Genomic DNA, 72,089 nt, shown 5'->3' with positions numbered 1-72,089 from the left:
CTGCAGTCCATCTGACAGCTGAAAATTACAGTTAGCAACTTCATATAACAATACTCACAACTTGGATTGATTTTATGGAAACCTTTTGATTCGATCCAGTGGGTTTCAAGAGGTGTTAATATCCTCAAAGCCAAGGCTGTTGATTTAAAATCAGAATAAAACCCACTCCCTACTGTAATGTTGAGCCTTTTATTCATAACTTCAGGGATACATAGAGGGAGTGAGGGAGCGTGAAGCTGAGTAGGACCAGAATGCAGCTGCCAAAGGATGGCTGCTAGCTTGTCATCGTGCCTTTACAAGCTTCAAAACTGTATTCATCATCTGAATTTGGCAATAAGCATTTCATTTTCTGAAAGCAGGGACTTTGTTGATTTATGATAAAACAAAACCCTAAAATGACCATAAATCAAGATGTTGACACAAATCCATGTTAATCTAGAAATGAGCCACTGTGACATCCAACTGATTTTGATAAACCACTCCACATATGTCCAAAAAAGGTCTTTTGTTAAAATATGCACAATAGCTGCTGCAGCATCATTATAGATTGTTTCCACACACAAACTGTGAGGAGAACAGCTCAGCCACTGGACTTACCATTCATAAATCATGTTCCCCCTCCCTTACATAGATGCACATCCTCTCAGGAAGCCGACTTTGCACCATCCTGTCACTTCAACACAATCTGACTTCTGCAGCTCCGCAGCAGCTGCGGGAAACCTGGAATTCCAGAATTCCAAATTCCCTTTCCTTCCAGGAAATATCTCCACTTCTGTGTTTTTCTACTTACCCTTCCCTCTTTGTCTTATAGGTCAGAGGAGTCTTTTTGAAACCATCCAGTTCAGCGCTGCTCTAATATCAAAGTCACAGGTGGAGACCTGTCCTGCAGAGGGGCTGTTAGCCTCACTGTCACACAGCTCACTGACTCACAAACAACTCGTGACCTGTGCAGCTTTTTTTTTAACTTTCCAGACACTCCTGTCTTTATCAATGCAACCGTACACATGCATTTTTCTAATTATTTACTAATGCAAGTTGACAAGTTGGCTTCCCTCACAAACAGAGCTGACCTCCTGAGACACCGGAGCCTCCTAATCTGTGTTTTGGACCACCAAGGTCCTGTTGCCAATTTGACCTTTGACCTAACTGTTGACTGTTAGTTTAGCCACCTCTCCCTCTCTCTCCCTCTCTGTCCCTGGGGTTTATGCATCTGTCTGCATTATGTCCTTCTCACTCTGACTCACTTGCTCCAAGAATCGTTTATCCTTTGTTTCCGTCTTCATCTTCAGTGTTACAGCTTCTCTGTATTATGTCTTTCCTTTGTGTTTCTTCTTTCGACCTTCAATTTGCAGCCTTCTTTTTTCCATCTCTGTTCATCGTTTCTCCATCTGTTTTTGAAGAGGCCAACTATTGTAATAAGTGTATTAATAGACAGTTGAGTGCCGCTCCTCCACAGCTCCTGCAGTTGCTAGACTACCTGGGTTAGGGCTGGGTATCAGTTCTCAGTACCTTCAAGGCATCAACCAAAATAACCAAAGTAGTGCCGAAACATCTCCAGTCAGACAATACCGGATGCTTTTAGTGCCAGGGGTCTGATGTGTTTCTACTCCCTGTCAAATCAGCAAACTTTCTGTTGCTGCCATCTCTGGAGCTGCTCTCCTCACAGCAAGCTGTCAGTTCAATGACTGTCTTGTTAGCATGAGCTAACACAGCAGCAGCAGCGGCTAACATCCAACACTGAGCCCTCAAACAGTCCCAACAAACTCACACAGATGCTGAAATAGCTCAACATTTTCATTAAACCTGTTAATAACCGTTAGCCGTGGTAAAGGTAACTGTGTTAGCCATGTGATCCTAAAGGCCAAAACACAATGGTGGCGAATGCAGCGCCTCCGAAAATACACCCCTATTATTTTCAATTATTTTCAACCCCACACTGGCGGCGGCAAGATATGCATCGGCACACCACTGTCCTATTTCCAGCCTTGCCGCACCCGGAATTTAATGCATTTTTCCCCCACTTGCTCTCTGCTTGTACATACCTGCTCCCGTAGCTGCTCTTTTTCTTTGCTCCTATGGCAGCTCGACTCCTCTCCTCACTATTGATGCATGAAGAGAACTCTGTTGCTGATGCTGTCTCATGTGTGACAAAGGATGGATGAGGAGAGACTCAATGTCGAGGTAGATAAACATCCCAAGGTTAACGACCCACAATCTCGTCATTATAAAGACAATGGCTAAGATATTGCCTGGCAAGTCATAGCTCTGGAGATGGGCTCTTCAGGTGAGAAATCAGGTTTAATTAGGGGATGTCCACAAATTATTTTAAGCTAATGCACAGGTGGAGGAAATACAGACCTGTCAGTAAAAGTGGTAATAACTTTAAATGGTCGTCTGTTGACGAGCTGCAGCGCAACATGTCCAGTGTGTGCTAGGGGCAGCACTTGATGCATGTGACGTGCCATGCTGTGGTGGCAGTGTTTTCAGCTTCACAATTAGCACTGTAATGGTGTGTGTGTGGCCAAGCAGACTCTTACACTCTTCTCTTAAAACTGTTCTCGGTGTGAAGTTCACACTCCCGCATTAGCAGCTACACAACATACAGTCTGTGGTGGGGTGAAGTCGAGCATGGTGTATTTGAGATGCTACCAAACTTTCATTCCATTCACATGATGGGTATCGAATGAGGTACTCCATCTATATCACTTTAAGGGTACTGGTATCTTAGTTAATTAAAATTATTCCCAGCCCCAGCCTGTGCCAGAACAGCTCTCTGCCATTTCTTTCTGAGGTCCGAGGTGGAGCTGAAATATCAAGAGAGGGGCCACTGAAATGACAAAATAATGATTCAGTATTCCTGCCTCTACATGGCCTCTTGCCAAGTGGAATTCCTAATTACACAAGCAGGTATTCCCAAGATCTAAATGTGATTAGAAACAGCTTTAGCATGTGTGTATGAGCGCAACGTATGTGTCCATGTGAGAAGATGGAGAGGCTGCAGAGTCCCAGTCACTAGAGTAGCATAATGGAGGTCTAACAGAGTGCACACACACAGTAAATCTTGTGTCACGAAGGAGGCTGAGAGCACATTGGCAAGATAATATGAAAAATACTGGACATACATCTGGTTAGCCTCTGTAATAAGGTGAGGGTGTGTTTCATTGTTGTGCTGTGTGTCAGGGCAACAGTGACATGGATTCAGATATATGGGCAACAAATAATCATTACTGAGCCCTTTATTCTTGGCTTGAGCCCCAGTTCATCACTGGTTAATATGACAGAAATGGCTGACCCCTATGTTCTTAAAAGGGTGTGAGGGCAATACTGACACAGAGTAACTCCTTGTGAGAACCTTGCTCTGGCAGCCTGTATTTTACAATGGGGCTCTGTCTCGGATGACACCAGAGGCTGGTTGCACAAATATAGACTCTGAGCATGGATTGGATTTAAGAAACAGACTTTATGTAGAACCGCCTAAACAAAGCCATTGTTTATATATTTCTTTAAAAAAAAAAAGAAAACAAAGAAAAAAAGCACAATTTTATGGGGACAGAGGGAGAGATGCCACCTCTTGTATGTGGTGAAGAGAATCGGACTCAGTTGGTAAGTTTATTTTCATGGTTTTGATTAACATGATGACGACTGTAAATTCAAATATTGCACAAGATCTTTTTTGTATACTTTTGACACAAACAGCTTTTTCTTGATTAGAATCAATAAAAGACAAATAACACTTTCATGCTCAGTACTGCTTTTATATCAGGGGCGGAGCCAGACATTAAACATTCAGGGCTCAGCCCAAACCTAGGGGGGTCCGAGGCTGTGCTCTCTGTTAAGGATGTTTTTTTTTTACCCCATTTACAGCAGCTATATGCACATTGTGTCAAGCCATTTGAGATAACAGAATGCCTAAAAATCTGGACATCATTCGGAAAAAACATGATTGTTGCAGAGGGAAAAAAATCATTTTATAGAGCAGGAGTCCTCAAACACATTTGTGCAAGGGTCAGAATCTTTCTAAGCACACACTGTGAACCAGATTTTCAAATTTAAAAAAAAAAGTATTTCGACTAAATAAGCCTATCATTGTTTAATACTTTAATAATTATAATAATCTGATTTTATTCATAAATTAAAAGCAAATAAAACGAAATGTTAAATAAGAGCGTGTGGAAAAAGTGAGTTTGTCCCCATTCTTGCATGAAAATATGGCAGAAGCTGCATTTCATTTATAAGAGACAGGAATTGTTTTAGGGATCACCCCGCAACCTGCAAAAATATGAGTTAATCAACCATCCAAACCCGACCCAGCAGTAATCCACCAGCTTTATGTATTATAGTAGTACGACTGTCAAGACTGAACTACTGAGACAAGGACTGAGACACAAACTAATTGTGTAGAAGAGAGGGAAAGAGTGAAAGAGAGAGAGAGAAAAGGAGGGAAAAGGAGGTGGAAGGTGGACTATTGTCTGCAATGTTTCTGTAAGTTCATTCATTCATTCATTCATTCATTCATTCATTCATTTTCCGTAACCGCTTATGCTGTTGAGGGTAATAGGGGGGTTGGAGCCTATCCCAGCTGACATTGGGCGAGAGGCGGGGTACATCCTGGACAGGTCACCAGACTATCACAGGGCTGACACATAGACAGACAACCATTCACACTCACATTCACACCTAGGGGCAATTTAGAGTCACCAGTTAACCTGCATGTCTTTGGACTGTGTGAGGAAGCTGGAGTACCTGGAGAAAACCCACACTGACACGGGGAGAACATGCAAACTCCACACAGAAGGGCTCCCCTGAGCTGATGGGAAGCTTCGCAGGCCGTATATGGCCCAAGGTCTACCAGTTATTTTGTATTTAACTGCTCTCCAACTGCTTTCATTAATCTAAACCATGAGACACCACATGTTGAGGATGACTAATTTTTACTCCTGCCACCCGAAATGAGTTAAGAATGGTCTGGTGTTTTGTGTTAGTGTATTTTTAAGTTACATAACAATGGAATCTGGCGTGAACAGCATTACTAATCTTGAAACCTATTTTTGATGTACTATGCTGGAGTAGAGTTCATGGAATAAATGATTAGCTGACATAACTACTACATTTGAGTCTACTTCATAATAGTCTGCGCTGCTCTAATTGCAAATCAAGGATCCCCAACAGTGCCAAATAAAAGTGGTCCTCAATATGATGAACAGAGTATCAGGCCGACAGATAAAACATTTACTTAATTATATTAGATTTCTTTGGGGAATAGCATAGATACAGAGAAAACATTTGGGGCTAGAGCCTCTGATTTATATCCTGATTAATTTTGAACATTTAATGTATTTATTAGTTTAATCACTGGCATTGTGTGAGCAGACAGCAGTCACAAAAGACAACACATTTAAAATTTAATTGTCAACCCAAACTGACCACTGCTATTGTAGTTTTGTTAGTGTCACTTGAGGTTCAGTGCATCTCACAGTGAAATCAAGCAGTTTGGCAAGTCTCAGTGGCACATTGTCTGTGATAGCCAAAAATAAAAACTGACACATATTGACACAGCTGGTTGTTTATGAGGACAACAGAGAGGTAAACTAAGCAGATAAACAGAGATACTCCAGGTCTGAGATACAGACTGACTTTGTGGCCTGCTGGTCAAACAAAAGCCAGATGCTATCCTGGCTTCCCGTATTAGTTCCCTATTATTTATTAACCTCACTCATGGTCCATGCCAAAGACTTCCAGAAATTCTACTTTCCATGAGTTTGTTGCTTCCAGTTCATCATAAAACAGATCCATCGTTTTAGGGCTCTGAACCTCCGGACCTGTCTGATGGTGATGGAAGCCCATTCAAACAAATTCCACCTATCAGTGATGGGTCCAAATGGTCCTAGAAAACAGTCAAGCGCCATTTAGCTGCTGTAAGGCCTCAACATGTGCTGCTTAGAGTGACTTCAGCTGTGCTCGCAACTCCAAGGACATCGTTGTCCTGTTGCTGCTGATGTAACAGCAGCCGCTGGCCAGGCTGTTACATAAGCTCTGGAGCCACATGAAAAAGCCAAATTGGAAATGAAAATCACAGAGAATCTCTCTGGTCACTTCTACAGAACCACACAACTCCTCCTAACACAGGCTACTGGCCAAGCACATCATAACAACTCTGCACTGCTATGATTCCTCTCTCTCTCACTCAATATGACTGCCATATGGAGAAACCGCAAATCAACAGCTGAGGAGATGTGTGCTTGTGCAAATTGTTAACATATTAATATGTGTGATATCTGCTGAATAGATGTGTGTGTGTGAGCACCCAGCTGCCACATGCAAAGTGTTGCGTAGGTTTAGAGCCTCTCAAAATGGGCTTAAAAAAAGCTTTTATTGTTTACGTCTTTGCAAATGAAATAAATACAGAAATCATTAACATAGCATGACACAAACAATAGCGAGACCATAAAAGCTGCATTGTTGAAATTCTCCCTCAACAGCGCTCAGCGACGAAACAAACAAATTACTCCCAAATTCGAAGTCTGTGCCCCTGTGGGCCGAGCTGATGACACATAACAAGACGTTATATGATTGTGATCATAAAAATGAAAGCCATCTCTCCTGGAGAACGGCCAAGAATTCCAAACATGTTTGATCCAGTGAGTCACGACACCCAGCGTCATGCACTCATTCAACCCTCTTTCTCCTCAAACTGGGAGATCAACAGGAACTCTAGAATATACACTATAGGAATTATTGGCCGGTGGCACAGTGGTGCAGTGGTTAGCACTGTCGCCTCACAGCATGAGGGTTTCTGGCTTAACCCCAGGGTAGGGGAGCCCGTCTGTGCGGAGTTTGCATGTTCTCTTTTCTCAGGGTACTCCAGCTTCCTCCCGCAGCCCAAAGACATGCAGGTTAACTGGTGACTCTAAATTGCCTGTAGGTGTAAAGGTGAGTGTGAATGGTTGTCTGTCTCTATGTGTCAGCCCTGTGATAGTCTGGCGACTCCGCCTCTCGCCCATTGTCAGCTGGGATAGGCCCCCGCCCCCCTGCAACCCCAAACAGGATAAGCGGTTATGGAAAATGAATGAATGAATGAGTTATTGGGACACATGAATCCAGGAGTCATTGTTAATGCGATGAGCAACACCTGGGAAAGTATCTGTATCACAGACAAGTGGATGTAGTCACTGTGACGTCACCCACTGGTTCGTGGACTACTGTTTTGTTTGGCTGCCATCTTGGTTTTTTGGAGTCGCAAATGACCATATTTGGACATGAGGGTGGGGCTGTGGAGGAGCGAGGAGTGGATCTGACTGAGAATCTGAGGACACCCCTGTGATAGCAACTGTCAAGGTGGCCACATCCTAAAGCATACTGTGCTTTATCATCTATCTTCAGTGTTGGGCTAGCTACTCGGAATATGTAGTGAGCTAAGCTAGCAGCTACTCTACATCAAAATAAAGTTTCACTTAATCGAAGCTACCCCCAGAGAAATGTAGCAAGCTAAGCTACGAACTACTTTTATTTTTGACTTGGCCTCTTTCAGTAGGCTGTCTGGCTCTGTCAGCTATTCAAAAACAGGATTCCAAAATATATTTTTCAGTCAATAAAACCATAATTAAGAAAAGACAGTAATATAAACAATAAAAATGACAGACCTAAAAGAAAACTTTCCTTTTTCTGGGACATTTGAACATGAACACGTCCTGCAAATAACAAGTGACATCAGTATGTCACTCTGTCTCCTCTCTTTCTTCTTCATACTGTTCTCTGTCTCTCTGGCTCTTTTCTTGGCCCTTGTTGTGTCTATTTCTCCAGTGTCCACTGCATATCCACTAAATATAAACAGTCTGTGGGCAAGACATGTGAGAGACACATCAAGAAGTTCAATGTAGCCAATCAGAGGCAGAGCAGGGCAGGTCTTGCCAAGAAAAGCCAATGGCGAAGCAGTGAGCAGAATAAACTGAAGGATTAGTATATGATGTCATACTGAAGTGCTTCCGTTGTCTATATGCCTTGCTTGTGTCACATTACTTCTCCTAAGTTTTAATATCCTTAGTTTTCTCAAGACCTCAGCAGAAAACAAGTCTGCTGCACTTCAACTTTTCAATTAATCAACTTTGCTACTGAAAAGCTACTTAACTCAGAAAGTAGTGACATTACCACCAGGCTACTTTGAAATGTAAGTTTGTACTGACGCTACTGGCCAGCACTGTCAATTTTACCCTAAATGGGTCCATAATGTACTAAATAACCATCATGTCAAGTCAATACAACATTAAGTGGACTTTTTTCAAAAGAAGTTTGTCGCCAGTGTCACATAAACTACTGGAAAATGTCATAGGTTGCATATTTTCTGTTTCATCACCAAGGCATGCATGAAGGCAAAACTACAATACTGCAACTTTCCTTCCCGTAGTAAAACCATGACCTCTCTTCACAGCCGGGGATGGTTTAATTAATACAACCCTGCTTTCATAAACTAGATTTACAAGATAGTTTGAATGTATGTATAACATTCCTCTGACAACCAAACTATTGAATGCACCCAGTTAAAGTCAGGCATGGTAAACAACATAATCACTGATGAAATCTCATGCAGTGCTGTTGGATAAGTTTCCCCTCAAACTGCCAAATGGATGGGAGTCTACTTCCAGTTGTGAGTGCGCACACACACACACACACACACACACACATGCTTACTGAACTGAGTGGTATTTTATAACCCAAAGTATGGATTGCAAAGTTCTCTGATCATAACGAAGCCCATTCAGCATTAAAATAGAAGAATATAGAAGGGCAGAATATATTTCAGAGCCAGGCACTGTAACCACAAACAGATGGGTCCTTTACCACTGAACTTAATTGATGGAGGAATGGAAATAATTTCAGCCTCACCAATCAGAGGTAATAGGGGCTAGTCCTCCCCTGACACCCCTGGTCTAATTAAATAGTACTGGCAGTATACATTAAAAATCCTTTTGGTTGGTTAATTCTGCTGTGAGTTTTTCGACTTTGACATGCCATTGTACCGCATGACCTGACCCAGTAATTGTACGGAGCAGGCTGTAATTGTACATTAAATTATTTTGTGCATTTTCCACCAGGGAAAAGTAATCAAGATAAGTAGCTACTTTCTGCATATCAGCAAGATCTCTGTCTCACCTTATAATTTGCATGACTATGATGTTGGTGAAACCTTCAAATGAAGGTTCTCAATCCAACTTTCATTCACTTCTTAAAAGGGATGGTAAGAGCACTATGATATTATAGACTCATACAAAAATAACCCCTCTCAATCATCACGTAAGACTGACTGCTGCGGTGTCTGTGTCTGCAGAGACCCTGCCCTCTGCCTGTATTTTCTTATTTTGCTGTGCTCGGGATGTTTCTGGGCTTCAACTTTTTGGGGCAGTGATGCATAGCCCCCAGCCGATGACATTGGACCAGGAGCCAGGTCATATGCATCCAAGGCCGAATCCAAACATCCAACCTCTGGAATTTCATACGAAGCCCTCGCGGACTTTAGTTGTGCATACTTTGACATGTTCACCATCACCACATCAAGATTGCCAGGGTGTGAGACTGCAAAGCCACTGATGATCAGTTTCACTTGAGCAACAACTGTAATCAACTACACAGTAATCGCTGCGGAACTTCCCTGTGTAACATTTTATACAGTAACTGTTTTACACATTTATGATGTTTGTCTTGTATTTTGGTTGGCAATTGTTAAAACCATGTCATGTCCGTATTGCAATGTACTAAATCAGTGAAGGCTGGTGAAGCCTGCACTCCAAGGGGACTCTCTTAAGTCTGCAGAAAGTCCACTTGAGTCCTTGTGGTCTGGATGAATTGTGGATTAGGACAGCCCTCGGCACTCGTAGACTTCCCGGGAATGTGCCCGCAAAGACCATGATTCTACAAGTGCAATGAAAATCGGACATTTGGATTCAGCCCAGGAGGAGCCGTTGAACTGGGGAGGAGGAGCAGCCAACTTTGAGCCTCGTGTTTGCAAACCACAACTGATAAATCTTACTTATTCTGCCAATAAAGGCAGAAGCAATAGTTAAAACGTACAAATGTACTTGAATAAAAAGTAAAAAGTAGGTCAGCTAAAATGTACTCTAAGTAAATACTACCCTGCATAACATTTTTAAAACACAATCATCAGTATAAATTGATGCCATATGTTACCACTGTTAAATGCTCCAAAATAAACTGCATGAAATGTTGACTTATTCACTAGTGCAGTGGTTCTCAAGTCGTCGAAATCTGGCACTTAGGCAGTGACTTGTGGCGTCAGAAACCAACGAAAAGAAAGGGTCCTTTGACGTTGACATGATATGCAGTTGGTTGCCGTTATAGTTTGACAGCCCAGCAGCGCCAGGGGGAATGCAGTGGGACAAGAGCAAAAGTTAAGGCAGCAAAAGTCCGAGCGGGGTGGGTGGAAGAGGTGGTGGATGGATCCAATAAACACAAACTATCACCCGAGAGAGAGTGGTGTTCACGTCCGGTACGATTCTAAAGCCAAACCCTGTTCTTTTTTCCTAAACCTAACCATGTGTGTTTGTTGCCTAAACCCAACCATGTGTGTTTGTTGTTGAAGGAAAAAAAACGTAAATTCGCTGTGTTGTACCAACGTAAATTTCCTGTGAAAACAGAAGTGCATCTTAAAAAGAAGACAATGCATGTAACAGGCAGAACTAACAGTCCATGACCATCACGTCAGTATGTAATGAGAATGTGTTGCCTGGGGGGGCATAAAGCCACTGCAGGTAGTGCATGGATGACCAGACGTAAAATCTGGAGTGAAACAACATTTAATGAATATCATTTATGTAGGGAAAGGTTGCTGATGTTATCATGCTGACCTTTATTTCACTAAAATTCAACATAGATCCTCTCTTATTGGTTGCTTCCCCAGTTACTGTAAATGACTGACGAAAAAATTGTGGGTTGAGGGTGCATGAACTTTTTTGGTTTCTGCAGGCGATCGTGACAGAAGAAGTTTGAGAACCACAGCACTGGTGGAACAACATCATGTCCAAACCAACAAAAAATTCCATTTCCACAGATGGCACTTTGCAGCCTGTGTGTGTCATGAAGAGTGGAGCAGGTGTACACAAACACAGGCTGCAGGCAACAGGAACTCAACTTCTCATTCAAGGTTGATACAGGCATGGCAAACCTGATCTTAACAGAACAAAACCAAAGATCAAACCAAGACTGAACTGAAAATCAGGACCTAAATATGAACTTGTCTGATGAGGGGATGAAGTGCAGGTGAAGAGATGAGCAGAGAAGCTCAGGTGCAGGGAATGAGGTGATTAGGCAGGAGAACAGGCAGTGAGCTGACTGGCAGGGAAAAGTCTGGGAGCAGTGGAGGGGTAACGAGGCTGATTCAGAACAGGTGTGAAGACGGGCAAAATCCAGAAAACACAGTTCTCATAATAATAAACAATATACATCAAACTGTCTAAGAATATACATGAATATACACAACACTGCAACCTCTTTTATTTGTAGCAAACAAAACCAAAAAACCCAGATGACAAAATATTTTAAACACTGACTGTGTTTACATGCACAAAATATTCCATTTTTTTCCCCTTATTCCAAAATATTACTTCCTAAACTGTTTACATGGCTAGTTAAAATAAATATACCTCTCACAATCCCATTTACATACCGCTCTGCACATGTTAGTATGCATATATACAGATAGAGCCTCTTGTGTCATTTTGTGCCATATTGCTTCTTTGCCTCAAAACAGGATATTTTAGAATGTTGCAGTGGTTGTTCAGCCTCGCAAACGCAGCCTCCCTGTTTCCTTCAACCACCTTCTTGAAAAGGTCAGGGTTGAGATATCTGTGCATTTCTCAAAAACTGTTGAAATCCAGTCCTCGCCACCAGAAATGTGAACTCTTCCTTTGTGCATGCATCTCTACCTCAGCCCTCAGGTGAGTTGGTTTGTAAACAACATAAAGAGCTGATGTTGCAAACTGTGGTTAGACTCCAACTGAGACGCTGATTCCAAATGCGCTGTATACATGTCCAAAAAATGCTCCTAAAACCCCTATAATTCCCTCATATCCCGCATCTTAATTGGAAAAGGCTACATTTGGATTAAAGCCTAATTTGGAATATGCAGATGGGAAAAGTCTTCTGAATCGAAGTCCTCCTCTCTGGTCGTTCATTCTCTAAGCATATTATCCCAATCCATGCAGCCTCTGTTGCTCTGCTCTCCTCAATAAAAAAAACCTATTGATCTGAATGAGGCTCAGACAAAAGGCCTCACACACCTCACAAAAGTTATGCAGAAGTCACCACTGGAGGATCTATCGTGTGCATTTTAGCATATGTTACACCCAGAATGCACCTGTTCATGGTTGAGTTTGATTTGGGTCATGTAGCTTGCTCACCAAGTGGTGCATTAAATCAGTGATTCATTGAGGTACATGCAACATTATTTATTATTTGTTACACTGTTGTGTGTTTTTTGTACCGTTTAGCAGCTGCAAGCCTCAATCCAAAGTGTCTCCTCTCGCTAACTCTGCCCTCCTGCAGCTGCAGACAAACGAACAGCGTCTTCTTTGCAGCAGCTGCTGATGTGGTCCCTCTCTTTTGTCCTATTCCTGCAGTTTATCGGGAGTTTTTCATGGGACTTTTGTTTTTATTCAGTAACAGATGCAACTTGAAATGTAGCAAAATATAACACTTGAGATAGAAACAACATAAGTGAAAGTAAAATACCCTATTTTCTTAATAAAATACTCTAAGAAAGTACAAGTACACAAAAATGACTGTAGTAATGAGAGTAAATGTAAATCGATACTCCCACACTTGCTTTTTAATGTGCATGTTTATGAAAATGTGAACCTGAGGTAAGATGAGGGAATGAGGACAACATGTGTTAATGGTGATATGCTCCTGATCCTCACAGATGGAAAGCCAGAAGGGCTGGTCAGAGTCATTTCCCCAGGAAACAGCCTGCGTGGACCAAGTTGGCATGCTTTGCCCTCTCACATTCCCGCACTGCAAGGGATTAAATCTTTGCACATTTAACAGGGATGCTTTCTTTGCCTTGGAATGTCTTATTTCCTTTGCTGAGCATTTTTGGCTGTGATTGTTAATTAGATGAAACCGATTCAGGATATCTGAGAGAAGTCCTGTTCAGACACATGCAGCATTTACTTCTTTACGTGCAAATGCGATACAGTGAAGAAAAGTTGGAGATTCAAAGAAACACAAAACATTTGAAATGAATCAGATGCATTCCGTTCAGGCAATCTTTTTGCCCATGAAGGGGGACTGGAGCGAATAAGAGGAGGGAAGGAAGCTGTCTTCAGCTCCTGACCAGCATCCAACAAACTGAGTGCTCACCAGAGGCTGGGTTGCAGAGGTCTGGAGTCCACTTGGTTCTGTTAATAATACTGGAGTCAGCTCCACAACAGTAAACACTGAGAGAGCTGCAATCAATCAGCACTTCAGGCAGTAAACAGACCGAATTGCCACTGGAGGCCTTATGGGAGTGATTGAGAGTGTACAGTCAACCTGATTGCCTCATCGTTTGCGTGGGCCACAATGAAATACTGTGCCATGAAGTGGCACGGTGGTGAACTACAGAGAACAGTAAATTACACAGCATTGTTTGACAGTGGCAAATAAAATATGGTACAGTTTATGTAAAAGTATTTCCAAGAGAGGATCCAGAAGCCTTTGTAGGGATTTGACGTGGTCTTTTGAAAAAGTTGGAGGAAATAATATTCCATTCACTTGCAGTCAGGCAGTGAGCTTTTCTCTGTAAGATGGAGGAGTTATTGGGGTGTATGCTGGAGAACAAGCACACACCACTGCAGCTTCAGCTGAGGGCAGTACTGCTTTTGTTTAGGGTCTAATCGAACACAACTGTTTACTGCACTAGCGGGGCGCCTGTGGGGATAGGATTGAGGTCTGGGGGAGGATAGCATCAACATCCTTGCGTGCTGTGGCCTCCTGCTGAATCTGCTTGCTAGCAGGTGAAAAGAGGTGGGTTGCGTCATCATGTGTACTGGGGGAGACACACCCCTCCCCAGGCCAACAGTGGGAGTTAGCAATTATGAGGAGGATAAATGGAAAAATGCACTGGTAAGACATAACAGAGGCATTTATTTAAGTATTAACTGATTCAAAACATCTGCCAAATGCTGATATTCAACTATTCGGTGGCAAAGCTTCTGAAATACAGCAGAAATGAACATGTGTACAACCTGTACAAAAAATGGTTTTGGTCTCTGGCTACTTTCTGCTACAGGACAACTGCACAAGGGGTGATTTGTATATAACTTAACTGTTTACATTTTATTAAGGTTTAAAGTTACACATTATTAAGGGCAGGCCGCTTTGAATGACAGGCTGTCTACTGATCATGCCCTCGGCTTCTCAGTCAGATGCACTCTCTGCTCCACCAAAGTGCCAGCCTCTCACCCAAATATGGTCACTTCTGGCTCCAGAAAACAAAGATGGCAAATGCTGAACTCGAGGCTTCAAAACCGGGGTCTACAAACCAATGGATGACATTACAGTAACTGCGTCCAGACTGCACTGGTCTGCATTATTCTGAAACCTGCCAGTTCACACCAATGCGACTAAACGAGATGGTGCATCTTCTCCATAACAACGATTCTCTGTACCTGCATTTTAACTTAGCTTAACTTAGCTTTTCAGGCATTTTTTGTAGCAGGATGTAATTTTAGCGTCTTAAAATATTAAGGATAGAGATAGTGAGATACTTGTTACAGTTGCATTTCTACTAGTGATGAAACAGTGAAAACATTAAAAAAATGAGAGAGTCGAGAATTTGGAGCCATCCATGGGGCTTCAACCCAGGTGGGTTATACAGACACAGCTGTTTCTCAAACAAGTGATTAAGGTGAACCTCTTCTATGGAGTTAGATTTGTATCTTTATTACATGCAGGAAAATAAATGATATGAGAGAAAAAAAAATATTTGAGAGAAAAAGTTTTCACACTGATAGCAAAAAATAATAATATTTGAGACTAAAAAAAGTTTTGAGATTAAGTATTTTGTCATAGAATATAAAAACAAATAATTTTTCCACCATGGTCGATTCACCGGTATAGATGCGCTGCGTTATTTGGGAGCGGAGACTCCAATGTTTGAGTAAGATGATGACACAGATGATGAATGATTCAGTTGAATTCGACTCCCAAGACGATCCTCACCCAGCCGTCAATTCAATTGAGACTAACCAATAGGAACGTGGCCCCGCCCATGACATTATTTTCACAGCGAAAGCAAAATCCTGACACTAGAGCAAAAACTTAGGCTTTGGGAGAGAGAAGAAAAATGTTTTGAGAGAAACATTTTTATTTTTTTTGAGAGAGAAAAGGTTTTCACACTGATAGCAAAAAATAATATTTGAGAGTAAAAAAAGTTTTTTTGAGAGTTTTTTTCTCAGACATCATTTTTTTTAAAATCTCAAATTACATTTTTTATATTCTACAACAAAATACTTTCTCTCAAAACTTTTGTTAGTCATTATTTCTTTGCTATAAGTGTGAAAACTTTCTTGCTCAAATATTTTTTTTTCTCTCATATCATTTATTTTCTCGCATGTAATAAAGACACAAATCTAACTCCATACTCTTCTTTCTTTGCTATTTTGACGAGCTGGCAGTTTTTAACTGACTTGACTAGCTGACTTTGCTACAAGTTGATTGGCTGTTGAAACAGACAATACGCCTTGTGTTCTAAAACCAGCCACTAGCGACTTGACAAGCTGAGTCTCAGGTGAAATCATAAACCAACTTGAGTCAGGCTGAGACAGGCAAGTTCACACCAATGCAGCTTTTCCCTGTAACGTTTTTAAATGGTTTCATCTCCTCGCAAATCTTTGTTCTAAACTGGGCTTTAACCTAATGACTCATGACTTCACTTGGACTTTAGCCTTCAGACCTGGAATGATACGCTATCCTCCCGAGCCCAGAGATTAAAATCTGTGTTGTAAAGGTGTGCAGATTTTCCTGATAACAGACATACTCAGACATAGAGAGTAGGAAGTCAGGGTTAACCCTGAAAAATTGGTCATTGCTAGCTTTTCTGTGTTAACTACACATCAATCTTATTTTAACAGAACCTTGTGTCCATTTGAGGGTTATGTTTTTGCGTATTTGACTGATCAGAGCAGTAACTGCCAAAACCAAACTGTCCTTAAAGTCTTTTACTGACAGAGTAAATTGACTACATACACACAACTGTAGTAACTGATACTCGGTAGCCGCACTACACTGTTGGGACATTTTATATAAGCATTGAACAACTGAAATAAAAAAAAGAAAAGGGCCTCAGTTGGGGGTCCCATGGATAAATTTCATCCCATGAGAATCTGTGGAATTATGTGTTTTCCTTTGGGGAATCTTGACATGTAAACACTTGTAAAAAATTACAGTATAACAATGACATCCATGGAGGCCTAACAATGGGCATCATTGATTGTGCTGCATTATCTAAAGGAGGGATTGACCTCAAGAAATGACAAATAAAGGACTTACAGATGGAGGAGCTCATGTAAACACAATGTGTGCTCAATAGAAGGCAGGGGAGACATTTTTTAAGGTTTTGCTACAAGGGGGGAAAGGACTAAGATGAACTAAAACAATACTTCACCCCCCATTGATCATTTGTGTATCAGTTATGTTCAGTTCGGGAAGAAAACGTTTTTCTCGCAGGCCTCCACGGTGAAGGAGAAGGTGGAGAATCCAAAAAAGGCAAACAGTCTTGGTACATTAAAGTCATGAGGGACCAGTTTTAACATCGGCCACTTTATAAGGTACACCTGTTCAACTGCTTGTTAACGCAAACAGCCAGTCAGCCAATCGTGTGGCAGCAACCTAATGCATCAAGACACATAGATATGATCAAGACGACCTGCTGAAGCTTGAACAGAGCATCAGAATGGGGAAGAAAGGTGATTTAAGTGACTTTGAACGTGGCATGGTTGTTGGTGCCAGACGGGCTGGTCTGAGTATTTCAGTAACTGCTGATCTACTGGGATTTTCACACACAACCATCTCTAGGGTTTACAGAGGATGGTCCCAAAAAGAGAAAATATCCAGTGAGAAAATGCCTTGTTGATGCCAGAGGTCAGAGGAGAATGGCCAGACTGATTCAAGATGATAGAAAGGCAACAGTAACTCAAATAACCACTCGTTACAACCAAGGTCTGCAGAAGACCATCTCTGAATGAACAACACATCGAACCTTGAAGCAGATGGGCTACAGCAGCAGAAGACCAGGCCTTCACATTTTATTGTTGAAACTTGTTTATCTATGATTAATAAAGTTTGCAATTTGATAAGCCAACAAAAGTTGACCACTTTTAGCAACAGTAACAAGCTCAGACACTGTTAATTAGAAAGTACATGTTTGAAGACACTGGGACTTTATTGTTGTCTCGTTTGAGGACATCGGGACTTTGGTATCATCTCATTTGAGGACATTGGGACTTGTCTCGTTTGAGGGCATTTGAACTTTATTATTGTCTTGTTTGAGGACATTGGGACTTTATTGTTGTCTCATTTGAGGACATTGGGACTTTATTATCGTCACATTTGAGGACGTTGGGATGTAGTCTCATTTGAGGACATTGGGACTTTATTGCTGTCTTGTTTGAGTACATCGGGATGTCTTCTCATTTGGGGACATTTGGACTTTATTGTCGTCTCGTTTGAGGTCATTGGGATGTAGTCTCTTTTGAGGACATTTGGACTTTTTTGTCATTTCTTTTTAGGACATTGGGACTTTATGATCATCTCGTTAGAGGACATTGGGACTTAATTGTTGTCTCGTTTGAGGACATTGGGAGTTTATTGTCATCACATTTAAGATCATTGGGAATTTATTATAATCTCGTTTGAGGACATCTGGACTTTGGTATCATCTCGTTTGAGATCATTGGGATGTTGTCTCGTTTTAGGACACTGGGACTTTATTGTAGTCTCGTTTGAGGACATTGGGACTTTATTGTCATCTTATTCAATGATATTGGAATTTTATGGTCATCACGTTTGAGGACATTAGGACTTTTTCCATCGTTGACAATGTTTAGTTTTTTATACTGATTAGCTCCTTCTGATCCTGATTAGCTAGGAGAAATAAAAATGCATGCAAAACAAAAGTTTGGGTCTCAGGAGGATATACGATGGATCATTTGGGTGGTGAGGGTTCCTGTAAGGAAACCAACACTAAAATGTAGGAGTGGCTAATGTACAATAAATTGTGGAAAGTCTTTTTGTATTTAGTTTGTGATTCATTCTTTTGTTCCAGAAACTTCATACCTCTATCATTATCTAGAGTGCATATGGCGATCAAACAGCCGGTGAACTGAGACGAGAGAGATGCCTTTCATTAAAACATCAAAGAGCGTATATCATTCCCAAACCTGAGCGCTTCACTGAGCCACTTGGTGCATTGCATGCCTTATTAGATGAGTTCAAGCTAATCCAACTGTAACCAATTGTGCGTTATTGTTCACGCTAATTACTCCGTCAGAGGAGGTCGGCTTCTACTGAGCTTGCCTCAGGTTCACATCAGGATGTCAGAGGTCACACTCGACCAGGGTCGAAACTTCTCGTTCAAAAACCCACCTTCACCCCCACCCTGCCTCACCCCATCACCCGCCGTTCACTCAGCAGCTTGACCCATATTCCCTTATAGCCTTGCAGCCTGGGAAAGATTAATCCGCAATAACGGGAAAATGGGGTTGTCATTGGAGATTTGGGGTAATACGCATACATCCGCTCCCCGCTGTGGCCCTATGACCTGCGCATGTGCCCCTGTCACTTGAGAGCACAGGTATGCAGGGAATGCCATCGGGGCAGAGTCAGACATAGATTGCAGAGCGCTGCGAGCAAGAGGAATCGCAGGTTAGGAGGTGAGGACCGCACTTCACGCCCAGATGAATGTTTGTTCAACCTGGGATCATTTATGAAAGGAGCCCGAGCTGGAGGAGATGGCTCAGCCTCCATCATCTCTATCTCTGGCTGGATAAGCTTTTCTCCCTCAGGCTACAGGTTTCAAAGAAAGTTCTATGTAATGATGTGGAAGAATTTAGTCCAGTATTGTACCCCCCCCCCCCCCCCCCCCCCCTTTGGTGCAGAGGTAGCCTGCAGCTATCTCTCTCTATCGTCTGTCTTTAACCCTGATTTGTCCTGCCTGGACCATAAGAAGGAGTGAGAGGGCTCCTCATTTCACACATAATAATCTCATTTCACAGCCTCTGGCACAGGGTCAGAACAGAGGAGAAGCATGGAGAGTTCTGAAAGCTGGAGGTCTGATCACATGGTGGTGTTTGTGTGCTTGTGTGTGTGTGTGTGTGTGTGTGTGCGTGTTTTGGCGGCCTCTCTGCTTCTAAGGCATGCGATATTTGTTTCATGTAATAGCATTTAGGGAAGCATTCAGGTGCAGTTTACAATTCTGCACCTCACAAAATCCAATATCAAGGTCTCGTGTCAATGCAGGAAATAGTGTGCCCATTTTATAGTAAGTCTTTTTTAAACCTTAACCATTTCATACTTTGGAGATCGAGGTAACGGTGTGCTTAAGAACTGTCTTTATCATATGAAACTCTAAGTGCTCTTGCAGACAAGGGTCAGTGCATGGGAGGAGAAACTAAACTTCAGGTACTCGTGTGTGAAGCAGGAACAAATGCACCTGGATTAAGTTAAAAAGCCTTTATTTAAGGGATTTGAGCAAAGGGATTTCATTAACTGTTGCACAATATATTGCTTTATATCCTCTAACGTGCCCATGCAACTGTTTTTATGTAGGTTTTTATAGTTTTCTAACATTTTTTTTCCCTGTTAAAGGGATTTTTTTGGGGAGTTTTTCCTTATCTGCTGTGAGAGTCTAAAGGACAGAGGGGTGTAGTATCCTGTAAAGACCTCTGAGGCAAATTGTGATTTGTGATATTGATATTATAAATAAGATTGGAAATTGAAATTGAACTTAAGGATGCACCAAAAAAATAAAATTTTTGCTTGGTTCCTGTCCACCTTTTTGCACCCTGATGATGACCTTAGGATCAAAACCAGTCAGTGTTTTAATGTACGCTACCATTTCATAGTTGCCATGCGCTAACATTGTAGAAAGTGAAACTTTGAAATTAAAAAAGGGTCAGTATTGGACATAAAAATAAAAAAGAAATTTCACTGAACGTAATCCAGGATTTTTTCAGCACTGTCTGGTATGAACTTTCTTGTCTGGTATGTGTGTGCGTGTGTGTGTGTGTGTGTTCACCTTAGGACATAAAAACTTGAGGGTGTCATGGAATTGGCCAGTTTGGACAAGTGAGAGGCTCTTGGGGTCAACTGTTGCACTTGAAGATCAGACAGGAGATCGTAGTAGCAACTGTGTACCGGCATTCCTGAAACACACACGCAGTCTCTCTCTCTCTCTCTCTCTCTCTCTCTCTCTCTCTCTCACTCTCTCTCTCTCTCTCTCTCACACACACACACACACACATAGTATCTACACATCTGCAAGCTGCAAACATCTGGAGTGCAAAGCTCACTGCAGTGCTACAGGAATAATGGGAAATGCATGCATACTTTCATTCGAACTGAACAGGTAGCAATGGAGCTTATGCACTTAGCTACACCGTGGTTGACATGCAACTCTACGCTGGCATCGAAATAACCAACAGTAAGAAGTGTGATTGGAGATATCTGATAGTGAAGATAACATTAAGCATGTTGAGACTTCATATACACACATCAATCAAAACCATCTCCATTGCAGATCCTCTGATGGTTGTGATTCACACTCTTTGTAACACGGTAAATGTTTGCCTGTTAATGATAACAAGGCAATTTCACAATCAGAGGTGAGGCAAGCTAAACTATGTTATTGGCACTCTTTATGACAAAATAAGATTGCACAAGTTGTTTAAATAAAAACATGTTGTGCAGTATGTCTGTGTTGTGCCCACATCTACTTGAAATCATCTTAAAATTTTGATATTTACAGGTTTTCTCACTTTTTGTTCTTCAAAATCTTTTTTTTCTAGTAATTCTTTGAATAATTTGAGGTGGTTACAAGGATGTCGACGTAGTATTTTAATTTACACATCGGCACTTTTGCTCTTATCTATATTTATGAAAAGGTGAGGTTTTATAGACTTTTAGGGCAGAGTTTACAATGTCGAACAATTTTGAATGATGCATGAAAACAGCAAGGCCGGTGAGTTCATTCATAAAATCAGCATACTTTGTAAATAATCTTGTAAGTAGACTTAAAGCAACACAATGGAGTTTTTGAGCCCTCAAAATATACTGTATATCCAAGATCCTTGTGATGGTACATCAGCTCACAATAGGTTGGATGACACCTCCGTCATTGCTTGTGAGCGTCTGTTTCGCTTGCACTGGCACTATGCAGTTTCGGGGTTCGGGTAGGAACCCGGACACAAAAAGTCTCCAAAATTTGGCTGCTTTACGGCATACGTCATATCCTCCTCCTCGTCATATCCCCCTCCTCTCTTTACAGTAACTTAGCTGAACCGAGGTGAACGAAGTTAGACGTGGTTATCATGGCTGAAGCGACAAAGAAAAGGAAGAAGATGAAGGTGTTGTCCGAGGACACAAAGAAAACAAAATGGCAGAGCAATAAAACAAGAGCTCAAACAAGGATTAATATTGGCCCTAAAAGCTAAAAGAGGAGGAGGGATGCCCGACCGATGGTGACCTGGCTCTGTTACCCTCTACTTAGGAGACCCACTGTCTGCAGGTCGGCTGCCTCAGGTACATGTTCAGATAAAGTGTTAGCCTACATACAGACAGCTTTCATTTTAGTTTGTCTTTAACAGTTTGCTGTTTGCACCGCAAGTGCGATGTGCTTGTGTCGACCGCGATCATAAATCATAATAGCGGTGAATCAGAGACTGCGGACAGAGCAGATTGAAATGTAACAAGCGTAGTTGTCGTCAACTAGAGTAATCTTGAAGTTATATTCCCTTCATCTGCACCGCGGCCTCTCTGCTGTTGTCTGACTTCACTGTGTTGAGTTTGTGTGTGGGTGGGTGTGTGTGTGTGTGTGTGTGTGTGAGGAGGAGGTCAGCCCTGACATGCAGGGAGCAACTCATTTCTGAGTTTCAGAAATGAATAAATAAATAAAGCAATCGGCCTAATCATGTATGTACAAAATGCTGTAAGGCTACTTTACCTGTTCTGAAGACATGATGATCGCGCATTACACAGACAGCTTCAGGAAGTTCACCAGTATCGTTGGCTTGTCAACAAATGCATGCGCAGAAAGATTTTTGCGACAGTTGTAACAGACAATACCGTTTTTGGTCTGTAGGGGGACCCCGTGAGGTAAAAAGCACAATCCTCCATTGTGTTGCTTTAACTGTGTAAGAAGTCTGATTTTTCTATTCCTTTGGTTCCCGTTTTCTTTTTTTCACAGGTGGCGCACAGGTCACTGTCAATCATTGAGATAAACACCCACAGCTGATTAACTGTCCCACACCTGTGCACACGAAGCTGGCGGAGCATTTTCTGTATAAGATCAGTGTTGTTAATAATCGTGTCAAATACTCTTGACGAAGGTCCAGAGGGACCAAAATGTTATAACTAATAAATTGTGAAGCTGAGCAAGAGTAGTGTGTGAGATCTTCTTTTCAAGAAAAAAATAAGTTTTTCAGGATCTTAATAGTGTAATTTATCCCAGCATATATGTACAGTATGGGCTGTATATGCCAGTGGTTCTCAACCAGAGGTCCGAGGACCCCAAGAAGCCTTTGAGGGAGTTCCAGGGGGTCTCCAGAGAAATAGGAAATACTTTTTCACCATTTAATTCACTATAGAAGTGAGCCCAATGTGTGCAAGAGTCTTAAGAGTGACTATTCTGATCATAGGTTTCACTTCCTCCTCGGTTATCTCCTCAACTCAAGTTGACTTCTGGTCTCAATCATATCTAAAAACCAAGATATTTTCGTCTGGAAGTCCCTGAAGCTAAATTTTTTCAAATCAGGGTCCGTGACCTAATGTGCTTGACACAAAAAAGGTTGAGAACCACTGGTATATGCAATTGCTGTGATTGTTGTCCCCATACTTGATGAAGATCGTGTTGACAAAGAGTAATAAAAGTCAAAGCATGACAGGGCCTGACAATGTCTGACACATCTGGCTAGTTTTGTGGTGGTTTTGATATCAGTGGGTGAAATGAGATGCTGAGCTATTAATCAATTCCTGAGCTGGAGGCACCAACGCCGGGACCACACACTTCGGGGCCACCACCATGCATGGCAAGCTATTAAAACCTTATAAATATTCGCTGAACAGCGTTACACAACTTGCACACTCTCTGTTCCTGTGAGTTATGTATCTGTGCTTACTTATTCCTACCTTCATATCTGTCGCGGACCTGAATGTTTTAATGACACAAGAAAGGCTCTACATGCCATGATAATGCATAGAACACATACCAAACATACAACAGCTGCTGCAATGCCTCTACTCTACATACCACGTGCACTTCACTCGAAAAATCCGAAGCATGCATGTGTGCACTTAGATTACTTTCAGGGGAGCCTCCAAGTCTCACACTTGGCTGGTGCAGACGCAATGTTGCCATAATACGGTTTGGAATGTAATCATGCTGGTGGATCAGTGTCAATAAATCAATAATGAAGCGTACCGTTTAGGCATGGGAGCTGGAGCATGTTGGTTTTAAAGGAGAGCTGCAGTATAGGCCCTGGGAGGTTTAAACAGACTCTTGTCTGGCAGTGTAATCCTTCATATGACACAGCACTATCCAAACAAATCTCACATTTTAATAAAGACAGGAATTCTGCAAGAGGACCAAGCCCAGATTGGGTGTGATGCTAGAGGGAATGCATTTTGCAAATATATTGCCATAATTGTCTCCCGGTTCATGTTGTGCCCCTACTGTCTGTCCGTGCTGTCACACTGTGAGCAGCTTCATCAAAGGTGCACTCACTTCCTGCAGAGGACAAGAGAAGCCCAGCCAGTGTGTGCATGTCTTAATACTTAGCTTTCATTAGACGTGATTTAATTTCATAGACAACTGTGCAGCTAGTAAGTTTGAAGTTCAGGCATCAAACAATTACTTATTAAAAGTACAATCAGTGAGGATTGTGCCAAAATAGGGAAAATACAGTCCACTCCATTACATCACAGGCTTGATACAACCTTCAGCAACACGACAGAGTTGTACCACTAAACAAGTTAAACAAGGCTTTCCATGTAAACAATTGTGACCAAACTCCTTGCTGTGTTTTTGAGATGGGTGAGACATAAGTGACAAAGATGTCTGGTGTGTTGTGAAATTTTCATATTTTGATCGAACAGAAGTTCTTGCAAGCAGGCGTCATGTTGTTTTTGTGGAGCAAGGAGGTTTTCACATCCAGTCCTTTACGAAGCTCATTTAAAACGCTTGGTTTGACTCGGGGGGTACAGCTTTGGAGTCAGAGACTGGTTTGCTTCCTAACTAATAGACCCCCTAGAGATCCCTGAAACATTGACACCTCTTTAATCCATCTGGAAGCATCCAAAATCTGCAGTATGAGGTGTTGCAATCGTCAGCAGATCATAGCTGAGTTTTTAAGGGGGGGGGGGGGGGGGGGGGGGTGTTCTTAAATTAAAAAAATAAATAAATACTGATAGAAACTCTTGCTTTATATAGAAACCAGTGCGGTTGGAGTTAGGAAAACACCAAAGACGCAGGAGCTATTTGTCTGTTCACAGCTTAGCTGTAACACCACAACATGGCCTTTTGCATCACCAACAATTTGTCAAAACACATCAACAAACCTTACAGTGTGAATGTGGTAACTCCATGACCCCAATGACTTTGTCCTTGACCCCAACCCAGATCCCATGACCCAAAGCCCCCCCATCTACCAAGTCCATTAATCATACAAAATACCTTCATGCCTATTACGTGGGCTCTTGAGCTTTTCACTAGAGGCATGCAGTGCTAATGAACTTCCTTTTCAGTTAATTCCAATTCACTGTTTCTCCTCCTCAGCAGGTTTTAAATACAAAGCCTGGCAGGTATCAAGGGTAAGGGTTTTGATCATTTGTGCAAATGAATAAGTAATCCATACGCTCACATTAAGAATATCTTCTTCTTCTGCTCCTAGATCTGTTCATCTCGGACACATGTGTGTGAGATGATCTGACAGAGTGTTTTGCTTGTAGGGTTGACCGTCTCCCTGGTGGCTTTAAGAGGGGTTCCTTTGCCTGCCCTGGAGATGATTTAGTTTAATGAAAAAAAATAAAAATAAAAAAATCATCAGCCTCCCAGAGCAGTATGGATTTGGCCCCTCATCCGGGAATCTGAAAGACTAACAAATCTCTGCTCTTTACAGGACAGGATATGAAGGATATCTGCCACAGCAATCACAGAACATGTGCCAGTCAAACACGTGTGTGTGTGTGAAAGAGACAGAGAGTGCATGCATGCACATGTAAGTACATTTGTGTGGTTTGGATTAAGAAACCCTGATGTGCCGATCTACAGACTGCCGTGTGTTGTCTCAGGCTATTGGTTATTAAGGTAAGAATTTGTGCATTGGTGACCCCTGATATCTAACTTAAGGCGGACTGTATCCACTTAGCACCGCAAGCACTACTGGTGAAACTGAGGCATGGTGACGACTGAAGCAATTCCCAACTGGGCCAGCCAGGAATCCTGTTAGATTAGCCCTCAATCCTCCCAAAGCATGTAGGCGTCAGCAGTGCATCCCAAAGGAAAAGGGGGTCTCATTGCTTTGTATGGTATGTGTACGTTTGATATATGGTCTCACAGTGCTCACGTCCCAGGCACAAAACCCTTGACTCATAAACCGTTGAGGTCTTCTCAACATTAAAACCCAAACAAACACATTTACAATACGCTCCCATGTCCTTGCTGGAGACTGAGGTCTCTGCGCAGCGTGTGAAATAATTGTGTGAAAAGCTGGACTCCAAATTGGTTGGGCGTGATAGCCACCGATTTGCCAATCATTCCATTGCTTTTATGGGACTGATGAGGTTGCCAAAAGGAAAGGAGTGAGAGCGTCACTGCCTGTCAAATAAAAGGAAACAGAAAAAGAAGCAAATTCTTGGACACAAAGATAAAGATGAGCGGAAACATGGAAAATGAAGAGAAAAAGAAAAAGCTTTTTTATTATTCTTACCATGCACATTCCTTGAGTGTAACAGATGCTGAGAGCTGTGTGAAACTGTATTTGTGTTTCATTCATTCACAAACACAAGAGAAAAAAACATGCTTTACAGAAGCAGAGACATCAGCTGATAAATCTCCAGAGCAAACTGTCTGTGTCACATGTTGTCCCTCATCTTTAGATAAGAGCCTGTACATCATACCTGTTACTGTCTGTGGATGTGAGAGGCAAACATTTAAACATATGGATAATTCCCCTGTCTGTCTTTGAACATAAGAAGGTACCTTGTCTCTCCTCAAAACATTAAGCTGAATACCATACAGTGACTTTGCTAAGACTTTGTATTACACCCAGTAACTTGGGGTTTTGTTAACAGGGCTATATGATGATTTTTTATTTTTGTCTCTACCAATTTAAGAAGGCAAAAATATTGAAGTGAGCCTCTGTAACTTTTGCTAAACAGCAGCCCCATGTGACAGTTATCAACACTCTCTCATACCCAAACAACAAAATGTGTAGATTTTTCACCGACTTCCAAAAAGACTCCTTAACGTCATGAAACAATCCCAGTCCCACCTTTTAGAAATCTGATGGTCCATCCACGGGTCTTCATAAGGTTTTATTTGATAATTATGATATATAAACACCCGCTGTATTTGCTGTTGTTTAAGTGGTTAGCTCTAGCACCTATCATTGGAAAGCTTACAGTTCAATTGATGTGGCCCATTTCAAGATACAACCACCACAATACATTCAATAAACACTTGTCAGACAAAAAACAAACAAATAAACAGTTATTACTCACCTATGAAGCACTATTTTAATCCATCATTTCAAACGTTCATATTTCTCGACATCGCTATTATTCATTATTTCTTCTGTTCTGTATGTAAACATGCCAACTGCTCACTGTCAAAATGGTGCTGAACACCTGAACTTTTGATACTTCACCTGAGCAAACAGGAGCCTGCGTTCACTTCCTAGGTTTTCTAGCCAATCAATAGCCAGCAATTTGCCTGATGGGTTATGGGTCTTGTAGTTAATGACACTCCGCACCTCCAGAGTAATTGTGAACTCCTTCCTGACACCATAGACTGATATAAATGATAAACAAATGGTCCTTATCAATTTAGGCTTTCTAGAAGTGTTTTTATACATATTAAGCTCCTAAATAGACATTTCTGTCTTTGTTGATTTGTTTTTCAGTCATATTCACATTCAGTGCATTGTTTTACCCTTTGAAAAGCGCTAATACAATTTTTAGTTTTACAGGAAGCTTAGAACTAACTGGTTAGGTTTATGCAACAGAACCGTGTGGGTAGGTTTAGATATAACATCATGGTTTAGCATCAAATAAATACATTTGTCACAAACTTAACGTCACATATGTCACTGCTGTAGCATGCTACATATACTAGCATACTAAGTTATATTATTATTAAAAGAAGTTAACCTTGATTTCAGGATGGAAACACTGGTCTCTTAAGTGAAAGTCCTGTGTTTGTTTGACCCATCCACCACACCTCCCATCCATTCTATTGAGGCTTTGTCAATATTTGTACATTACGCTGACTTTATGCTACATCACCCCACTTCCTCCTGCTGTAATACTTACTACAGCCACTCAAGGTCACGCCCAGTTGGGTAAGGGTTACTTTAAAAGTAATCAAAGTACGTTACTGCATTACTATTTAAAAAAGTAACCAGTTACTTTAGTACGTTGCTCCCTGAGTAAAGTAACTCAATTACTTTAAAAGTACTTCCAATGTTACTCCCTGAGAAAAGTAACTCAAGCACTTTTAAAGTACTTTTGAGTATTCTACATTTCCTATTGGGCAATGGACCACAGGGCGCTAAGCCTACATTTTTTTGTCTCCAAAATTAAAGTTATGGACCACTTGCCCTTCACTGAGATCCAATTCTCCCATCACAGCCGTCACTTTGACCAGTAGAAACACACAACGATCTGCTGCCGTAGACAACTGTATGACAACAACACCCCAGCGTTTTTAATATTTCCTCTAGGGATGTTACCACACAGAGTAAAAGGGGGAAATGATGGTGTGAAACAGCAGAGGCACTTTGTCAACCTGCTGAGTTAACGTTACTGTCATTAGCATCAAGCTAGCAAACAATGGTACATCCTCACGGTCGGACATAAAGTAAATAACATTAACAAATAGCGGCGGGGCTTTTACTCACCACAACTGCAGAGGCTCCCAGCTTCATTTGAAACAAACTACATTATAGATGGTCCGTGATTTATTAATCCCTCTGTGTGTTTATATATTTACTTTTTATCCGCTCCATTGTCTTTGTAAAGTTAATGTATTGCACTGTCATTTCAAACTCAACACTTGTTTCAAATTAAAAGCCCCTTATAACCTCGGCTAGAGAATCCCTCCATTTTCTGAATATTTTTATATTTTATTCTGAAACATTTGTCAGAACTTCCTGTGGAAGATACAGTAGCTTGATAGTTTACATATGGCGCTTCAAATGTAGCTCCTGCCATCTGCTGACGCTTTTAGGTGACTACAACAACATGTCGGCTGGCACATGAACAGACACACAGTGACTCAAATAATAGTGAAAGTAATAAAAATAGGACAAGAATAATCCGATGACATCACACACGCCGTGAAAGACGACGGGGATAATTGGTGAGTACCAGCGTGTAGCGTGTACCAGGCATAATGCAAGTCCTGAGTCTGAAATATGTCTGTCAGCAAGTCCTACTCCACCTATTTAGACTCCACCATAGACAACGGCAGCATTTCTCCGACCACGTAGCGAGCCACAAGCTCCGTGGCTTCTTTCAGACTGATAGGTTTAACGTTATCTCCGTTATTAGAACCAAACAACAGCCATTGCTGTTTCGGAGCTGCGTTCTAAAAGTAACGGAAGTAACTGATGTCTTGTTTGAAAATGTACTTAAGTATTTGATTACTCAAACAGCAAACTAACACGCTAAGTTACTCGTTACTGCAAAAACTAATCAAAGTACTCTAACACGTTACTTTGTAATGCGTTATACCCAACTCTGGTCCCGCCGTATCATAAACATAAGTATAGGTTGTAATAAGCTACTTGCACAGTTGACCTATGTGGTCTTTTTTTGGTGAACCTTGTGGAACAGTAGCACAAATAAAAACAAGTCATAAAAGAAGTGAACCAACTTATTATTGTTTGTTACACAGCAATATCTACTAAAAGTTTGCTAACGTGGGCCACCAGAAGCTGCTGGTCATTCCAGACCAAGTAAGGCTGTAGCTGCAAAACCCCCGAGTGTGCTGAATTGAGCAAGAGTGTATTATATTACTTATGAATTCTTTTCATTTTATGTTGGAATAATGTCATATTTTTTATTTTGAAATTTACATTTGTTATTTTGACTGTAATAAAAACATGACCATAACAGTCATTTAAGGATGCTGGTGTAAGACTAGTATCAGTGAAGCCCAGGTTGGATGTCTGTGTGCACCCCACAGATTGGGAAGTGACAGCCACCACCAATCTTCTGTGTGAAAACACCCTTTCCTTTCCCCTGTCTGACCATTAAATGCAACCAGATCGCCACACGTGTTTCCGTCTCAGCGCGGGTCTTTGTTTGTCTACCCATGAATCTGGGCGGCCCTCGTGTTGGGGGTGCAGGAAGAGATGCAGACTGGAAGCTGTGAGAGTAGAATATCATTAGCAATAAAGTAGATCTTCACTCTGCATCCCTGTATGTAAAACTCAACACATGGCCAGAGCCGTCTTTACTGTACAGCCAGCTGCATGTGACTGAGCGAGCTCTCAGATCAAGTGTTTACTTTGGACTGGATGTCTTCCCCTAAGAAACTACAAGAACAAGACACCCCAACTCTGAACAGAGAGGTGGATACCTCTGTCAGGTTCTGACACCCCACCTGGCAAAACAGAGGAAATGGTTTTAGTGTGTTTTGTGAGCACATACATACAAAAATCACACAACACACACATTTGTTAAGGAAATATAATATCTACCGTGCTGACATGAATGGCAGTTCTACAGTGAGGCACAACTGAATTACTAATATAACACTAATGGGTTTTTTCTGTGCAAATACAGTATATTAGCAAAAGGACTGACTAATATACTGTCCAAAAATATTTTGATATTGAGAGCAAAATCATGTCCTGATGTTTCTGTATTCTATCCAGCCTAAAATGTTTACACTGTGAGCTCCAAAATCACTGGCATGTCCACAGCACCAGTCCTCCAGCTCCTCTCAGGACACTCCAGTAGTTAGTGTGCAGGCGTTCTGTGGGCAGTCAGGGCCTGACTTTCATTAGCCAGCTGTGGTTCAGTGGTAATGCGGATATGGAGAGGGAGCAGAGAGCAGAAACATGGAGAGAGTCCAGACCAGGACCCGAGCCAGCGTCTGTTTACTGGCCAGACACCGTGGGTCAGAGAGGTAAACATCACCGGCAGCGCCAGTTAAAGCCGCATAATAGAAAGAGGGTGACATGGGGAGAGGAGAGAAAGAGTGATTTGTGGAAACCTGTGAGTGATGCTCCTTCTGTGTTTGCTGCAGAGAGAGAGAGGGAGCTGCTCGCCAAAGTGTTTATGGTGGAATAATGTTCTGTTGCAGCTTTTAGTGACATCATGGCAGATGAGCAGCTTCTGCAAGTTGTTAGTGATTTCGGTTGAGTGACTTAAGTCTCTTAATTATCCTTAAGCTGACATACCACAGTTATACCACACCTAACATGTTGCTGGAGTGTTGCTGCAGCCAGAAGACTTTTTTTTCAAATCTAAATGATTTAATACTTTCACTTGTCTCTCAGTTTTGCTTGCAATAATGTGCTCCATGACCCCAGACTTCTTCGAACCTCTCCCATGTTAGCTTGAAGGCCCAACCTACTCATCAGAGACCCATTGAATTCACAACTTCAGCTTATCTGTGTTTAGCCATTAGGCCACATATCTCAGATCCAGGGCCATTATCTCTTCTTCACAGTTCCATTAACATCTTGGAATAAACTCAAACCACCTCAGTCATATGTGCACACAAGCTTTAGCCAAATTTCTATACTTACTGGCCAAATGTCCCATTCCTGGTAATATCTAATGTCTTCCCATGCATGTGTTTGCCAAGTCTTTGGCGTCGGTTCAAACCTTGCGCTGTGTGCATCACATGGCTGTGTTTATTGCCTGTGGTTTAACATCGACAGAAAAATGGCCTCCTGTGAGCCAAACACGTGGCCACCTGGCTCCAGTAAGCCTGGCCACAACGCGGATGCAGATGCATACGTGCTCACACACACTGACAGAAGCCTGTCCAATTAGACGGACTTAATTGCAGTGGTGACAGCAGCAGGACAGGACAGGAGACAGCTAGGGCTCAGATTAGGGACGATCAGCTGAGATGAGTCTGGGATTCTGGCCAGCAGCACTGAGGGAGAGTTAGAGCTGGAAAGCAGGAGGGAAAGACTTAAAAGAAAATGGTAATTATGAGTTATTTACTTAATACCCCTAATAAACATACCCTGATGAGAAGTGATGTTTCTTTGGGGTCTGCTAATGATTATGAGCTGAGATTTCAGAGAGGAAAGAAAAGAGAAGGGGCAGCAAGAGTAGAAAGTAGTGATAACAGATCAGATCCAACTCTCCCCGCTCTGCTACTCTGGGTGATTGTCCCATAACTCAACTTGAAAAACAAACATAAAACACGGGGCGTGGGGATTTTTCTGCAGCTTTTTAAAAGCTCCCTGTGTCACAAAACAAATCCCGCGACTTTCAGAATGATGCATGAGGGAGAACTACACACCTGCTCTGTCCTCTGAGAGAGGATGGGGGGAGTTGTGAAGAAGTGACGTGAAAAACAGGAAAAAGAAAGAACAAGGTGACAATGAAAAGCTCAATCAAAACTGGAATATCTTCAAATGGATGTTCAGGTTATTTAATATTTCAATATAGTGGCTATCTGTCACACTCCATCAAATAATCTTACCTCAAGGTCCACTTACTAGCTTTTTCCAGAGCTTTTAACCACATCTCACAGTCTTTATTGGTACATGGAGTTTGAGTAATGTTGGTCACTTTGGACAAAACTCAGTGAGGTTGGATAACATTTTTGTGTTACAAGCCAGACACACCAAACCAACATCAAAGAACTAGTGGTCATGAAGGCCGACTGTTCACTCACATCACCAGTGTCTCAGCCAAAAATCTGCACCTGAACTCACCATGAAGACTAAACCCAATGGCCAACTAGCATGTATGTTCTGGGCCTGCATGAGGGAAAATAACTCTTCATAGCAGCAGGTGGCAATAAACTGTATTTGTCATTTAAAAGTGGAAGCTGAAAGACAAACAGGACGGATTAAAGACACTAGTTAGCCAGTCAGCACATTAATAACAATGTTGAACAAATAAATGATATTTACTGTGTGCAAGCAAGCAATAACAAACTGCTGAAAAAATGTTTCTGATAGAGAGCTCAATCATTGATTTTAGTCATTTGTTTACTTTCCTCACTTCTGTTTCTCCTCTCGTGCACTGAGTTGTAATGCCAGTCAGAAGAAGTTCATTCACTGACGAGCTCCACCATCTTTGACACAGATTCATCATGCAAAATCGGCCAGAAAAAGGCGACAAGGGCTGCCAAGGGCTGTCCAGTGCCGACTAGTGCCAACAGTGTGGGACACAAAGCAAAAAACTAGGATGACAGATGCTCGCTGACGGCCTGAAGCTGACCACTGGCCAACCATCGGCCTGGTGTGTCAGGGTCCTTAGATGGAGATGGAGCTCAGTATCAAACTACAAACTCCATTTTGTGATCAAGACAGAGCAATGGGTTGAAAGCTCTAAAAAAAAAGCCAGAAAGTGGACCTTGAATGAATGAACTTTCACGCTCAGTTCTACACTGCTTCAAACAGAAAAACAGATTTCAGCATGATTTAAAGAGAAATGTGTCGATGTCTTTTACTCACTAAGCTCTTAAAAAGAATAAATTTCTTGACCGCTTTTTATTATCTGTTTCCTTCTTGGACAAATGAGCAGCTTTGCTCATCCAAAAAGGAAGTTCTTTTTCATTTTTCCACAAGAAAAAAACAATAATAACCAGCACAAGCCAAAACAGTGAGCAGCGGTTCTACCACAGCGGGTCGCAAGACACATTCAAAAGAAGAGGAAAGCTGAAAAGGAATATTTATGCAAGATCTTTGCTCTCTGCTTTTTACCCTCTAAAGAACTGAATCATTTGTATGAGCTGCATTAGTTATATTCACTTTGAGGTAAAGATGATTAAGAATCTGACATTGTATATTATACCTGATTGTTTGGAGGCTGGAGAGGAGGCAGGTAGAGGGAGAATTTCACAGAAAGCAGTTTTTATATTTTAACATTAAGGGCAAAATATCAAAGCTGTGTGTGTGTGCTTGTGCTTGAGAAAAGTCTGAATAATACATCAGAAATCTCTGAATTATTCAGAGGGTGGAGGGTGTTGGTGTGGGCAGTAGAGGGTGAAGAGAAACAAGAAAATTGATAGAAGGCAGAAAAAGGACAGAAGAAAACAGGAATGACTTTAATACCCAGTAGAAAACAGTGAGTGATGAATGTTTTCATCCTCCTCAGAGCGCCATCTGAAAGGCCCGGTCTGCTCAGGGTTTCCCTCCTGCCCTTCCTCTCCACCCTGTAACCATTCAGCGGGTTCTCCCCTGGGTGTGGGGCTACCAGGAGGGGTCTGCTTTCACCTCAAAACCCTCACACACACAGAAAGAAAGAAAAATAAGGGTAGGAAGAGAAAGCGGGCAATAGTGAGAGGTTGTGTGTGTGTGTGTATTTGGGGTGCAGCGGTATTCAAATCCTTTCTGCTGTGACAAGGTCTGCCAGAGTTCATGCTCTGAGTGCCACAGCCAAAGACAACACACACAAACACACACACACACACTAAAAATGGAAGTCAGAGATCAGTCATCTGATGGGCAGGTGGGGGAGAGTGAAAGATATCTGATGGACTGAGGACGGGGGAATAAAGACCAGGAAAAGCTCTTTACTGTGGTTTGTTTAAACCGTGTTTGATTCAAAATGACTCGTCCAATGTTTAGTTAAGCTCTCAAGGATGATATACGGCACAGGCGCAGACACTTTTATGAGCTCTGTGACATCAGCGAGACATGACAGCGGAGGTTATCGCTGCCTGTGTTGTGCTGCTGCATCTGCGCTAATCACAGCATGTGCTTGTTTCACCTCCACAACTTTGGTTAGTTAGCTGGGGACATTTATGGGCCAGCTGTTGTGTCCTCGTGCTGTACACACACACACACAGACACTGCTGACAGACACACATGCCTGCTGACCAGACCTCAAAAGGTCTACCGCCTTGTTTTTAGCTCCTGCCTTTAATCACTTCAGCAGATCACTATAACAGAACATATTGTTCACACACTCGCTCTCTCTTCCCTGGTGTGTATGAAATTTCCAGGAGGGATTTTTAACCTTGTCCATCCCTGCTTTTAGTACCGTCCCCCACCCACCCCCCATCCACCCTCCTTCATCCATATGTCTGGGCACCAGAGCTCAAAATGTACACGCGCCCCACACCGCACACTCATATACACGTCCTGGGAAAATGTACACGTGCCTGCCTCACATTTGGGTCATGCGAGTCAGACATGTGAAGCCCCGCTGGTACTGCGGCGGAGAGGGGGAACACAGAGGAGTCGCAGCCTGGTCATCAACACTTATGAGGCAGACAGTGAAAGACAAGTGCATGACAAACAGGTGAGAGGAAGCAGCAGCTGATGAGTGTGGACGGAGAACAGAATCCACATGGCAGACTCTTCATGCCTTCATGTTTAGTGTATGAGAGCAAGTCAAACAAGTCAAATTGAAGACATTCATTGTCAGTGACGAGCTTGTCCTGTGGGGGGAGCATGTGGGCTCTGTGTGGCGGGGCCAAAGCTGGCCGACAGGTTTGAGCCCAGAGCCCTCCTGCTTTGGGGTGATGCACTAACCACTGCATCACCCTGCCATCCCCTTTTTAGCCACTTTAAACAAAACTTTAACGCCAAACTTTCGATGGAAACACACACCACAAGTGACAGAATACTCTTTCCAACATGTCGGTGAAGATTCTCAGTCATCCAGGTCGTGGTAATCTTAAGTGCTATATCGTAGGCAACTGTACTTGCTTGAGTTTCTTGAAGACGTTTCGGCTCTCACCCAAGAGGCTTCTTTAGTTCTAATGGACTGGTGTGGAGTCGCAGGCTTTAAACCCTGTGTGGGTGTGAACCCCTACAGAGTCGTTGAGGTCACATGTGAGTCTTGGACCCAGCCGGCCATCTTGTGTGCCGTAAGGGTTAGATGGATCCAGGTGTGAATGGGAGGGAAGGAGGGATCCCAAGACTGCATTGTAGGTAGGTGATATGTGGTGTCGGTGGCCTCCTCCTGTTTAACGAAGGATGATTGAGCAGAGTAATGTAGTGTGTGCAGTGCAGCCAGAAATGCAGATTTGTACACTGGTGAAACCAAACAACCATTCCACATGCGCAGGAGACTCAGCTATCCATTTACATCTAAAGGAGAAGGGACAATCTTTCGAGGAAAGCAATGGCCAGTGAAGAAAAATGGTTTGAAAGAGGCATGAAAGAAGCCATCTACGTCAAACTGGAACGACCATCGTCCCTGTGTTACCTGAACATTATTGTTTCCTTTTCACACCTGTAAAGTGAGGGTTTGACTTGTTTACTCCACCACAACCGAACCACACCGCCAAATGCCTGCAATTATACTTGGCCGATGCAGTCTCTACGAATCAGCAAAAAGAGGTCAGAGAGTAAAAACTCTTTCCACTTCTGTAGCAAAATCTTTCCCCATATGTAATCTAAGGACACGGGCAATTACCAGAGAGCCCACTTTTTGACAAGCTATCCATTATGATTATGCATTTTGCCATAAGAGAGAAACAGACCTCCCTTTGATGGGTGAAAGACAGACAGCAGGCGGAGAAATGATAACAAGGAATCTGTACGGAGAGAAGGAGACGACCTGAACTGAAAACTTGTATGAAAAAGTAGTAGTAGTAGCAATGCAACATTCATCTCCCTGTCTGCTTATCCTAGTACAGGGTTGCTGGTGTGCTGGAGCCTATCCCAGCTGTCATTGGGCGAGAGGCGGGGTACACCCTGGACAGGTCACCAGACTATCACAGGGCTGACACATAGAGACAGACAACCATTCACGCTCACATTCACACCTACGGCCAATTTGGAGTCACAAATTAACCTGCATGTCTTTGGACTGTGGGAGGAAGCCGGAGAAAACCCACACTGACACAGCGAGAACACGCTGGCCTGTGGATTCAAACCTGGAACCTTCCTGCTTTGAGACGACAGTGCTAACCACTGTACCACCGTCACTGAATCCGTGGGTGCTGATAATCCTGCCCATCTCTCAGTATATTCTAAATCTCCACTGTAGCGGACAAGAAAAACGATCTAATTTACCCATTTATTGCAGATGCTCGGGCGATCAGAAACCACAACGCCAATTAATAATTAAGTAATGCCGTACACACATGATCGAACATCTGATTTGTTGAATTATTAATATTAAAACCAGAGTCAATGCTCGGTCAAGAAGTCTCAAACACACACACACACACACACACACACACACACACACACATACACACACACCAACATCCATCCTCCTTGCTGCCGTGAGGGGGGGGGGAGGAGAGTGGGTGAGTGACGGGGAAAGAAACAGAGGGGCCTGTGTTTACACTGGCAGGGTGAGTGGCTTGTGAAGGCCCATGGAAATGACCAGCTCACATCTAATGGAGAGAAAGCTCCCCCATGACTGACAGGGCCTGCTTGCCTTTGAGGTTCTCCACAATCGACTCTGCCTGTTTCCCAGCGTGCTTCGCTCCCCAGGGCGGCCACACCAAATGAAACAAATAGGGGAGATTAAAAAGAAAATGGTTGCCATACCAGGAGCTCTGCGGGAGGGCGTTCACCGAGGGCGAAGGGGTACGTGAGGCTCAGAGAAGCCGGACACTTAATGAGTTGTCCACTGACTTGCTGTACACTGTAATTCCAGCACTAATGGAAGGGCTGGAACACCAAGGACGTCCCAACAGTGTCATTTCTGAAAACTGTCTTCACTGACAATGTACAGTACTTAATCCCTGCAGAGGAAAATGAATCTACAGATAATTGGCGTACGTTTCCATCCATGTTATGCTGTGATATGTTTCCACCATGTGTTCCAAGCCATTCTCTCTATCTAATTGCATTCGAAGGGAAAATAACAACCAGCACAGGGCCCCAGTGGTCCCAGAACGGACCACAAATACAGAACTGTTCTTCTTTTAAGTTGTGCGTAAATTTTCAAAAGGGGGAGTTTTCATCGTAAAGCCTAGCATTACCATCCATTTCACAATACCATCTGTCTTCTGGGAAGAGAATGGATTTCTTGCGTTGGCATTTGGAGCTCCATCAGCAGGCCCAGACTCTATTGATTCACATAATTACATTAGACGGCTTTAGTCCTTTTCACAGCAGCTTTTATGGTTATTGATGAGTTCATGGAGCCGAGACATGTCAAAGCAGAGTCCAGCTGGAGAGCAAAAAAGGCTCAGGAAGGACGGAGGGGAAATTAATGAGTGAATGGATTGATGGACCAACAGGGTAACACAAGGCCTGTCCCCATCCGTCACTGCCAAAGACGGAACACTCACACATTCACACACACACACAGAGCTGATAAATTGCATTTAATTATGTCATCCAGTTGTCATCTGTGCACTTCAGACTTATTCCTCCACCTGTTATTTCTCACAAATCATCTTTGCGGAGATCAGAAAAAGCTTAAAGATGATTTCCACCCTGACAGTCATGCTGTGCAGAGAGCTCGCTGCCAAGTCCAACCAGAACTTGGTTCTTTCCAGCAACAAAAACAAAAGCTTTTCCTTCTGTGCAAATGAACACTTGTACATTTATGATGAAGATCCTCAGGAAGAGACATGAAGTTGTGACACTTCTCAAAAAGATCATGATCGCCATCTAGTGGAGAATAGAGCGCAATGACACTGACACAAAGCACCACATCAGGGCTATTTTCTATCAAAAGTGTTTTTATTCGAGGGAATTTTATTACAATAAATCATATAAAACTTGGTTTAAGAAAAGTTCTACAGAAAATACTCATGTGATCTTTGTGTTTGATTAGAAACCATGGCTTCGTAATTTTCTAAACTGTGGCAACAAAAATGATTTATCAATAAAGCATTTTTTTTATTTTTAATATAAGAGTTATAGAACCACTATGGTAATGAAATTAGGGCTGTGCTAAATGCCATTTTTTTTCATAAGCGAAGCTTCTATTGAGGTTTTCAAAGGAAGACGCATCACCCAAAAATCCAAAGTCATGAATTCAAATAAAGTAATTAATTGGATTAAATGAGTGAGTGTTCACTAATTAATATTGTTAGAGCAGCTCCTGCTGGATCACCCTATTCATACAGGCACACTCCTCCCTTTTTGTGCAGGAAGGAGAAGAACAAACAGTTTTTTGACCGCAATGAAAATGTTTTTAAAAGGCTAAATTCCAACAAGTATGGATTAAAGCAGAATATTTTTGTTAGATAAGAACATGTCATTAATTTTTGAAATTATTTCTTTTTTTCCAATAAATTTTTGATTTTGGAATTTACAACACTCTGGAGCTATTGGAAGTGTTTGGATCATGAGTCGGAAAACAATCCTACAAAAACAGCGTGATGCAGGGAAATAAAAAAGCTAGGGGCAGCATTCAAATGTTGATTTACAATTCCAGTGTCAATTTTTTCAATGAAGCTTTGAAAAATTGAAATATTCAGTATAGCCCTTCATGCATTATTATACTTTTGTTTTCTTCAAGCAAAATCCTGCATGTCTAGAATTCTTCTAGAGGTTTGGTGAAATTTAGGTTATACTCTGAGTGTCTTCATCCATCCAAAACATGTAAGTTCTCCAGCATTGATGAAGACAACAGCTTTGTGTATGACATTGTCTAGATAATTCTTAGCACAGCCATTAATAAACTCTGTAACTAAAGTGAGATTAATAAATTCTAGGTGGTAGATTTTGGCAATAAATGTGTTGCAATTGGGGTTCATGAACTATCAAGACAACTCTGAACTGAGCAAAAATCACCACCGGAGGGCAGCACTGACATTTAGTATACTGCTTCCTGCCATAGCTGAACACTAAGGATGACATGTTTGATTTCTCCACAAGAGAGTACAAATTGTGTACATATATGAGATGATGTTTTACAGCCCACATGTAACACTATCAACACACACTGTTAGAGCACTACTGGTGTTACTGAACTGAGAATGTGTGGTCATTTGGAGGACTCTGGCGCTCTGAGAACCTTTAGTGTTTAACACCAAGCTTCACTGGTCTCCTTCGCTGTCAGATCACTCAGTTTCCCACTCACGGTTCCACTGTATACACTGAGTCCATCATCAAATCTCAGTCCACTGTCACACCTTCAGGCAGCTCCACCACCACCGGGGCGCAGTCGTCCAAGTCTGCATCGAAGTCCCAGCGAAACTTCTTGGTCAGGTGGGCTTTGAACTTCTCCGCTCTTTTACGCAGCGTGCCGTCTACACCGGGTCCACTGGCAAACTGGAAAAAGTCCTGTGAGGAAATAAGTCAAACAATGTAATGATCTGTGATTGTGAATGTGAACATCCTTAATAACAACACTAAGTTAGGTGTTGCTTTGACATCCTTTATTTCAACACCAACTTAATTGTTTTTAAATTTTTCACCTCCTAGGAACTCCTGACAGGTTGAGACAGCTCTCATATTATTTCCTAGGTTAAGAAAGATAATGCCAAAGAGTGGGATTAAGTGTGTGCCAATGTGAGAAATCTAGGACAGGCAGGACTGCCTTGCTACTCCTGAGACACCTGATAAACAAGAGCCGTGATCTTTAAAATACCAGGGTTTGACTTGTGAATATTTTAAGATGACTGTACCACTTAAGTTGCGTTTTATAGACCACAAGAAGCTCAGAACAAATGTTGCGTCTCTGCATCCAGATAATGCCCCTACTGACATCCTTGTCATTTGTGTGTACTTTACACCAGTGTGTACCTGCAGTGTGGAGGTGAGGAAGTTGTCCTGAGACACGATGTCAACAAAGAAGTCAGGCGGGATTTCTCCGAGCTGGTGGTAAAGCACGCCGATGAGCCCCAGATAGAGCTCTTTGCGCTTTCGCATCGCCTCCTCTGATCGACACAGCAGAGCAAGGAGTCTCTTCCAGTGCTCAAAGCCCTCGTAAACATTTCCAATCAGGAAACACACAAAGGCAAACTGCATCTCACCTGAGAGGGAAGAAACAAAATGTGGTTAGGGTTTTATACAGAAATGTAATGATGTGCTATTTTGATGACCTCATATTAGTATGTCTGACACGTACCAAGCAGGTTGAGAGGCTGCAGCTCGTAGTTCTTCTCCAGCACAGTCTCCAGAGCATAGCTCAGGTCCAGGCTGCACTGGGTGATCTCTGCTGGTGTAGCTCCAGCAGGGTAGGTCTTCTTGGGGATGTCAGAGAAGCGCAGCTCCGTTCCCTCCCTCTGCTTCATCCTGGGGAGCCTGTCGAGCCCCTCTTTCATGCTCTGGCAGGCTGTGTCATTCCTCGGCTGCTCCGCCCTGTCTTTGGTGTGTCTGAGCTGAAGCTCGGGGATGACGTCGCTGAAGGCACACACTCGACCTGAAAGAGGCTGCAAGTTATTGGCCACCTCCTCGCTCAGACGGTCAGTGAGGGACACCCACTTCCTCATCACCTCATACGGATAAGGCCCCAGGTGAGGATCCAGGTCTCGTAAGGTGGCCCTGATCCGACTCACCTCCTCTTCATTCTGGGAGGCTGAGAAGTCCAGATCCTCTTTTTGGGGATCCCAGTTGGCCAGCAGAATGTCTCTGGGTTTGAGAGTGAGGAAAAGGCCTGTCTTTGGGCCAATTTCTCCTCCACAGCTTGGAGAGTTCACAGAGCAGTAGTGGAGAAAGTGCAGGCCTGGGGGGATCATCTTCACACCCTTGAAGCGGGGACCAACCTGCCAGCTCTTGCAGTCAATCCCCAGCTCTGTGCCCCGAGGGACACCCAGCAGCACCAGGGTAGCACCCTCCTCAAACAGCCTCAGAGCAACATCTGGGTCCATGTCCACACTGTTGCTGGCGGCCATGTCTGCTCTGTCAAAGGCTACTTGACTTAACGTTACTGACTAAAACAAGCCAGGCAACACAGTGTGTGATGTTATTATGTCCGACAGTTAACACCGAGTGATGCTGTGTTTTTAAAATGTTTGAATGAACGCAGTTTATCTGTCTCTAAAAAACAACGTAAACGAGAACATATTACGGAAATAAAACATTTAAATGACGTTTTAAACATACATTTGTGTATATTTGTCAATATTACTAACGTCTATTGTCCGTTACAATACCTTGTTGATGTTTCATATCGTTAGAAAATCGTTTGGTCGACGTCGTGCAACATGTCTAGTGTTCCGGGCGGAAACAGGGCTGTTTTACAAGTGTTCCGCATCTGTAGTGAACGGACTTTACCCGGAAGTCTACTTTAGGCACAAAGTTGTTGTTGTTTACTATGAGTGCAGCTTTTATTTCACTCCAAAATATATGATTAACTTGACTATAGCATTAGATAAATTTATTTATTTATTAACAACCGCCAATAAAAAGGCGAAGTGTGACCAAAAAAAAAATTAAATTAAAAAAATATATATTTATGTATTATTTTACTTTTTACTTTAATGTTTTGTAATCTCCTGTTGCCTGCCTGGTTGTAGTTTGTTACAATAATAAATACACTTACTGTAAAAGTAGTAGTAGTAGTAGTAATAATAATAATAATAAATTAAAAATATAAAAAATAAATTAAATTAAAAACTACATGTGTACTTCAATAATAATAATAATAATAATAATAATAATAATAATAATAATGATAATAATACCAAGACTTCATATGAGTAGAAATCAGACATTTAAAAAAGTTTGTTTTATTATACTGCATATATCAAAAATACATAAATGACAGACATTTCATGGTTATAGTGACATGTAGCTTACAAAGACAAAAATGCTTGTTACAACAAGAGAGACTTTGGAAAATGTGCATATTCTGAAAGTATTGGAATGCATTGTGGATATTTTATTTTTAGCTTATCTGTGGTTACTATAAAACTATTTCATGAAACAAGGAGCAATACCGACATGCAAAGTCTGGTATAGTTTTGACACACAAAACACTGAGAACTTGACAACAGTAAACAGTCATGACATTGCATTCAAAAAAAACAACAACAGCTATCTAAATACAGTCAGTACAGTCATCCTCTGTTTGATGCGGTGAACTTTATGGAAATTCACCTGAAAGTAGCACAGTCTCACAGGAACCACAGAGACATAGCATTTCCTACTTTGAGAGCATGGAGACACTCTGAAGTTTCTGCCAACAATTGATCAGTGCCTTGATAACTTTGATTAACCTCATCCTTTTTCTCTTCTTTCCTCGTATTTTCTGGGCAGCTGAACAAAAAGCTGTCTTCCCCTGAAAGCATACAACCAGAAGAAGAATTGTTAAGCAGCAAAATGCTTTAATAGTTCACTTCAAGGTCACATCTTTAAGGATGTTTATGCATTCTTGTTTAAATCAGATAAGATCACAGATCATCCATTTCCCCAGCCCAATCTTTGTTTGTTTCTTATTTTCTGTATGGGGTAAGGAGTGTGATATCCTTTTCTGTGAAGAGCAGTTTTGTTTTGCTCTTCAGTGTGTCCTTATTCATTGTGGGGAAAATGGAAAATCAATATATATTTGTCCAATAGAAATGGAAGAATACATCTCTCTACAGTCTCCTCACCAGATAATCAGGGCTGCAGTTGTGAATGATGAGCCGCTCCATGCTCTCCAGTGGCTTTTCCAGGTCAGACTGCTGATTGCCACCCCTCTGACACCGCGCCTGCTGTGTCAGACCATAGATGGAAACCAGGATGCGACGTGCCTGCCATGGGAGAGCAGCCCAGAGAGTGAATAACGTGACACTACATTTAAATTTTTTGGATGGCACTGCGCAACAAATTTAAGTTACACTTCATAATTCCCACAGAGGAAAGCTTCTTTTGCATTTGCCAAATCTTGTCAGGTTCTTGTGAAACCTACAGTGTAACAGTATCTGGACAAATAAGCCTGTTTTGAGTCATTACTACCCTGTCCATGGTGCTGAAAGTGAATATACTGTAAAGCCATTTACCTTTCCTGAGGGACAGGGGTCTCTCACTTTAGAGGTATTGATTGAGCCAGTCAAATTCTGCAAAACAACAAGCAAATATGGATTTATCCAAAAGTGGAAAACATGTGCAGATGGTGGCTTTACTGGTGAAGTGAAGATAGTTGCAAATACTGGAACTTTGCAGCTGTCACTGGATATCCAAGCATTGCTCCCACATGTTTAATAACAGCTGCAGCTGACTTGAATGACTTGACATTTAGATCAGATAAATTAAATACTATCTATCAAAGTCACACATAAGATGCACATAATGGCATAAAACACACGTGCAACAATGTCCTCATACCAGATTCTGCAGCTCAACGAAGATGACCTCTCTGTAGGAGTCCAGGATTTCTCTGTAGTTACATTTACGTTTACCACAAGCGTTGGCCAACAAGAGAACCGCCAGGACACTACGGAGTAGAGTTCCGGTCAGACACTATAAAAGAGAGAGGTGTTATAATACATATTACGTAAGGGAAAAGTCCAGGAAAAAAAATAAGGAAAAACAAAAATATGTCAGTGTTCAGCTGTGGCTCCTGCTCGGACGCATAGTGCGCCACAGCTTGACCTGCGTAAAAGCATCCGTCGGTTTCCAGCAGTCTGCACCACATGCCATAATGACCAGTGTGAATACAGTGCACTTAAAGCACAGCGGTGCGCACAGACTTCATAATCAGCAACTAAACCTTGAGTAATTTCCTTCATCAGCGCATCTGCTGCGTAATTGCGCACCATAGGTTAAAACCACACTTACCATTTATCATGTCCTACTGCGGGATCCTCAGACAAGCAAAGCCATCTCTGTCAGTGTCAGGGAGATCCAAGGAATTAGTCCTGATCCAGCCGCACGCATCGTCACCAAACCCGTCACCCGTCACCCCCCCCCCCCCCCCCCCCCCCCCCAAGTATTTTTAAACTTCCTCTGGTGGATAGGTTAACGCGATGGCGGGTAGACTTCCGATGTGGTGCTCAGTGGTTTCTAACATCACTAAAGTCTCTGCTGCTCCGATTTCGGTCCCCGTCATGGATTGCTGGCGCTGGGCTTAGAATTTCAACAAATTCCAGTCCGATCAAGTCAAGGACAACTGCTGCAATCAATCACTTGCATTCATGCTTTCGGTTTCGTTGGGAAGGCATGATGCCGAGGGAGGAGTGGTGTGAAGAGCGGCTGTAATTGAGTGGAAGTTTTTATGCAAAGCGCCGTCTGCGCATCTGTTTTCAGAGTGGGTGGCATGAGAGGGCATGGAGCCCCTGAGCCACAGAGAAACAGCGCTCTCATGAAACTGTGCTTTAAGAGCATAATGCAGTGATATACACTGGTGTCAGGCAAATCAACAGGTACAAAGTTACATTAAACACCAGACAGAACCAAAAATGCTGAGCATGCATGGGAAAGGCATGGGAGGATCAGTGTGGGTACAACTGTTGGCCTGAAATTTCTGGAAAAACAAAACTTATTGTGCACACAGGATTCGGTCTGACAATCAGATCACAACAAAGCATTGTATAAAGGAAGTTGTGCAACAAACTGTGTTATTTTGTTTACTGGATGCCTGCAAAGTATTTCAACACATTTCAAAAAAGCTATGTAAAAAGCACATTGTCAATACCACATGAGAAATCTAGTAATAATCCCTGACAGGGAGTTTATATACAACGACTAAACAGTCAAATCTGGACATGAAAATAAAATTCCTCAACAATTTCTTGATAATGTTTTGTATATCTTTCTGTCAGTGCTTATTTAAAGGTCTAGTGTGTGGGGTTCAGTGGCATCTAGCTCTGAAGTTGCACACTGCAACTAACCGGAACTCTTCAGCAAGCCAAGCATCTAGAGCCAGTGTTTGGTTTGTCCACTCTGGGCTACCGTAGAACAACATAGCAGACACTGTGGAAGAAGACGCGCTCTGTTAGCTATGAATATTACATTCTATTTCTGTCAATAGATGCTCCTAAATCCGACACACTGGACCTTTAATGTTCAGGTTTATTTTACAACTTTCACAACAACAAATGAAATCATAATTTTAACACTCGCCAGCAGAAACATAGTCTAATGTCAAAGTGAAAACAAATCAACAAAGTCATCCTAATTTGGTACAAATATAAAACAAATCAACTGTTTACCTCTAACCTTTGACCCCATTTACTTTAACACACCTACATCATTCAGGTGCAGCCACTTATTGTCAGAATTCACACTGTATGTTGCAGGCAGATAACCTGTGTGTAACCAAGGAGTGACCAGTGGATGTGCTCTAAAACATAGTCGCATGCCACTTCTGTCTACATGAATCAGTGGCTCTTGGAGCAGTTAAACAAAATACCATGTGGACTAACAGTAGAGCCAAACAATAGAGACCAGTGACATGTATTTTACACAGGTGCTGGTTACAGTATGGTTTTGACCGACCACTTGAAAGCTGTCGGAAGATGAAATTAAAGCTGCAAAGACAGTCTGCTAAGATGTTAACAGGGGGTGGTTACGTTCATAACATTGCCCTTCTTTACATGAATGTATTTATAATATTGTATTTACATCACCTGTTTCTGCTCCCTCATTAACAGACGTGTATTCAATGCCAATACTTACTGCCTCATGTACCACCTGCACTCAAATTAATTGATACTACCTAACAAGCAGCACACAGGCAAGTTTAGGTTACATACACATCTGGAAAATTCATCAGCTCGATTTCAGGGCAAAAACTACTTTGCACAGACAAAGGAACATTCCAAACACATCTGATACTGTGCATGAAAGTTACTGAGATGCTCAATATGTGATGAGTTACACAGTATAACTTTGATGGAGCTGTACATACATCAGAAGCTTAAGGACACAGTTGCACGCTCAACACTAATGCAACCATTTAATTCATGAATCCACATATTAACATTTTGCCTTCAGAAACTGTGCTAAAGGTTGATTTACAGATTCATGCCTCAGTGGAGTAGGTGTGTCTCTTTAGTTATTCGGAAAAAATTCAAACAATAGTTGCCCGGGTGATTCACCAGGTGCAGCTTGTGTTGCAAGGAGAAGCAAACTGCTCATGTAACATCTGAGCTAGTGTTTGCCAGAAGGCATGTGGGAGGCTGAAAGAAAGTGGAGGAATGTTCTGTGGTCTAATGAGACTGAAATTGAACTTTTCACCATCCTACTAAACAATTCTTGGGGAGGCAAGCAAAGCAAGCCACGCGCCCAGAAACACTCCACCGTGAAGCAATGGAGGCAACCATAGCCTCATAGTGTGGGGGTTCTTCTTTGATGCAGGCTCTGGGTCAAATGAGAAGAACCTGCAGCAGTCTGCAGGCAGGATATGGGAGTACTTCCCAGCAAGACAAATACCTCAAACATGAAATCAAAGCTATGTAGAAATGGCTCCACAGAACTATCCGCAAACCTACTACTGCTGCTAGAGTTTTTTCATTGGTGCTTTGTTTCAACTTTGACATTAAATTGTAATTTTCTCTTGATAAATCCACAAACTGTGTTTCAATTTTATAAAACAATAAACCTTGAAAAAGGTGTGAGGGTATGTGTAAATACTTTGCATCTGCCGCACATGGGCAAGTCCTGGTAGAAAACAATAGTTGAGCATGTCCATAGCTGTTTCCCGCTACACTGGTGACTGCCAGAGTCCTCCAGGTGTTTTCAGTCCAAATTTCCCCAGTCTCAGAACGTGTTCTTGATCTTGCTGGCTACCCCTGCTAAGATCTCTCCTGTCTTCTTCTGCCAGTTCAGGACGTGTTTGGACTCGGCACACCACAGCTCTCCATGGCGGGGCTCCGCATTCTCACAGCGCTTTCGCACCTCTTCCTGCTGTTCCTGATGGGCACAGAACAGTGAGGTTAGATACCCATATCACAATGCATCCACAAGACACACACATGTAGTTTTCTGGGAGTGACTACAGACTTTATGAATGAGCGAAAGCAATTGGTTCATCTGTGGTTCAAACTAACAAACTATGTTTATCAACACATCTTCACTGCCACCGACAGAATGTCTGAAACCACTGTAATGTTTATGCACAGCACAGTAACTAAGTAACCAGTAAAGTAACTAGAGGCATCAATTTAGGGCCTTGACACACTAAGCCGATGGCAGGCCACTGGTCAATGTCATGCCATCGATGATGAGCCCATCGGTGGGTGAAATCACTCTGATTGGCGGTTCAGCTCAGTGCACGAGAAGAGAAACGGAAACGTGAGGCTATGTAACAGTTGGCTTTTGTTGCCACTAGTTTGTTGATGTTGGTTTGGCGTGTCTGGGCCTTCACAAACCTGGTACTTTGAAAGAAAACTTCCGCAACAACTAAGGAAAACAGACAGGATAGAAAATGTGTTGCTAATAGATTATTTTTGGCTGTACTCCTCTGTATAAATACTTCTCAGTAGTGTTGTCTTCAGTCCACATCAGCTCTTAACAATGCACTGTTTTAGTGGTAAAATATATGAGAACCTTTCTAAGGTAGAAACCAAGCTGTATTAACTGAACTTGCATCTGACAGCAGAATGCATTTGTCATCCTCCATCAAAATGAAACCATGTAAACTTGACAAGACGCTGATGTAAACATGACCACTGACCAACACAGAATGTGGCACAAGTGTTACACCAAGATAAGGAAAGACACAATAATGAGATCCTTACCTCTGTGCCATGCTGCAGCTCAAACTTGTAGAAGAGAGCCCAAGCATCTCCCAGGTCTGGCTCAATCTTTACTGTCCTCAGAAACCACTCTCTGGCTTTGGTGATCTTACGCTCGCTCCAGAACAATCTAAAATGTGTGCACATGATTGCATTTGAGATAAATAGTAAGGATTAAGGTTTGCTAAATGAACTGTAAAGAGATAATATGATATAATAAAGATTTGCAAGAGCAGAGCTTGTTACTGAGACAGACAGTGGGGAAAAAGTGAAAAGATGCTGTCATACTTGGCTACAGCGAGCAAAACATGGGGATCATGTTCACACTTCTTCAAAGCATCCACACTCTTAGTCTTCCTCTGGGGCCTGGCCTCCAAAAACACCGCCTCAGCCCACAGGATACCTTGTAGGAAGGAAACGGAGTGAAACAGAAGTTGACATTATGGACACGTACATGGAGTATTTAAAAAATATATTTGTGTATTTAAGTCCAATCTGCAACCTGAACAATAGGAATGTTGTTGACAATACAAACACTCCCATCTAACTTATTTTGCAACTCTTGTGACTGTGACTAAAAGATCATGTGCAATTTTGATTTCTCTCTACAGTTGAGTATGATAAATACATGACAAGCATTTTCCAATCAGGTGGTTGTAGCTGGTATAATAAAAGAAAGTATATTGAGGTTATATAGAGGTAAACATTAGCTTAGCTTTGGCTAAAATAAAACCCTTCATTTGACAAAAACAGAATTCTGCTGCTGTGGCACACTATGTGTCCTGCTGCACAAATTCAGGGGTTAATATATAAAAAAAGACCTTATGATTTCCAATTTTTGGACTTTTAAGGTCTAATACATTGACCCTTGCCAGATCTGTTGTCAGGCCAAAGTAAAACAGGTTGTTTTTCTCGGTTTGTGAAAGAAAGACAGGGCATAGAAAAGTTCTTCCCCTAACAGCAGGAATATAGTCTTACCTGAATTGGGACATTCCTGCAGGGCTTTGGCCATCAGTGTGTTGGAGATGTTCTTCAGTCCGGCCCGGAACTCCAGCCTCACCGACTCCAACCTTTAATATCATGACAAACATATCATTTTAGAGGCACAGATGTACATTTGTGTCAGTTTTGTCTCATAATTTTGATTGCAGTGCTTCTTGTCCTCACCATAGCTCAGGGCTCTGGGGGTTCTTGAGTCGTGCCTTCTCCAGGATTGCTCTAGCTCTGGTCAGCTGTCCCACTCTTTCTTCTAGACGGGCCAGCAGCAGCCACAGGGCCACAGAGTGGGGACACTTTTTCAACTGTGGTAACAAACAGGTCAGTTACCTCTTATTTATTTTGCCAGTTATTAGGGAAACACTTTTTTTTTTTCAATCAAAAACACGTATGATCAAAAATGCACTTTAAAGTTCAATTCCCTTGGTTCCCTCGCCCCAAACACTTCCCCAGCCTCACCCCTTGGTTGTAGGCTTCCCTGGCCTTGTCCATGTTTTCACACTGTTCTTCTATCTGGCCTCTCATCATCCAAAGTTTGGGGAAGTCCTCGTAGTGTTTCAGGGCCTCAGTGCATAACTCCTGGGCAGCCTCTATGTTTCCCAACACCCACTCCAACTTCACTGACTTCATAAACACCTGCAGAGATAACAAACATATAAAAATCCTTGAAGTCTGAAATACTTCTGTTGTAGCTCCAATTATGCAACACATATTCCTCACCAGCTTTCAAATGTTTTAAGTACCAAGTGGACAACTGTGTTGTCAAAATACTGGAATTACTAACTTCGATAAAATACCTTGAAAAATACAGATATTCATTCTCATTTTAAATACCATGACGAAAAACGGACACTAGCCCCTTTTACACTGCCAGATTTTCCACGAATGTTGGGCCGTTTTGCCGGCCAGCTGCGAGCATTTATACACACAGAGGCGGAATGGCGTGTTGATCCGAGGCGCCCAACCTCAACTACCCAGGGTAGTCATAGTAGAACCCTTTTAGTTTAAACAGACCGAGGCGGCCTTCCGCAACGGGAGGGGCTGTTGATGACTTGTAAGGGGAGCTGTTGATGACGCCACACATGTGAGCCACTGGCGGTGGATAAACAGGAAACAGCTGATAGTGAGCAGCTAGTAGCAAGAGGGAAACGCAAACCTGACAGACACTGTAAAGATGAGCAACTGAGGAGACAAAGAATTTGCGTGCCCTCCTTGCCCTCGCAAACGAAGAGGCCATTAACCGCCAGATGATGGGGACGGTGAAGAATGGGCCGATTTACGAGAGAATCGCCGCCTGACTATCGCCGCCTGACTAGTCGCGGCTTCCCTCCCACGTCACTGTTTACGTCACACGCCGAGCCACACGTTTTGTTACTTGCTCACGCCCCCCATTGCCCCGAAAAAGGTGCATTCTGTATAAACAAAAGTAGGCAGGCGGCATTTTGCCGCACTCCCCGTTTATGTTTTTTATACTGCCAATGCTGAAAAAAGACTGATTGGGCTTTCCTGCAAATTTGCACAATTCCTATCTAAAAAGGGCTACTGAGGGGATAAAATTTAAAATTCATTTTAAAAAACAAATATAGCAAGGCTATAATATGACAACAATGATGTTTTATTTCTTGGTTAGTAGCTGAGAGCAGCAACATGACTGTAGTAAACAGTAACACAAAGCGAGAACAAGAAAACACAGCTGGTAGAGGTGTAGTGATACTCCAGAAAATGAGTGCTGAAACAGTTTCAAATATTCAGAATCAAAATGTTTTGATAAATTGATGTTACTGACAGCACTGGTGGATAACGTTTCAAATATGGATGTTGCTACATATTCTATAACATGGATGCTTCATACACATCTTTAACCCAGCAGTACAGTTCCAAGATGGACACTCGAGATTAGAGTCACTAACTCAGTATCTGACCAAATGTCTCCCCCTCTGCTCCTCAGTTATAACATTGAATAATGCCCAGAAGTGTTTTTGCAAAACATTATGATGTCACAGTGAAGTTGACCCTTGACCTTTTTTGTTTTTATAAAATGTCATCACTTCGTAATTTTATCCTATTAGACATTTGTGTGAAATTTTGTTAAGATGAGCATATGAATTCTTGAGTTACGGCTAAAAACGTGTTTAGTGAGGTCACAATGATCTTAACCTTTGAACACCAAAGTCCAATCAGTTCATCCTTGAGTCAAGGTGGACATTTGTGCCACACTTGAGGAAAGTACCTCAAGGCATTCTTGAGATATCACGTTCAATCAGTTTCACAAGAATGGGACAGATGATCTGATGGACAGCCCAAAATCATAATGCCTGCGGCCTCTTCTCTTGCAGCCGTGAAAACATAAATATGACATTTCATAGAGCTCTAATTAAGAGCATGCAGTTGTCTTATCTGACGGGACAATCAGTACAGCTTACATTAAAGTAGGCCCTCTTTGTCATATCTGTCAGCAGAAACAATACAGATAACTAAAGGGAGTGCAGCCAGGTCACCTGATAGAAAGAGTGATCGTTTAAGAGCACTGTTGACGGCATCTGTCAACCTGAGACGTGCTGACTTTTTTGAGGTGTAGAAACCTGGCAAGTCTAAACCTGAGGAAGACAGCATGTTTGTAGAGTGCAATGCACTATTAACTTACTATTAAACACTGGCGTTAAAGCAGAGAAGAATAAAAAAACCTGATAATCAAGCCAACCCTAAAACACGGGTCACAGCTCTATTCATACCAATATTGCATAATGAAAAACAAACCTCCGGTACTGGTACAGAAGGTCGTGTAAGGGCCGTTAGAGAGCAGTTTAAATACACAAGCAATCATCCCCTGGACAAATTAACATCCAGGAAAGTCTTTGTGTGTTTATTCCATCAATCTTAAGGAGAAAACACTTTTTTTTGGTTAAAATCTCTTTTTAGTCTTGCTTAAAACCCAACAAACACCAATATATATATATAAACACTGATATATCAAAATCAAAATGTGGAGACAGAGGCAGATCAGTTGTGTGGATATCTACTCTCTCTTTGTTTGTACTGGATCCTCCTGAGAGCTTGAAATAGGGAAATCTCTTTCTTTTCCACTCACACACACGCACACACTCACCCTTGCTGTTGGGGCACTGCTGCGAGCCTTGGCCAGCAGTCGACGGGCTCTTTCATACTCGTTATTCTCAGACTCCAGCTTGACAGCAGCCAGCCAGATCTCCTCACTGTTTGGGTTAGCCTGGAGAGGAAAACAGAGTTTAGACACAGGCCTGCATGGATGCTACATAAACATGTCAAAGTTTGCATAATATTAACCTCACCTGAAAGGCCAGAGCGAGAATGCTTCTGGCTGCGGGCACATCCTCAGCCAGCCACTTGGACTTGGCGCCCATCAGCCACAGGACTTCTGCCTTGGGACAGTGAGCCACTGCCCTTTGTAGCAGGGCCTCCAAAGACTCCCTGGGAGATGCAATGAGACGTCGAAGAGTAATGGAGGGGAGGAGCGCAGTGGCAGTTGATTAAGCACATGAGAGGTAAAGGGGAGAAAAACAGAATGTTACCAACAGACTCTAGATTAAAACATTAACAAATATACATGAAGTAATTTAGTCATATTTTAGCTACTGCTGTTTGCTGTGCTTAGAAGCCAAATCTGGTCACCTGGTGCCGTTGTTCTTCTCAAAGTAGGCCGCTCTAAGCCAGACGCTTTTCTTACTGGGGAACACCTGCAGAGCATGGGCATAGATTGCCCTGGCACACTCCAGCGCTCCATGGGCCACACACTGAAACATAACAGACAAGCATCTCAGTTAAGTTGAACTCTGACATCAAGTGTGTGACTGACCTGTCTAGGCGTAAGGGTTTGAGTGTGTTCTGTGAAAAAATTGGTACTCACACTATCTGCATCCTCCATCCAGGTGTGTTTGCGGTCCTCCTCCTCAATGCCAATCCCTATGACAGCTCTGATCACAGCCTGGCAGGTAGCTACACTGCCTGCTTTGTCACACTCCTCTGCATCCTGTAGGACAAGAAGAAACATTTAGGAGGACTTCTGAGTGGTACACAGAAGGAGAACGCAAGAGAGTTAAGAGAGGCTGTGAATCACTGACCCTCATAAAGTCGCCAGCTAATTCACTGGAATAATGGAGTGATTTATAAGCAGATAAATACACCTGAAAAATGTCTTCTACCACTGAGACCAGAAACCTCTCAATGAACCTGTTTCCGTATAAATGACTCACAGTTTACAGAAAATCAGACTGTTATGAGAGTTTGTCTTGACAAAGATAATTCTTCTGGGCAGAACAAAGGACTAACTCAGGGTCCCACATACAAAAGGATTCTTTCAAGAACTGCCAAATCCCATCATTTTAAAGTGCATCTGTTGATGGTGTTGCGATGAGTGCTCTGGCAAATGGCCTTGATAAACCTACCTCAGTAACCACATAATTTGCCAGAGGTAGAAAAAGCTAGGAAGTGAAGGGCAAAAAACCCCCAACGTGTAAAGGGACTGCAGCAAAGGATTGCAAAACAACTGTTAAATGCACTAAACAAAATGTCAGTCACACCGCTGGCATGCATTCTGTTGCGCCCAGATGAAATAGTGGAGAGCAGCTTTGCCAAAGTATGCTGGCATGCTATCAAAGCTGACAAATCATATGACGCATTCTCTAGTCACTCAACACCAAGGTTTAAAGGGACAATCAGTCATTTTTTAACCTGTAATTGAGGAGTTATACTACAAAGTAGCGCTGCACAATTTGACAAAAATGTGCGATTGCGATTTGAGTGGACAATATCGCGATTTGCGATTGCGATTACAATATAATACATAAATGGTAACATGAATCTTCTGGCTTGATTCAGTGTTTCCCCTACATTATATTAGGGGGGCACTAACCTGACCTGACATACAGTACAGGCCAAAAGTTTGGACACACCTTCTCATTCAATGCGTTTTCTTTATTTTCATGACTATTTACATTGTAGATTCTCACTGAAGGCATCAAAACTATGAATGAACACATGTGGAGTTATGTACTTAACAAAAAAAAGGTGAAATAACTGAAAACATGTTTTATATTCTAGTTTCTTCAAAATAGCCACCCTTTGCTCTGATTACTGCTTTGCACACTCTTGGCATTCTCTCCATGAGCTTCAAGAGGTAGTCACCTGAAATGGTTTCCACTTCACAGGTGTGCCTTATCAGGGTTAATTAGTGGAATTTCTTGCTTTATCAATGGGGTTGGGACCATCAGTTGTGTTGTGCAGAAGTCAGGTTAATACACAGCCGACAGCCCTATTGGACAACTGTTAAAATTCATATTATGGCAAGAACCAATCAGCTAACTAAAGAAAAACAAGTGGCCATCGTTACTTTAAGAAATGAAGGTCAGTCAGTCCGGAAAATTGCAAAAACTTTAAATGTGTCCCCAAGTGGAGTCGCAAAAACCATCAAGCGCTACAACGAAACTGGCACACATGAGGACCGACCCAGGAAAGGAAGACCAAGAGTCACCTCTGCTTCTGAGGATAAGTTCATCCGAGTCACCAGCCTCAGAAATGGCAAGTTAACAGCAGCTCAGATCAGAGACCAGATGAATGCCACACAGAGTTCTAGCAGCAGACCCATCTCTAGAACAACTTTTAAGAGGAGACTGCGCGAATCAGGCCTTCATGGTCAAATAGCTGCTAGGAAACCACTGCTAAGGAGAGGCAACAAGCAGAAGAGATTTGTTTGGGCCAAGAAACACAAGGAATGGACATTAGACCAGTGGAAATCTGTGCTTTGGTCTGATGAGTCCAAATTTGAGATCTTTGGTTCCAACCGCCGTGTCTTTGTGAGACGCAGAAAAGGTGAACGGATGGATTCCACATGCCTGGTTCCCACTGTGAAGCATGGAGGAGGAGGTGTGATGGTGTGGGGGTGTTTTGCTGGTGACACTGTTGGGGATTTATTCAAAATTGAAGGCACACTGAACCAGCATGGCTACCACAGCATCCTGCAGCGACATGCCATCCCATCCGGTTTGCGTTTAGTTGGACGATCATTTATTTTTCAACAGGACAATGACCCCAAACACACCTCCAGGCTGTGTAAGGGCTATTTGACCAAGAAGGAGAGTGATGGAGTGCTGTGGCAGATGACCTGGCCTCCAAACTCACCGGACCTGAACCCAGTCGAGATGGTTTGGGGTGAGCTGGACCGCAGAGTGAAGGCAAAGGGGCCAACAAGTGCTAAACACCTCTGGGAACTCCTTCAAGACTGTTGGAAAAGCATTTCAGGTGACTACCTCTTGAAGCTCATGGAGAGAATGCCAAGAGTGTGCAAAGCAGTAATCAGAGCAAAGGGTGGCTATTTTGAAGAAACTAGAATATAAAACATGTTTTCAGTTATTTCACCTTTTTTTGTTAAGTACATAACTCCACATGTGTTCATTCATAGTTTTGATGCCTTCAGTGAGAATCTACAATGTAAATAGTCATGAAAATAAAGAAAACGCATTGAATGAGAAGGTGTGTCCAAACTTTTGGCCTGTACTGTAGTTATTGTTATGGACAGTGTAAATGACCATCAACAGACTGGACACAGTCAAACACAGCTCTCACACAACAGGGCTGCATGGCCCTGTACACAAAGTGGCGCGAGCCTGTGTTGCATTCAGGCGCTGTCACGTAAATGACAAATTCCAGCACGCCATAGCACAACACAGCAGCGTGTCAAGTGGGCCGAAGCCGAGCAAAATTGCTCAATTTTTCATTTGTTATTACATAGTTTGTTATGGAGTCCATGATTTCCCCTTGACACTTACAAATGCTTGCGTAACTGTGATTGGATGTTGTTGTATGATGCTCTGGTGGCTTTCAGTTGTCTCTCTGTCTTGAACGTTACTCTGCTCGGCTTTCTCTCGCATGCATGCTTAGTACTTTTCTCTGTGCTGTCTCAAGTGCTGATATAGATTGGTCGTGTTGTCGCGGGATGTGGTGACTTTAACTTTGAACTTTTACACAGCACGTCTTTCTGTTCAACATCGCCGTACCTGAATCCAAAGTATCGCCATATAATAGACGCTGGGTTATTTTTTGCCACCAACTCAGCCTGTTCTTGGTCGTGCTCATGCTCTTCTTCAGTGTCTACGTTGATCCCTGCTGCACGCCGGGTGGTCACCTGACCATACGTGCTGCACACACTAGGATAGCTTGTGGGTATGGTGTCAACAATCTCTACACACCACAGGAGAGGCAGTCACGTTCACAGGCACACACGTTAACATTTATTTACAGTAAATCGCAAAAGCAGCCTTTTATGCGGTTATGTAATCGCACAGCCTGACATCGCGATTGCGATTAGATTAATCGTGCAGCACTACTACAAAGTGTTTATGATCTAAGTGAAGAAATATCAATGTTGTTTTTAAAGGCTGATCATATTAACCATACCCCAGTGTTTATTTACATTACTGAAATATCAGTTACAACATAAAAACATTTCTGTTCAGCGCTAGACTGCTGTTAAAGACCCTGACAGTGGCAATTTGAATATAGAATGATCTTTTTAAACTCCACTTAATTGTCACTTCTAATTTTCTATTTAATTTCTATTTAAGTATGACATATGAGGGGACCAATATAGCAGTAAGACCTTTGATCTTTAAAGCAAGGCCTCTGTCCTCTTTTGAAGACCTTGATAATTTTTTAGCATTTATGTACATCAATTCCTTGTGACCTTAAGGAATCAAATATTTATTCAGTGGAGGAAGTTTCCCTCTGCCATAAACAGTTGCAGGAAACTTCTCTGTCCCTTTATTTCTCAATGAAACTGCAAAGCTGCATGAACACACCTGTATCCACTGCTCTCTGTTGATCTCCACACCGTTGGCGCGCAGAGATGTGATGGCTCTGTCAATGATCTTGTCCACCATCTGAGTGTTGCCATTGGCCTCCTCCAGCTTGGCGGCAGTGATCCAGATGTGGCGATCCGTAGGGATGTTCTCTCGAGCTTTGTTCAGGACACGCCGGGCGTTCTCGTACGTTTCTAACCGGGCCAGTGCCAGCCACAGCTGGAGAAGACAGAGAGGCAAAATTAGATGTAGAGATAAGTGCAAAGCTTCATGTGTTGCATTGCTGTGTGTCGCATCACATTGGTCCTACATGCAAAGTTTCATGTCGGGGAAACGAAAAACAGAAATGACAGCATGTGCTAGGTGTACCTCCACACTGGTAGGACAACACTCCACAGCTCTGCTAAGCATGATCCTGGCATCTTCTGGCTCCTCCAGCTCAACAGCTGTCTTCCACAATCGCACTGACTTGGACACATTCTCCAGGGCTATACATGGGTAAAAATTACATAACTGCTAAGTCATTTCATTGACACTTTAATTCCAAGTGATATACAGTACGTGAGCAAACACAAAGATTTTAATCCTTGGACCTTCCCATTCCAAACTCTTTGTTTATATATATATCTATATATTATACAATTTCAAGTTCTGGCACATCAGCAGCAACATTTTTAATACTTAGTATGTGTACACTGGCAACACATCATATACAGTGGCAAAAAAGGAAATGGAGGCACTTAAGATTTCACTGAACACACAAGCAATAAAACCAAACAACATTTCCTGCAACAGTAGTAAAGTTCCATATTGTCTGGATGGGAAGGGATTGTTTTGTGTGTAATGGAGAAAAGTAGAGCAGAGGCAACTGAACATGTAGAGGCGGGGAGAGCTCTTCCACAGAGGAAGCTCCACATCCATCTCTGTCAGTGGGGTATGCTGCTGGGAAGTATTATTGTGTGTACATGCATGCGTGTTAGGGCACTGACACCGTGGTTCAAACAGCGTGCCTGGCCTTGACGAGAAGCCAGGACCACAGCTGCCAAATTTAACCCTTATGAAATCGTCCCTATGCAATGGTGTGTGCAGGGAATGTCTGTGTGGGTGTTTTATGAGACACTGGATAGATTGAGACTTGTTCTGAAACTTTGCCCAGCAGAAATTAGTGTCTTCCTTTTGGCAGAGAAATCGTTACGTATTCATTCATGTACACACAGTTGATAAGGCACACAAAAGTCTCCTGGTAGCAACACAACAGCAACAAGTCTTGTCAAAACATCAACTTTCGACATCCTCACAATGTGCAATATATATTATCATACGTTGTTAAAACTGATATTATCTGGGAGCCTTACCCTTCCTGAGGACTCTTTTCTTGGCCCTGATGTCTGTCTCCAGCTCTGCAGCTCTGATGTAGATGCGGACGGACTGCGGCAGGTGGCGGACAGCCTGGGCTACCACAGCTTTGGCTGTGTCGCCGGGCTGGAGTCTGGCTGCCTCCAGCCACACATCCTCACTCTGGTGGGCAAAGAGAAATGTTTACATCAACAGGAGGACGAGGAACATTTTCTCTGCTGCAACTCAACTGGACAGTACTATCTCATTTAAGTTAACAGCTGGCAAGGCGACTAGTCTTTCCTCCAAACATGAGTGTAAAACATCAACCAAAAATAACAAACAAATCAATACATTTACCCAATCTATGATCTGGATAGACGACCATAACTATTTGCACATGTGCTCAGACCTTTAAAATACTTGTGTCCTCCATCCTTTACCTTAGGACACATCTCTGTGCCTTTCATGATCAGGTTCCTGGCCACCTGCAGTTTGCCTGTCACCTCCTCCAGCCTGGCAGAAGCAATCCAAGCAGGTGGGTGATGAGGATTGGTCTCCCTCACCGATTTAAGAAGCAGACGAGCCTTCTTGATGTCACTGGACATGCAGAACCAGAGATAAACCATCAGACACACACAACTTATAAACACAAATATACCCTAGAAACTTCTTGTGTCACTAGTGTGTCTCTACCTGATGTCTCCTCCATGTGTGGGGATCATGGAGTTGAGATCTGTCAGGTAACCCTTAGGATCCACCACTGTCTGTCCGCTCACTGAGTCAGACACCTGAGGGTTGATAAAAGGCCGACACAAGTAAGAGAAAACAATGAATCCTGTGTATCGACAGCATCGAAGTCGAGAGTATTCACGACTGATCGGGGAAAAGGATGTTTGTTAGTTACCTGGCTGAGCCTCATATCCATGAGTGTGTTTCTGGCCTGGCCGATTTTCCTCATGTCCAGCTCTCCTGTCCCTGGTGTCATGCTTCCTGGGTAAGGTGTGTTCAGACCTCCCAGCTATCAGAGGAAAAAAAAGTGATAATGGAAAGGAGCGTTATAGTGTCTGTGAGAACTTTGTTACAACATGGTGAAAAGGCTTCTGAAACATAGACCTAGATCATATGACACTTTTCTCGGCACTGTAAATGATACCTGTGAAAAATCTAAGCGTGAACGAGACTCTCATATGCTGCAGGGGTAATTATTACTCTGTAGTGAATTTATGGTAATAAATTCACTACAAATAATATGTACATGGCAAAAACTGACAACATTTCAACCAACAGACCATGTTTCCATTTGTCATGTGATTAATTTTAGCAGAAATATGACTTAATACATGTTTGTTTATAATTACAAAGTTTGTTTTTGCTTTCTCTACAACCTCTTAAAAAAATACTTATACTCATTCTTAATCACAGTATTTATCAAAAACTCAAATACTATAGAGAGGTCCACTGAGATCACATGACTGCATGAAAAAACAGGAGCATTTGCAAACTGTATTAATTGCACAGTTGAAGTGATTTGCATGTTTCCGATGAGATATCCTGACACCTGCTGGTGCAGGCTGAAACTACATCACATGTTTTCAGTGATGTGTGTTTTTCTATGAATCTACAGTATGTGGATGCGTGTTCGCAAGTATGCGTATATGTATGTATACTTACCCCTTGCAGAGGGTCAACAGTGGTGTGGTTCTCTCCGCTCTGCAGGTGTTTGGAGAAGAAGCTGTCGGGGACGGGGGTGAGCTTCTCATAGCGGGGATTTCTCTGGCGCTTATTTCTGGCATCTCCCACCTCAGGGATGCTCAGCCACTCCTCCTCGGACACCTCTGCCAATTTCCTCTGTGAAGAGATGGAAAAGAGAAAATAAATATGAATGACAGAGAGTTGTGAATCAACTTGGAATGTCAGCAATGTTGTTGAAATTTCTCTCTGATCATTTTAAGTGCTATGAAGTCAAGAGGTGTTATCAGGTTGGACTGTAAATTAAAAAAATAAATAAATCATGACTGAGTCAGAGCGCAGCTTTCCCTCCTCTTTTTGATTCAGCAAAAAGACATATGGTTTCTTTGCAACAAAGTGTAAGCAGCATACTGCTGTTGTCCTGTGACTAGAGTTAGGTCAATTTATGTTTTTGCAGGCCTGGTCCACTTGAGCTTAAACTGGTTTGATTTTTTGCACAACAGCTGAACCTGAATGTCACTATAATGTGTTCTGGTGAATTAAAAAGTAGTCTAAATTAGCAACCTGTGCTGATGGCATCATGCTGCTAAATCAAACATATACTGCATTAGTAATCAGCAAAATGACAATGTGATCAACTCATTATTATGTTTATAGACGGACTAATGGAGCCACAAGTGTGTTACAGGCTGTGAGATCATATTTAAGGAGATGTGAGGGGCAGAGCAACGCACATGGTGTTTGTTTACAACTAAGTTCATGTGTTTTGGGGTGAGTAGAGGAGACATAGCAAGAAAACTAAAACAGCACCAGCATGGCAACATATTGGATTTGAAGCCCACAAAAGAGGTGACCTAAATAACCATGAGCAACACAGTGGTGCTTTTGTGACTTTATTCGGACGACATTTGTTCCTGCCACTCACTTTGAAAGCATCACAAAAGATGAGAAACAGCTGATTCATATAAGGTGAAATGAGGGATTATTCTCCCAATATCTTCTTATTTCACTACAAAAACAGTGGAAGGTGGCTGGAGAAAGATCACCAGGAAGCTGAAAGTTTCTGGTGCGCTAAATAACCCTCGCAAATAACAAGCTAGGCTACTTGCTGTTGGCTACGCTGTATGTCATTTTCATTAAATATAACAATATAAAAAGTGTATTTTCTGTTTAAAAAAGCACTGTTACAAAGAAGACAGCAAGTAGGCTACACGCTCATGTTTTAAGTGGTTACTTATCCAGGCTGATCTCGAGCAAACAACTGATATTTATGTGCTTTGTTTACATGAAGTACATGAAGTGCATATTTAATCGATTCAGCGTGGACAGAGAGCTCCAATGTTACATCATGCTATGCAATAGTCTGCTGCTTTTTTAAAGCTGGGACACGGTGTCATCATGTCCCACTCAGGAGCAATGACACCTGGTTACATTTGTTATACCTGTCAGGTCTGGTGTTTGACTTCATATCAAACCGTTTCAAAACTTTTACACAGCCCCAACTCCACTTGTGACAACCTCGAAAATCCAGTTAGAGAAAATTCTGTGTGATCACAGGTGGAAAAGAAAAGCAACTGTTTGCAACTCATATGCAATATTGTACCTTTAGATCTGAAAATTGCTGCTGGATTTTGGGTCGCTCCATACGGTATTTCTCTATCTCCTCCTTTTCTCTCAGTTCCCTGAGAATCAACAGGAAAGCATTCAAAATACACTTACATGCAACATCAAGAGCAAATATTGTGAAACATATACTGTGTAACACTTGAGAAGGACATGCTTGTTCCAGTAAACTCAGGTTGGAAATAGACTAATCTTTATGTAACCTTCTTTCTTTCCGTCTTTCATCCATCCTCTTGTCCAATGCTGCATATATAGCATCTGCTTCTTCGTCATCTTTCTCATAGGGCCCGCTGGAGAACAAGCTACCTGCGTAACCATTGAACTACAAGAAAAAAGGCATCATGATGCAATTAGAATGATTGAAGAAATCATGTAATCACCACTCAGACAGAGTTACCACCTGAACAACTTGAAATCTTGAATGAATGAATGAAGTCCTCACAAACAGCCCCACAACAAATTAACATTAAACAAAAGCCACAGACAGTTCAATCATAGGCACCTCGTCATAGTTCGTGTCGTTCAAATCTTCATCATCATCATCCTGGTTCTTTTTCATCTGGTCCCCAACTGTCCTCTTCCCTGGAGGGGCATGTCGGTCATCCACTGGATCATTGGCATCACGAGCAGGACCGATATCAGATCGAGTGGTGAAACCAGTTGCACTACAGAGTAGAAATTAATTTAAATGTCATATATGTGCTCACAGACTGTGATAAGCACTAGAATTTTCAACGCATAACCATGTCAAGATTGTTAGTTGACATGCTTATCTATGCATTTACACAGTGTTTTGATCATTTTCAATTGTTGACAACTTGTCAGCCACACAGTTTGCCAGCAAGATACCAGCAGTTATGTGATCAATATGGGTTTTTGCATTCAGCTCTATTTGCAACAAACTGTCAGGCTTCAAATTCACTTTCATAAGTCAGTATGAGGGGTCAGACAATAATCAGTGCAGTTAATAATGGAGTGCTTGCCAGTTTTTAGTTTAACTTGCCTATTGTAACTGTATCTTTACAGATCTCCTTAAAAATTGAACCGACAGCTGCAGCTGATTTAAAACACAGCTGTTTGAGTCCTCACTAAGACCAAGAAAGTAGATGACATCACTCCAGTTCTGAGGTGTTTACACTGGCTTCCTGTCCGGCAAAGAATCAACCTCAAAATACTACTGTTGGTTCACGAAATTTTAAATGGTTTAAGGCCCAAATACATTTCCGACCTTCTGCTACACTATGAACCACCCAGACCTCTCAGGTCTTCTGGGACAGGACTGTTTTGTGTCCCTATACTCAAGACTAAACATGGAGAAGCAGCGCTTAGTTTTTCTGCTTCACATATCTGGAACAAACTTCCAGAAATCTACAGGTCTGCACCAACTCTCACTTCTTTTAAATCAAGATTAGAGACTTTTCAGTTTGCCACTGCCTTTGATTACATTCATCATTCATTCATTTCTTACATTACACCACTTTTATTATTCAAGTATCTTTATTGATTTTAAGTGCACTGTAACTTTTATTCTTGTATTTTGAACCTGACTAAATGTATTTTAACTTTTCATTTTCTATTTTCTAGCTACTTAGTGAATTGCTTTAAAGTGTCCGTTAATAATGTTTTTCTTTTGCACCTTGACTTGATGCTTTTCATGTTGTATACAGAGCACTTTCAATTGGTTTGTTGTTGAAATGTACCATATGAATAAACTTGCCTTGCCTAACTTAGTTTACTTGGCATTATGAATGCATGCATGAATGAATGAATGAGATGGTTACTTTCGTTTCTGGCTGTTTCAACACGGCCCACCCGTTATGGGATTATTCAGACACATATTAAGAAAAACAAAATTCTGGTGCCATCAAACTGACACAAAACAAAATAAATAAAAAGGTAACAATTCAACATAACACACTAGCATAATCAAATAACTACCATATACAAGTGGGAAATAAAAAAATTAAACATATGTATTCAGAATAAAGAGTGTAGGGTGACAGGAGAGGGATGATATCAAATCTATGCAAACATAACACCAACATACGTTGCTTATTTAGCTAACGGCTTTGGGGAAGTTAATATAACTAATGCATTATTAGGTGTTGAGTCCTGTTAAAATGTCTTTTCACCTTAGCACAGCTGCAAACACAAGCTTTTAAACATACAAAATAGTTTGCAAAGCCTTTATTTAACTAACACCTAGCTCACTGGCTAGAAAGCTGTATGCTAGTTAGTAAGCTAGCTAAGCATGTTAGCTTACCCTCTGCCCAGACCGGGGACGTAGCCTAGCGGAGCGGGCATCCCCAGAAACGGCTTCTTCTTTTTCCCCATGAGCGGAGAGGCGAGGGGCATTATCGGGGGGCCACCGCCGACCCCCGCCGCCCCGGCGCCTCCCGCAGATGATTTGGAGACAATTTTCGGTGGTTGTTTTGAATTGCTGGCCATCGTTTCATCAACGGCGAGGACGAGGCTAACTGCCGGATACACAACAGTCGTACTTCCGGTAGCAGCGAACAGCGAGTCCGTCCTTCTGGAAATGTCCGTTAGTGTTTGTAACAGCGCCCCAACAGGACCGGCGGGCTTCCGTTGGGTTTCACTTTGGTTATTATATTTTTTATTATTTTATTTTTTATTTAAGTTTTTGTATCAGATTCAATCCATTTATCTCAAGCAAAGACAATTATACAGTTTTATAAAAAAAGAAATGAAAAAAGAGACAAAACCACGACAACAAGAACAACAGCAAAAACTACAAACATGGCGGTGTCGATTAAATTGCAGTAAAGAAAAAATATTTACTGATTTTCAAATTTCAATTGCTTTCATCGCTTTAATATTCTTCAGTGTTTAAATAAAGTGTCTAATTTCTATTTCCAGTTGTTGTGTGTGTGTGTGTGTGTGTGTGAAATCGTTTTGGTCCATTTGCATTTGTGAATGTGATTTTTTTTTTTTATATATATATATATATCGTTAGAAATTGATCTGAACTGTGTAAAGTGCTTTTTTTCCCCCATGTTTTGCCTGCACAACTGTGTTACTGAAATTACTTCTTAAGGTTATTTTGTGTTTCACATTAATGTCAGTCCTCCACAGCAGCCACAGGAGGGCGCCACATCCTGGAAAATAATAGGCCTATTGCAATTTTAATCAATCTCTGTTGAGGTGTAGCCTTTATTGGTAAGTACTCCCATAATGAGACTTAACTTAGTGTTTTTGCTTTGAGTTAATATAATTCTTCATGTGTCTGAAATGTTTACCTACACTGACTTCATCATATTTTTGTATTGGATACTCCAGGAAAGTTCAACTTAATTTTTGGGGGAGATATTTGGGGATTTCTTTCAGCGATACAGTGTGTGTACATTATTCTATCTTACAACAGTATTCTCATAATTGCTTTCCTGATGGGCATTTGGACATTAAATAATTGGCCTGGTAATTACATTCAATTTAGTAATCACCATAATATTCTCTTTGTGCTTTTTTATGAGACTGTTTAATTTCCTCCCTTGACAGAGTGTTTTAAATGGACCCATGACCCCAATCATGGCATATATGACACAGCTGGCATTTGTTGAATAGACAATCAGGCCTTGAAGGTTGCACGTTGCTTAATTCAAATGAACCTTCCCACTCTTTATAATGTCAGGGCTTTCACAGGGCTCCTGCATTTAAAGGGATCAGTAGGTACTCCAGAGTAAAAACATTGTTATTGCATCCTAAGTGAAGCATACTTAGGAAGTGCAGTAAATAAAATATTAAAGTTGAATTCAGGTCATTTTCGTAGAGAGGCTGTTTAGATTGTTGAGTTGATTCAGCCATACAGTATATTTCAGAGTAATTCTGACAGACACGTTAGTGTGTTACAGCAATACATTTGCATAATGAGTGAAAAATATCCATGTTGGAGAGTCTATATTCAAACACGAGACAGGAGACCGCAATAAAGGTAATTAGATTCTAACATGACATTTCTAGGTTTCGTCTCTTGAGATGAAGTGAGGCCATACATCAATTAGTTTAAATCACGTTTAACTTCACCCATCCACTGTCTGAGCCTCGGCCCAGGCCTTTACATTTTTCTTCATTTACATTGCCTGGAGGGCAGACATTATTTCACTCCTGGGAGAAGAACGTTACGATGAAAATGGACTGTCAGACACATTAGATGACATATAGTTCACACAGCCAAGTACCAATTTAAACACGAAGCGCAACTCACGCCTTGGTTTCATCTCTAACACACAATGTCTTTTACTTTCCCATGATTATTTAAATGATCATTTCATTTTAGTTGAATCATTTTCATAATCACATATAGAAACCAGCATAATGTGCAGCTTGAATTCACATCCTGTGTTTTGTACAATAAGGAAAAGATTAAACAAAACTACAAATTTTCTGGCTGTGTGCTGATCATGGAGCTGACCCATGGATGAGTGATTCAGGTCAGTCTCATCAGTGATAAATAAATCATTGGTAATACTGGCCAATACTAACAATAAGAAAATCCTTCAGAGCCTCGTCCAAGCCAAGCACACATGTAGTCCCCTGTTTAATGTGCACAAGAATGGGTTCATTTATCTTCTCTGTGACTAATATATGAGTAGTACCCAATGTCACATCCAAATGGCAAAAAAAGGAGTTTCCACAACTTGTATTTTGGTAACAAAAGTGTGTTTCCATAAGCATAAAGACATTTAGAACCCAACAACCTCCACCACATGCACATGTTAAAATTGTACATGTACTACTGACCTTTCGCTTCGCCCCGCCCCTTCCGACAAGCTGTCAGAGTAAGCATGGAGCCCACACTGTAACTAACTGCACTCCCTGAAGAAATATTATTATATCTTGAAAAAAACAAAATCCAAGGCAACTCTTCTCTGGTGCAAAAGTTAAAAGGCTTTTATTAAATGGCTAGTTCATGATGAACATGATGAAACATGTTGGTGATTTTAATGTTCATCATGAACTAGCCATTTAATAAAGGCCTTTTAACTTTTGCACCAGAGAAGAGTTGCCTTGGATTTTGTTTTTTTCAAGATGTTCTACACTTCCTGACCAAAGAGCACCTTCCTGGATACCATGATACTGCAACCCACATGAGCACTTCATCTGCTGTTGTCTTCAAATATTATTATATTTTTGGAAAAATGAAACAGTGATTCCAGAGAGAAGCAGACAGAGGGGTCTACAGTCTGTGTTTGAAGGATATATCCAGGATGTCAAACTGACTGCAGGCACAACATTTAGCTCCAAATCCACAAAACTAGCCTGAAAATGAAAGAAATCTGACACGACTACATTAGAGTCAATGGAGCACAGCTGTGTTGGGCAGGGTTTCGCATAGGGTCAATTATGGTGGCAGCGGCAGCAGAAGATAGCTGCTTAGGATATGATACCTGTTTGAGGGGTGTGAAGGTTGACTGAGTAACTGTGGTCCCAAAGATCGCACCATAATCATTGCCTTTGATGTGTTGCTATAATACATTTGGCAAAGCTTCCTATAAATGCAGTCATGAGCTGGAAATGGAGTGCTATATGAAGATACTCTAAAAACATCTTTCTTTCATTTTTTTCTTTTTTTTTTTAATTTACCTGCATTATAGACAACTTGGTATCATGACACAGACAACTAAAAGCAACTGCTGTCATTGTTGATGTATTATTCATATTGTGTATTACATCTGTTTGGCACTTAAATTACAGGGTTTTTATTTATTTATTTTCCATATAAGTGCAAGTGATCTTAGAGAAGAGCAAATGACATTTATTACATTTTCGTGATGGTGCTGTCGCTGTTATCAGCAACAGGTCATAACCGCCGTATGAGTGCAGTGCAGAGTGGTGGCGATTAGCTAGCCGGTTGGGATACAAACACAGGGACTTACATGCACTCACATGAACGCACGACCAGACCATCTACCACAACAATGAACAGAGAAACTGTAGACTGCAACCATAGACTGCATAATGAAGATGGTCAATATGACAGCTAACCAAAAGTGAAGCCAAAACATCATGATCGCCCCCTGGTGGCTGGCTGCAATATAGGTCATTGACTCCGCCCCCTCTTCATGTCAAATAAATTTTTCCCAAAGATGGTTCCTGTTATTGTGGGTAGTTCTTATCATGCTGATAAACACTCACCTGCCACTTTATTAGGTACACCTGTTCAACTGCTCCATAATGGGGGATATTTTCTTGGCACACTTTGGGCCCCTTAGTACCAACTGAGCATGGTTTAAGCACCACAGCCTACCTGAGTATTGTTGCTGACCGTGTCCATCCCTTTACAAATCTGACAAATCTGCAGCAACTGTGTGATGTCATCACGTCAATATGGACCCAAATCTCTGAGGAATGTTTCCAGCACCTTGTTGAATCTATGCCACCAAGAATTAACGCAGTTCTGAAGGCAAAAGGGGTCCAACCTGGTACTAGCAAGGTGTACCTAATAGAGTGGCCGGTGAGTGTTCATATCTGTGATAAGTTTGGTTATAACGAGTTATCGGATGCTATAAAAAGAGAGTGTGACATCATGGTTGACAGCTGTGAGTGCCAACCTGTGTGTTTGCAGTCAATGGTGCTGCTTGCAATTGGTTGGGCGGGTGTATGGGTCACCAGTGCAAGATGGTCAGTGGCTGTATCCAGGCAAGAGGATGTGTGACATTATTCTCTGCTCAGGACATCATTACACCACTATATCTTTACATAATAGCTGTTTGCTGCTATACTAATGCTGTGAATGTCATTTACACAACCTTTAATAGACACTGGCTTTATGATTGACAGTCAGTCCATTTGAAGATTTTTATTATGCTGAAGGCAAAAGAAAAATCCTAATTTCCCTGTCTAAGAGTGAGCCATTAGTGTGGTTTGTCTATGTGAGCTAAGCTGAAAGACAATTATTTAATGGGTAAGCCTATTCTTTCTTAACAAAGACTAATCACTTCATTTGGATAGAAATTGCATTTTGGATGAGAGAGATTCGCAAAATAATATCCCTCATTTGTGAATAATACTTTAATTTGTGATATGGTGATAAGCTGATATGTGAGCAAAAATGAGTAACTGGTGAATTAAAATGTGCCATAAACAAGGCAAATTATAGCTGGGCTACTGTGTATATGATAGAGTGTCTATTTCTGTGCAAGCATAGAATAATTTGCACGTTTCTGCATGTTTATCCATTCATGTGTGTGCCAGTTTGCATGGATGCATGACTCCATTTAATCTGTTTATTCAGTGCATATGACACGAGATGGAGGGCAGGACAACTGGACTATCTGTCCTATCTGTCACAGCAGATGTCCATATAGTGTGATGATAAATGTAGATGTACTGTGGTATGTAGGTGGAGCTGCATGGATGCAGCAGAAGCAGGCTATAGGAGGATACCAAGAATTAAAGGATGAAATATCCCAGCATATAACACCGTGTCCCATTTATGGTCCATTGATTGAGAGAAAGCTGCTGTTTGCAAGAAAAGAAGCGCAGGAGGAGATGTGTGGAGATGACAGGTTTATTGATATACTTTCATGCATCACCGACAAACACACACCTACTCACACAAAGAAACACAGACACATCATTCATACTGCCTGAGCTGCATTGTGAGTTAATTTTAGCTCATTATATTCAACAATACAATGTGAGTGAGGCAAAACAATTGCAAAATAGGACATGGACATCATCATTTTTCACTATTACACACACATGCTAAAGTCAATTACCGTCTCTTAGTTGAAAGCAGTCTACGTGCACAAAGCCTGATTTGGTACATAGAAGAAAATCCTGAGAGGATTAATGGTTTATTTAGCTCTTATTACTGACTGTGTATTATTCTGAAACAAAGAGAAGTGTCCTTGAGAAAGGACAACAGTAAATTGCTATTAGGGCCTTCCTTTAGGAATGGCCAACCAGAGTCGTTTTGGGCAACAGATGCTCGAATGGAATTTCATTGATCTGCTGAGCTTAGTGCGACAACAAAGCTTTGAATGAGGACAGTCCGGTAATTAGTCTAGGGCAAGATCTGAGACACTGTACAAAGGAGAGAAAGATGGTTGATTCTGTGTAGTGAATGCTAATGCATTGACAAACGTGACATATGTGCGTTATGGGTGCATTGTGGATCAGTTGTATTGGAAATGACTCATTAGGCCAATTGCTGTGCAAAATAAAGGGTCCCCTCCACTCCACTGCATAAGCAGTAATAGGTTCACCTTGAGTCTGAATGTCTGAGGGACAACACTTGAACACCAGATACTTAACAGCATTAGGGGAAACTCGGTATTTTTCAACCTAGACCTTATTCTCCTATGTTTTTGTGTCTATAGCCCTGTTTCCACCAAACACTTTCGGTATGGTAAAGTTGAAACCAAAAGTAACCCTTCAGACATGGTACCTAGACCCTAGCGTTACCGCTGCAAACAGTATTCTTAAATGTGGGCGGGGCTGTTGTCACTCACTACTCCGTCCAGCACTCACTGTATTTCCTCATTACCGGTGACACAGATGGAAGTCTGCACCTCATTTATCGTCCGCAGACATTTTCAGAACAAAATTAAACAGGCTGCAGTGAGAGTCTCTCTCTCCATGGGATATTTAAAAAATAGCGGATTTGTGCATTTAGTCCTTCTAAGGCAAGCTCGGGGATTTAATGTTGCCAGAGCCCACAGGAATGATGCTCCACGGCACATTTTGGGATATATGCCATTCAAATAACCCAGTAGAAATATATTATAAACACTTGAAGATATATAAAAACTTGAGTAATGATCAAAGTCACATCGAAACTTAAGGTGTGCTGATTGATTCACGTCATCACCTCATGCGCTGAGTAACATTAAAAGTTAACGTTCCACCTTAAAAGTCGCCGGCTGAGGGAATTAAGTTATTTTTTCTCAGTCTACAAGAGGCAGCAAAACATCCTTTCATTTTATAGCTACAGTTTACTAATAAAACTCTCCAGTGGTTACATGGGCCTCAAAATCAGCTACAAAACAGCCCTGAGCAGGGTGACCATCCTCTATTGACCAATCAGCAGACTGCAGTGTTCACAGCTCCACCTTTTAGTACCAGATCTGTGTGCTAGGTACCCCAACAGAGGGGGGACCAAAAATGGGGACGGTACGGAAGGGATCCATTGGTACCATCCACAACTTTTCACAGTGGAAACAGGAAAAAAGCACACTGAACTGAACTGTACCGTACCGTACTGCTCGGTGGAAACGGGGATAACACTTACAGCAATTTTTGAAAATGGTCCAGTACTGAGAGGGAGCGCTGCAACATAATCCCTACGGGCAATAGTGCACCATCAATCTACGTCTATTTAAAGTGCTCGTTATTGCCACTGATGTGCTCAGATTGTTATGTCTAACAATATGACGGAGAGGAATGAAACCTTTTTCCTTACCTTATGCTCATCTGTTTGTTATTGTGACCAAGTCTTGCTCATGAGAGGTGACTTGTTGCAGGAAAAGCAATGGAGGAGAGCAGTCTTCATGGTGTCATTTCGTCCTGGTCTCTCATGTTCCGCGTTGGATTTCTTCCCTGAGTTCTTCCTTGTGTTCATCGTGCTTCCTTGGTCGGTTTTCAGTTTAGTTTTGGTTCTTCTTTCATTTGGACTTTTAGTTACCTGCCTGTTCTGTATGATTTGATCAGCTGCATTAAAGCTTGCGTTTTGTTAAAATTTCACCCTGCTTGTCACTCTGCATTTGGGTCCTCCTTGAACTGATTTATGACAGGGTTCTATGCAAATCACTAGCTCATGATTATATGGGATATGTATGAATATATAGGGCATATTTTTCATAGGAAAACAAGCGCTTTTAGTGGACGTACGTTAACAGTGCACAATTGCCTGAAGGGATCACATTGCAGCCTGGTTCACTGCTGAGGCTGCAGTGCTCCATTCATCACTTAAACACAAAAACATGAGGAAACAGAGTCCAGGTTAAAAAATACTGAAGTGCCCCTTAAAAGTTACAGTGATGAAGAATGTCTAATGTTTTCCCAGCTCCAAAGCGTGTACTTTACCTTTCACTCGCTGTCACAGCATCCCTCTGCTCCCATGTTACATTTCCCCTTATGAGCACTCAGTTTTACTGACTGTGGGGGAAGAAAGGAGGGCAAGTGAATGACACCCACACGGGTTTAGTAAGAGCCTTTCATATTTTCCACATTAAAAGTCTGACAGCTAACATGATCCCAAGTAGAGCTGATTTGTTTCCCCGATGGCTGAGCAGATAAATGAGATTATTGACTGAAGCTGTTCTCCTGACCTGTTGTTTGAGTGAAATTGGTATTTCGCTGGGTTATTCAGACACAGTGGAACAAACCATGATGCATTCCCCTTTTTTTTCTGACCCTGTCTTTTCTGAGAGGAGAGGAGATTCTTGAGTTGTTTTGTCTGCTTGAGTTGTTTGGACAGGTATATGGACAGC

General features: G+C 41.9%; 3 protein-coding genes across 3 annotated transcripts; all 3 read right to left on the bottom strand.

Moving 5' to 3' along the window:
- Window positions 1-38,843: 38,843 nt before the first annotated feature.
- On the bottom strand, window positions 38,844-41,533 carry aar2 (AAR2 splicing factor). The gene is made up of 3 exons (XM_033628121.2): window positions 40,624-41,533; window positions 40,299-40,528; window positions 38,844-39,836 (listed from the first exon to the last, which is right to left on the bottom strand). Exons 1-3 carry the CDS (start codon window positions 41,387-41,389, stop codon window positions 39,669-39,671), a joined length of 1,164 nt encoding a protein of 387 aa, XP_033484012.1. The 5' UTR covers window positions 41,390-41,533; the 3' UTR covers window positions 38,844-39,668.
- A 670-nt stretch (window positions 41,534-42,203) lies between these two features.
- Window positions 42,204-44,409, bottom strand: LOC144464141 (uncharacterized). Its single transcript, XM_078169958.1, has 5 exons — window positions 44,259-44,409; window positions 43,806-43,940; window positions 43,481-43,537; window positions 43,091-43,231; window positions 42,204-42,777 (listed from the first exon to the last, which is right to left on the bottom strand). The coding sequence occupies exons 1-5, from the start codon at window positions 44,259-44,261 to the stop codon at window positions 42,643-42,645; spliced, it is 471 nt and encodes a 156-aa protein (XP_078026084.1). The 5' UTR covers window positions 44,262-44,409; the 3' UTR covers window positions 42,204-42,642.
- A 623-nt stretch (window positions 44,410-45,032) lies between these two features.
- Window positions 45,033-64,127, bottom strand: prpf6 (PRP6 pre-mRNA processing factor 6 homolog (S. cerevisiae)). Its single transcript, XM_033629656.2, has 21 exons — window positions 63,896-64,127; window positions 62,135-62,297; window positions 61,836-61,954; window positions 61,613-61,691; window positions 59,992-60,168; window positions 59,225-59,338; window positions 59,014-59,108; window positions 58,761-58,917; window positions 58,338-58,500; window positions 57,352-57,470; window positions 56,983-57,201; window positions 53,037-53,159; window positions 52,802-52,923; window positions 52,462-52,600; window positions 52,260-52,379; window positions 49,613-49,789; window positions 49,325-49,458; window positions 49,136-49,227; window positions 48,446-48,560; window positions 48,161-48,287; window positions 45,033-47,333 (listed from the first exon to the last, which is right to left on the bottom strand). Exons 1-21 carry the CDS (start codon window positions 64,078-64,080, stop codon window positions 47,181-47,183), a joined length of 2,892 nt encoding a protein of 963 aa, XP_033485547.2. The 5' UTR covers window positions 64,081-64,127; the 3' UTR covers window positions 45,033-47,180.
- Window positions 64,128-72,089: the final 7,962 nt, after the last annotated feature.

The sequence above is a fragment of the Epinephelus lanceolatus genome, chromosome 8, assembly GCF_041903045.1.
Source record: "Epinephelus lanceolatus isolate andai-2023 chromosome 8, ASM4190304v1, whole genome shotgun sequence".
NCBI classification, from domain to species: Eukaryota; Metazoa; Chordata; class Actinopteri; order Perciformes; family Serranidae; genus Epinephelus; species Epinephelus lanceolatus.
This window is presented reverse-complemented; position numbering and strand designations above follow the sequence as displayed.

Bases quoted from the DNA above. Each gene is read 5' to 3' on its own strand.
- aar2 (XM_033628121.2), bottom strand. From the start codon at position 41,389: ATGGCCGCCAGCAACAGTGTGGACATGGACCCAGATGTTGCTCTGAGG. The intron at 40,529-40,623 runs GTACGTGTCAGA...CTTCCCTCTCAG, and splicing joins GCAGCCTCTCAACCTGCTTG to GTGAGATGCAGTTTGCCTTT. The intron at 39,837-40,298 runs GTACACACTGGT...ATTTCCTCACAG, and splicing joins TCCTCACCTCCACACTGCAG to GACTTTTTCCAGTTTGCCAG.
- LOC144464141 (XM_078169958.1), bottom strand. The intron at 43,538-43,805 runs GTATGAGGACAT...GTTGTTTTGCAG, and splicing joins TCGTTGAGCTGCAGAATCTG to AATTTGACTGGCTCAATCAA. The intron at 43,232-43,480 runs GTAAATGGCTTT...CTCCCATGGCAG, and splicing joins ACCCCTGTCCCTCAGGAAAG to GCACGTCGCATCCTGGTTTC.
- prpf6 (XM_033629656.2), bottom strand. From the start codon at position 64,080: ATGGCCAGCAATTCAAAACAACCACCGAAAATTGTCTCCAAATCATCT. The intron at 61,955-62,134 runs GTGCCTATGATT...TTTTTCTTGTAG, and splicing joins ACGACACGAACTATGACGAG to TTCAATGGTTACGCAGGTAG. The intron at 53,160-56,982 runs GTGTGTTCATGC...CTTGTCCTACAG, and splicing joins ACAGAGAGCAGTGGATACAG to GATGCAGAGGAGTGTGACAA.